This window comes from Octopus sinensis, linkage group LG3 (assembly GCF_006345805.1).
Source record: "Octopus sinensis linkage group LG3, ASM634580v1, whole genome shotgun sequence".
In the NCBI taxonomy this organism is placed as follows: Eukaryota; Metazoa; Mollusca; class Cephalopoda; order Octopoda; family Octopodidae; genus Octopus; species Octopus sinensis.
The window spans coordinates 2,583,011-2,655,099 of record NC_042999.1 but is presented as its reverse complement, the minus strand read 5'-3'; the positions used below and the strand labels follow the sequence as shown (position 1 = coordinate 2,655,099).

Genomic DNA, 72,089 nt, shown 5'->3' with positions numbered 1-72,089 from the left:
AGGCAGAAGAAAAGAAAAATGTCCTACCTATTTGAAGACTATGGAAATATTTACAAAACATTTCATTTAATTTTTTCTTCAATTTAATTGTTTTTTATCTTAATTACTATCCACTTTCATTTTATTCCTAGTTGTAAAAGTCGAAAAGCCTTAAACCAGTATTAACCGTTACAAAATGTTCTTCATGATAGAAATATTTTAGCATTTTCTACCTTGTCTTATTTTACTTATATATATCAACTCGGGTGTTACTTTTCAACCTATATATACTGTATATATATATATATATTACATATACGCACACACACACATGTACATATATATTCAGTATATATCAATATTTATATTGGGTCATCCCATAAATAATGCAGCTTTTCAATTGCATGAGCTAAAAGTCGGAGGGGGATGGAATAAACTACCTGCATCATCTTGCTATAAAAGCAGGTAGTAATTTTACCTTGTCCTTATTTTTATTGCAAGTTTTTAAGAGTGCAGTTTGATTGTAATAGATATTTTTTAAAGCTATTATGGAAGTTTCAAAGGAGCATATTGGCATGTTTTGCTTTATGAGTTCAATAAAAGCAGCCAGGCAATGGAAAGTGTGAGGAATATTAATGCAGTATATGGGAATTGGACAATGAGTGTAAACCAGTGTCAATGGTGGTTCCAGAAATTCTGAGTCCGAAACTACAGCCTACAAGACAAGCCTCATCCTAGAAGATCTGTAGAGCTCAATGAGGACATCCTGCAAGCCCTGGTGGAACAAAATCCCATCGTAACTGTTGAGGAACTAGCAGAGAAGCTTGGATTTGGTCATTCAACCATTCATCGACACCTGCATGCCATAGGAAAAGTCATCAAATTGGGTCATTGGGTTCCTCATAAACTTTTCGAGTCTAATCATGCACAGAGAGAAAATGTGTGCTCTTCTTTGCTGCCACATCTCATGAGTGAACCTTTTTTGGATGGAATAGTGACTGGCAACAAGAAATGGGTTCTTTATGAAAATATGAAGTGTAGAAGAAGGTGGGTAGGAAAAGTGGCATCTCGGACTAAAGAAGCTCTTCACCCACATAAGGGGTTGCTATCTGTTTGGCGGGATATGAAAGGTTTGGTTCACTTTGAGCTTTTAAACCCAAACCATATGATAACAAAGGAAATTTACTGCAAGCTGCTTGAGTGGCTTATGTCAGTGCTAGAAGCAAAACGACCATCTTTGGTTTCAAGATGAATGGTGTTCTTCCATGAGGATAATGATCAGCCACATACTGCAAGGATCAAATTCCAAAGCCTGGAACAGTTTGAATGGGAAACGATGCCCCACCCTCCATATTTGCCAAAGACTGCCACATCTCATTATCATTTATTCCGTAGTCTTCAAAATTATTTGGACAGAAAAAATATGAATTCCGTAGATGAGTATGGAGGAGTATTTTTCATCACTGTTGGAAGAGGAACCTTGCAAGTCTACCAGATAGATGGAAGGGCATTGTAGAAAATAAAGGAGAGTATATTTTAGAATAAAAAATAACTTTGTTTATCTTAATTTTGAAAAATAAAAGAAGTATAAAAAACGGTATTATTTAGAGGATGACCCAATATACACAGAATATATATATGTATATATGTATGTGTGCATATATATATATATATATATATATATATATATATATATATATATTCCATATATATATTCTCTGTCTGTCTGTCTGTCTGTCTCTCACTATATATATATATATATATATATATATATATATATTATTTTATATTATATACCTATGCATGTAGGTAGATATAAAGACATTGATATCCAGTTAGTTAGAGAATATAATAGAGATCTATATAAAATATGATGAATAAGAACCTGCATGTGTGTACGTGTATGTGCATGTATGTATATTTGCGTGTGTGTATTTGTATACTTGATGAAGAGTGAGAAGGAGAGTGATATGGAGAGGGAGAGGAATGGAGAGATTGAAACAGAATGCAACACAAACGGACACACATACATACAACACACACATAGAGCGAGAAAGAGAACGACAGAGAGAAAGAGTGAAAGAGAGAAGAGAAAGAGAAGTAGCTACCAACGTGAAGAGATCCAGATAAGAGGTAGATAAGCAGACAGATAGATTGTTAGAGAGACAGAGAGAGAGAGAAAGAAAGAGAGAAGAGGCAAAGGGGGAAAGAAAGAAAGAGAGACAAAAAAGAGAGACAGAGACAGTGAGCTTGATATATGAGTTGATGGAATTGGAAAAGTATCTGCAGTGGAGTGCTAATTACTTTAGTTTCTTGGTAATTGTTAAATCTAAATTGAGATGGCAGAATTTTTCACCCGAAGAATTAAATTACAAATTTTATTGCAATTCACTTAATTTATAAGAATCGATTGCCTCTTTCTTTAGATTCTTCTGTTATATGGAAGGTTAGGTTAGACTCAGAGGATGGAACTGAGAGTGTGGCATTGTTTCCCTTCTGTAGAATAACAAACTCAATTACAACACTTCTTCTGCAACTTTGTATACAAACCATGGATTCATGTGTATTTGTGTGTGCACGTGTGTACGTATTTGTGTGATGTATATTGTAGCAGTGATTCGAAACTGAACCACTAGATAATGGGTCATGCATCACGGCTGAACCACAGTAGTTTCATGTGATCAGTCTATGAAGCAACCAATCAACATCAGATTGCAGACAGGTGATAGAAATATGTCACCACGAATATTGTACAACTGTTTCAAGTGATGTCAGACCAGCCCTACATGTTGTTGAATCAGTGAACTTGCCATAAACACCAAGAAGTATATCTCACTCAGTATGTAATTATTGCTGTTGTTATTGTAAAAAGACCAATACACTTAAACGTTATGTGAAGTAATAAAATTGTTTGTTAAATGTTTGTTGATGTTGTTAGTTACTTATTCAAGCAACCTAAGAAATACATTTTGCTTCAGACCAGCCAACAAACACTCCATGTGACAATTTCATGGTCATTTTGTGTCTGCTTTGTTGTTCCTTAGACACTAAACTCTGCTTGCGAAGACCTGTTGAGGCAAGTGAAGTTGAAATCAAATCAAATTCGCAGATTCGATGACTGGTACCTGTGCCAGTGGAGTGCTAAGAGCACCACCCAAGCATGATCGCTGCCAGAGCATAGCTATAATGCTCCCCCACTACTCCTGCTCATGATCAGAGATGCACATATTGTCAGCCACAAAGGGACATGCTCAAGTGGCTAAGGTCAAGCAACTGACATTCAAATTTGTGGTAATGAACAGAATATTTGCTGATATTTCTGCTTTGGCGTCTCAACACTGATTCTGTCTGAAATGTAATGGAAAATAGGTCAGTTTCAAGACATTCACATCCAGGTCAGAAAAGCAAGGTTTGACGGGAAGAGTTGTCATTTCTATTGATTTCTAAAAAGAAGCAAATTGGAAATAACATTTACTGACAAAAGACCCCCCCCCCCCAAAAAAAAGTTTTGTTACATTGTGTTTTCGACAAGTTTTCTATGGTTGGATATCTTTACAATTGAAAATCATTCTTTATTGTTTGTCATTTTAGTGTTGTGCTATTTATCAAATTTGGGCTATCATCATCATCATCATAGCTTTACGTCTGGTTTCCATGCTGGCGTGGTTGGACGGTTCAACTGGGCTCTGGGAAGCCTGCACCAGGCTCCAATCTTATCTGGCAAAGTTTCTACAGCTGGAAGCCCTTCTTAACGCCAACCACTTCAAGAGCGTAGTGGGTGCTTTTTATGTGCCACTGGCACAGGGGCCAGAGGAGCTGGCATCGACTATCAAATGAATATCAAACCCTCAGGTAAGGCTCGTGGTCACACGCAGGGATCCTGAGAAAGAAGGGGACTGGCAGGGTAGCTGGCAGAAATGTTAGCACGCTGGGTGAAATGCTCAGCGGTATTCGTCTGCCGCTACATTCTGAGCTCAAATTCTGCCGAGGTCGACTTTGCCTTTCATCCTTTCGGGGTCGATTAAATAAGTACCAGTTATGCACTGGGATCGATATAATCGACTTAATCCGTTAGTCTGTTCTTGTTTGTCCCCTCTATGTGTAGCCCCTTGTGGGTAGTAAAGAAATAGGTAGCTATGAAAGATGATGTTATTTATAAACAAGCACACAGAACTGTATATAAATTATACAAGGTAAATCCTTGTGTTTGAAACCTATGAAGTTTACCTTAATAAATATCTTGTAAGATTTTCTGCGAGTCTTACATAACAATTAATTTAGAAAGTATGCATAATGTGATGTATATCAAAAATGAGTGATAGAAGATGGAATAATGTGACAGAAACAGGGAAGAGAAAAGAAGATTGATAAGGGAGTTGAAATTTGGATATCAGGAATGAACTCAAAATGATGGAGTAATGAGTGATAAAGGTAGAGAAACAGAGGGTGTGAACGATGGCCAGCAACAAAGAAGTGAATAGATTAATTATAGAAAGAACTGTGAAAGGTGGTGAGCTGGCAGAATCGTTAGCACGCCGGGTGAAATGCATAGCCGTATTTCGTCTGGCGTTACGTTCTGGGTTCAAATTCCGCCGAGGTCGACTTTGCCTTTCATCCTTTCGGGGTCAATAAATTAAGTACCAGTTACACACTGGGGTCGATGTAATCGACTTAATCCGTTTGTCTGTCTTTGTTTGTCCTCTCTATGTTTAGCCCCTTGTGGGTAGTAAAGAAATATATAGAAAGAACTGTGATTCTGTCCCTCATGATGCTGCCAGCATGATGGGAGAGACAAAGTGGTATGATGGAGGCACATTAATAGACGATGATATGAAAGATCGTTTAGATTTTTAAGTAAGCTGCAAGAGATATTGCACATGAACTTTACCCGACTCAAGACAGGTGAGATCGGTGCCATTGATAAACCTCTTAGGCTTTTGTAAGACAGCACCAGTAGGAAAGACCATTGTATGGAAAATTTCAGAGGGCCAAAGTTTACTTGACTTGAGACAGCATTCACCCAGGGTGGATTGAGCTGGCTTCATTCATACTCAATCCTGCATCTCTCACAAATGCCGACCAGACCTGGCGATTTGAGGCTAACAACCGTGTGATCTCCAACCACTCCTTATTCTAGCCGCGAACGCCGTAGATATGGGGGCCTAGGTTGAGTTCCAGATCAGCCTTGACTGTCATCAGCCAGGTTTTTCATTGACCACCACATCGCTTTTGCCAACCCTGAAAGGGAGCTGGGACAATTGCTTTCTAGATGAATTCTCCTGGTTGACGACGGAGGGCATGACCCAGCCAACGCAATATTCCTCATGTACATCACACCTTCTTCAACGACAAACCCTACTACAGCATCCGTGGAAGCTGACGCGCTCACTGCCCCAGTGGGGTGAGTGTTAAATCAGTGAACTGGGATGCTAATGCAACACGGAAGGCCAAAGTTTAGGGAAGGAAGGATTGAGTGTAATGATTAGTACAGGGCTTGTAGAGATGGATATAACAAAGATGTTGAGAGGAGGAGAAGCTGGTGCGTTGGTAATGCCTTACAGCGGGGGCAGGTGCTCAGCTAGCTCTGACGAGCACAGGCCGTTATAGTATCAGAAGAAAAGGAAGTGCAAAGAGACAGCATACTTGTGGAGTTGAAACTGAAGATTGTCTGTGAATGACTTTATGCCTGTTTGCCCTTAAGGAAGAGAAGGGGATGGTGATATAGGAAGATTTAATACGACCATACTGATTACGGGAGAAACCATAATGTATGAACATATAAGCCGTCTTAGCAGCAGAGTTAATCAAACTATTTGTTGGTAAACAATGTGGAATATAACAATAGGAAAGTAAAATTTAAACATATATTATAGCATACACTATGTATATATGTACACACACACACATATATATATATATATGCACTTACATATATATATATATACACACACACACACATATATATGTATGTATATATATATATATATATATATATATATATATATATATATATATATGTGTGTATATATACGCATGTGTATGTGTATATATATATATATATATATATTATATATATATATATATATATATGTGTGTATATATACGCATGTGTATGTGTATATATATATATATATATATATATATATATATGTATATATATGTATATATATGTGTGTGTATATATATACGTATGTGTATGCATGTATATATATAAATATGCATGGCTGCACAATGTGTGCATCTTACATCCAGGAAATAATCAAATACTGACACAATACATGTATTTACAGTAAGTTAATTAGCTATTAGATAATTGATAATGAGCCAAGCTTTCTAGCATTGTTCATTTGCGGGATGTAACGCCAGTAACTCTATTATGTCAATATAACATGACACTGAGCAGTTCAGATATCAGTTTTGTGGCCCAGCAGAGTAACACATCCACCAACGAAAACTGTTCAGGAAGACATAAATAATACAAACTAGATTTAATTATAATTAGCTGATAGCATAATGTTATTCATCAAACATAGTTTTATTTACTGCTTCTGGACTGGTTCAAGAATTTGGTTTGTGGTCAAACTGGGGCACCACTTTCAAGACTTTGCTTTGTGGCCTTACTGGAGCACCACTTTCAAGACTTTGGTTTGTGACCTTCCTGGGGCACCACTTTCAAGACTTTGCTTTGTGGCCTTCCTGGGGCACCACTTTCAAGTCTTTGTCTTGATTGTATCTGGCTCAGTTCTTTGATATTTCATGTTACTTGGTGGACATTGAGTAAGCAGCAGTGCCTACAGTCCTTTGCAGAACATGCAACGCTGGCACAGATTTGGGAACAAGGAGTGCAGGGGATAAAAACGTACCCCTAACATTTTTGTGGGTGGTTAGGGACAACGAAAACACATTGAACATCCTCCTGAGAAACTAGGTTTGAACCTGCAAGCAAACTTTGTTACTGCACTTATGAAAACTGGCGACTTTGATGCTGTTCATGTTTTGCTTAATCCTTTGGCCTATTTGGAATATAGGGATTTTTGGAATATAGGAATACTCCAGTGGCTTCTCTTTCAATGTGGTCTAGAGTGTTTGTATGAGTGCAACAGTAGCCCCATCTCACAAGATGTGGGGCCCGCTGACACTCGTTGATGCTACATTGAAGAGGCCAGGGAGCAGAGGAAAGAAGGAGAAAGAAGACATACACCCAACACCATGTGGTCCCAGATATTCTGAGGATGTGCTTTTGCCAAGATAGATACATAGCGATATTGAGACATAACATTGGAGATATAGCAGTGACAGTGAATCATCATCATCATCATCATCATCATCATTTAACGTCCGCTTTCCATGCTAGCATGGGTTGGACGGTTCAACTGGGGTCTGGGGAGCCCGAACGCTGCACCAGGCCAGTCAGATCTGGCAGTGTTTCTACAGCTGGATGCCCTTCCTAACGCAAACCACTCCGAGAGTGTAGTGGGTGATTTTATGTGCCACCGACACAGGTGCCAGACGAGGCTGGCGAACGGCCACGCTCGGATGGTGTTTTTATGCGCCACCGACACAGGTGCCAGACGAGGCTGGCGAACGGCCACGCTCGGATGGTGTTTTTATGTGCCACCGACACAGGTGCCAGATGAGGCTGACGAACGGCCACGATCGGATGGTGTTTCTTACGTGCCCACAGCACGGAGGCCAGTCGATGCGGTACTGGCTACGGCCACGTTCGGATGGTTTTCTTGTGTGCCACCGGCACTGGTACCACAAAGATACAAATTCCATTGATGTTCATCTATTTTGATTTGATTGATTTGATTTTCACTTGCCTCAACAGGTCTTCACAAGTGTCACAAGAAGGAAGGAAGGTATGCACAGGTGAACTGACAACGTCCCAGGTAGGGGCCACGGGTTATGGCCTGACTAGTCTTGCCGGGTCTTCGGATGATGTTTTTATGTGCCTCCAACACAGGTGCCAGATGGATGGTGTTTGTTACGTGCCCACAGCACGGAGGCCAGTCGATGCGGTACTGGCTACGGCCACGTTCGGATGGTTTTCTTGTGTGCCACCGGCACTGGTACCACAAAGATACAAATTCCATTGATGTTCATCTATTTTGATTTGATTTGATTTGATTTGATTTGATCACTTGTCTCAACAGGTCTTCACAAGTGTCACAAGAAGGAAGGTATGCACAGGTGGACTGACTACGTCCCAGGTAGAGGCCACGGGTTATGGCCTGACTAGTCTTGCCGGGTCTTCGGATGGTGTTTTTATGTGCCACCGACACAGGTGCCAGATGAAGCTGGCGAATGGCCACAATCGGATGGTGTTTGTTATGAGCCCACAGCACAGAGGCCAGTCGATGCGGTACTGGCTACGGCCATGTTCGGATGGTTATCTTGTGTGCCACCGGCCCTGGTACCACAAAGATACAAATTCCATTGATGTTCATCTATTTTGATTTGTTTTGATTTGATCACTTGCCTCAACAGGTCTTCACAAGTGTCACAAGAAGGAAGGTATGCACAGGCGGACTGACTACGTCCCAGGTAGGGGCCACGGGTTATGGCCTGACTAGTCTTGCCGGGTCTTCAGATGGTGTTTTTATGTGCCACCGACACAGGTGCCTGATGAGGCTGGCGAACGGACATGATCGGTTGGTGTTTGTTACGTGCTCACAGCACGGAGGCCAGTCGACGCGGTACTGGCTACGGCCACGTTCGGATGGTTTTCTTGTGTGCCACCGGCACTGGTACCATAAAGATACAAATTCCATTGATGTTCATCTATTTTATTTTGATTTTTACTTTCACTTGCCTCAACAGGTTTTCACAAGTGTCACAAGAAGGAAGGTATGCACAGGTGGACTGACTACGTCCCAGGTTGGGGCCACGGATTATGGCCTGACTAGTCTTGCCAGGTCTTCGGATGGTGTTTTTATGTGCCACCGACACAGGTGCCGGATGAGGCTGGCGAACGGCCACGATCGGATGGTGTTTGTTACATGCCCACAGCACGGAGGCCAGTCGATGCGGTACTGGCTACGGCCACGTTCGGATGGTTTTCTTGTGTGCCACCGGCACTGGAACCACAAAGATACAAATTCCATTGATGTTCATCTATTTTGATTTGTTTTGATTTTCACTTGCCTCAACAGATCTTCACAAGTGTCACAAGAAGGAAGGTATGCACAGGTGGACTGACTACGTCCCAGGTAGGGGCCACGGGTTATGGCCTGACTAGTCTTGCCGGGTCTTCGGATGGTGTCTTTATGTGCCACCGACACAGGTGCCAGATGAGGCTGGCGAACGGCCACGATTGGATGGTGTTTGCTATGTGCCCACAGCACGGAGGCCAGTCAATGCGCTACTGGCTACGGCCACGTTCGGATGGTTTTCTTATGTGCCACCGGCACTGGTAACAAAGATACAAATTCCATTGATGATCATCTATTTTATTTTGATTTTCACTTTCACTTGCCTCAACAGGTCTTCACAAGTGTCACAAGAAGGAAGGTATGCACAGGTGGACTGACTACGTCCCAGGTAGGGGCCACGGGTTATGGCCTGACTACTCTTGCCGGGTCTTCTCATGCACAGCATACTTCCATAGGTCTCGGTCTCTAGTCATTTCCTTGGTGAGACCTAAAGTTCGAAGGTCGTGCTTCACCACCTCATCCAGGTTTTCCTGGGTCTACATCTTCCACAGGTTCCCTCAACTGCTAGGGTGTAGCACTTTTGCACACAACTATCTACAGCCATTCTCGTCACATGACCATACCAGCGCAGCCGTCTCTCTTGCACACCACAATTGACGCTTCTTAGGTTCAACTTTTCTCTCAAGGTACTTACACTCTGACGATTATGAACACTGACATTACACATCCATCGGAGCATACTGGCTTCATTTCTTGCAAGCTTACGCATATCCTCAGCAGTCACGGCCCATGTTTCACTACCATGTAGCATGGCTGTACGTACACATGCATCATACAGTCTGCCTTTTACTCTGAGCGAGAGGCCTTTTGTCACCAGCAGGGGCAAGAGCTCTCTAAACTTTGCCCAAGCTATTCTTACTCTAGCAGTTACACTTTCAGCACTCCTAGGTAGCGGAAGCTATCAACTACTTCTAGTTTGTCTCCCTGGAACGTGGTAGAAGTTGGTCTCTGCACATTTCCAGTGTTTATTGCTCCTGAGCATCTGCCACAGACAAAAACTATTTTCCTAGTTAGCCTTCCTTTGACATTGCTGCACCTCTTATGTGTCCATAGCTTACACTTGGTGCCACCTATAGAGTTTCTACCTACACCTTTTTACAGATCGAGCAGGGCCATCTACTGAAGTCGTTTGTGATTGGTCCACCTTCCTACTTATTAGGACTTTGGTTTTGGCTAGGTTGATTCCAGCCCTTCGATCTAATCCTTGTTTCCACACCTGAAAACTTCTCCTCCAGTTCTGATAGTGACTCAGCAATTAGAGCAAGGTCATCAGCATAGAGGAGCTCCAGGGGCATCCTGTCTTAATTCTCCGTTATTGCTGGAGGACTATGATAAATAGGAGGGGACTGAGGATGAACCTTGGTGGACCCCAACCTCTACCGGAATCTTCATGTACTCGTTGCCAACCTCACCTTACTAGCAGCGTCTCGTACATGTGTAGTGGATGCGTGGATGTATTATAAATACATAAGTGCTTTGTAATAAATTAAAGATTTATTATCACTACATCAATTTGTAAGCAATGTTACACATCGCTTGTACAAAATGCATATTAAATAGTGGTTGCAAATAATACATATTAAAGGAATGCATAATACAGGATACACATTAAAGCAGAATATGTTTGATGGTGTGTGTGTGTGTGTGTGTGTAAATCATGCATGACAGAGTCACCTTTCTGATTATTCTTTCGTCGTCCTCATAAATGCGTGTCGTTCTCTTAAACGTTGGTTCGGGTTCTCCCTGGTTACCTATTTCTCCGTTCTATTTATAACATCTCAAATAGCCAGAAAAATAGATATACCGCAAGAGTGTTATTGCGTACAGTAGGTCGCTGGTCGTCCTGTTAAACTTCGCCTGACCTGCTCGGGTCAGAGGTCGAAGGGAGACGATCCATCATTTTTTGTCAGAACAAAGAGATTCTGATTTCGCGCCTTTTTGTGCATTGGTATTTTACGACCAATGATTCTTGGGTCTGATTTCGAATCCAAGCTTTGAGAAGGAAGTGCTAATTCTTACACTACCACAGAGAAAGCCACAGAGAAAGCCACAGAGATCGAACGATATTGGAAATGTATTATTATTATTATTTTTATTATTTTTTTTTTTTTTGATTGTGTGCATGTAGAAAAAAATTTTTTTTTTTACACATTGAACGATAAAAATATGGATGAAAGGTTTACAATTTGTATGTGCTATATGGTGGGCAATATGTATATGTGCCCAGGCAGAATTATGTTGGCGCGTTGAAAGAGATGTGCGTCTATTGATTACTCGACCTACTAGAGGTCTAATAGAGACAAGGTATCTTTCAGTGGCGAAAAAAAAATCGAGTGATAGCACGCATGAGAACAAGATTTGTAAATGTGTGTGGATATACAGTTAGCAAAAAAATATATTTATGAGAAAGCAAACATTTTGAAGAGAAAACAAAAAATATGTACATGCAAAAATGAAAGAAATGTTCATCGGCAAAGTTCGATTTTGAAATGTTCCGTAAAAGTTCATACAGACAGTTTTGTTTTCATTTTTTTTTCTTTACGTACACAAATGTTCTTTGATTTCTCTGGGTGGGTGATGCAGTTATGTGTTCATTAGGAAGATGGATACGTTAGGAGTTCAGAACTTACCCGAAAAACTTGCACAAACCTTGCTGGCCATCGAACTGTTCTTCCTGATTTGGTGGTGTGTCGGGGTTGTGCAGCATCTGTGGTGTTCGCTGGAGTTGCCGAGTCTGTTTGAGGAAAAGAGGGGACTGAATGTAAGTCCTCCTCGATGAAAGCTTTTTTAAACGATCAATCGAGACCGTATTTCGTTTACCTCCAATATCGAGGACGAAATACTTGGGTTCTCTTTTGATGACCTTGTAGGGCCCGGAATATGGTGGTCGAAGTTGAGAGGGTATCCCATCATTCCTCACGAAGACATGAGTCCATGTGTTGATATCTTTTGGGACACGTGTGAAACGACGTTCTGTTGTCTAGGGCCTGAGGGTGATACTTGCGACATGGATGTTCGTAATCGGTGCACATATTGTTGTGGGTCAGGGAAGTTTTGTGAAACAGGTTCGATCATCTGCCCAGGTAAGGTGAGTGTTGTGCCATAAACGAGTTCGGCCGGAGTATATCCCAGTTCTTCCTTAATCGTGGATCGAATTCCAAGGAGGATGAGAGGGAGATGTTCCAACCAGTGAGAACTGTCTGGAGCTGCTTTTATAGATGCCTTGAGTGGCGGTGATGAAAGCGTTCCACCATGCCATTTGCTGCAGGGTGGTAAGCTGTAGTGCGGGTGTGTTTACACCCGAGGAGACGAGTCAGCTCGTGTGAAAAGGTGGGAATCGAACTGACGTCCTCTGTCGGTGGTAATTGTTGCGGGTGTGCCAAAACGCGAAACCCATTGTGATATCAGCGTTTTAGCGACCGTTTCTGCTGATATATCAGATAGGGGCCAGGCTTCGGGCCATCGCGAGAACCTATCTACGCAAGTTAGCAAATATGAATAGTTCTGCGAAGGTGGCAGGGGTCCAACGATATCAATGTGAACGTGCTGAAATCGTGCATCGGGCTGCGAAAATGAACCGATTGGTGATTTTATGTGCCGGTGGATTTTCGCTTTTTGGCACGCAACACAGCACTTGGTCCATTCTCTGATATCCTTGTTGATACTGGTCCACACAAAACGGGTCGATATTAGCTTTTGAGTGGAGCGAATACCAGGATGTGACAGAGAATGTAGAGCGGAGAAAACTTCTCGACGATATTTCTGTGGTACATAAGGGCGTTGGTAACCAGTGGAAATATCACACCAAATATGGGCTGTGGATGATGGTAGTGGAACATGCTGAAATTTCAGAGATGACGAATTCCGGAGCTTTAGAAGTTCTTCGTCATTCTCCTGGTCAGCTGCTATACGTGCCAGATCAATTGTAGACGTGGTGTGGATAGCATTGATCTGCGCACGTGTGAAAGTGCATCGGCTGCCACGTTGGTCGTCCCTTTGATGTGGCGTATATCCGTCGTGTACTGCGATATGAAATCGAGGTGGCGTATTTCTCTCGGCGAATGGCGATCCGGTTTGGTGTTAAATGCGTATACTAATGGCTTGTGGTCGGTATATATGGCAAAATTGGTACCTTCTAGCATATGACGGAAATGCTTAACGGCCAGGTATGCCGCCAATAATTCCCGACTGAATGTGCTGTATTTGGTTTCCGCGGGTTTTAACCGCTTAGAAAAGAAAGACAACGGTTGCCATATACCGTCAACAAGCTGTTGTAGCACACCTCCGATTCCGGAATCGGATGCATCAACGAGTAAACATCGTGGGGCGTCTGGTTTTGGATAAACCAACATGGTAGCGCTAGATAACGCTTTTTTCAGGGCAGCGAAAGAAACGAGTTGATCTTCGGTCAGAGCTATATCTGCGTTTTTGCAGGTTCGCTGACGTAGCAAATCCGTGAGCGGTTGCGCTATTTCAGCGAGGTGGGGCACGAACCGTCGATAGAAATTCGCTAGACCGAGATATTCCCTTAATTTGCGGAGAGATGTGGGTGGTGGAAAATCCACGATGGCCTTGACTTTCTCGGGAAGGGGACGAATTCCATTTTTATCGACTATATGGCCGAGAAAATGAAGGGAAGCAACTCCGAACAAACATTTAGTAGGGTTGATAACAATTCCGAATTTACGTAAACGTTCGAATAGCAGGAGGTGAAGGTGTTGATTATGCTCTTCGTCCGAGTTACTGGCCACGAGTATGTCGTCTATGTAGGCATAGACGAAAGGCAAACCTCTAGTCACCATGTCGATAAACCTTTGGAATGTCTGTGCCGCGTTTCGTAAACCGAAAGGCATACGCAGGAATTCAAACATTCCGAAAGGTGTAGTCACTGCTGTCTTTGAGATGTCTGCAGGTTCGACTGGGATTTGGTTGTATGCTCGCACCAGGTCGATTTTTGAAAAGATGCGAGCTCCATGCAGCGAGCTCGAAAAGTCCTGAAGAAAAGGCACCGGATAGGCATCACTGATAGTGCTTTTATTCAGTGATCGATAATCGCCGCAAACCCGCCAATCGGTCGATGATTTTTTTGGGACGCAGCAGTGTATCGGCGAGGACCAGTTGCTGCTGGAAACGCGGATGATTCCGAGGTCGAGCATGTGCTGGAATTCCCGCTTGACGGCCTGGAGACGATCAGGTGGTAACCTTCTGGGCCTTGCAGCAACAGGTGGACCGCTGGTTTTGATGTGGTGGGTAACGTCGTGCTTTATCGGCTGGTTATGAAAAACTGGCCGGGCGACATCTGGATAATCATTCAGGATGGAACTGTGACGAGTCGTTGTCGTAAGCATTACAGTTGGGCTGACTGTGTCCATTCGAGCGGCTATACCGCGCACAGTAAGCTTGGTGGTGGTGTCGACAAGTCGTCTGTTCTTTATGTCTACCAGGAGACCGAAATGATGCAGGAAATCGGCTCCTAAGATAGGGGTCGGCAGTTTAGCGACGACGAATACCCACTGAAATGTGCGGCGTAGTCCTATGTTTAATGTTAGGGACTGTTCACCGTAGGTTGGAATGGGTGAATGGTTGACTGCCTGAAGACAGACTGATGTCTCTTTTCTTTTTCCAGAAGTGTTGGAGACTGGGATGATGCTGACTTCCGCACCTGTGTCAACCAGGAAACGCGTGCCTGTTACACGATCGCAAACGAAAAACAGGCGACTGTGTGGGTGCGAACCAGGAACTTCCGTCGCGTTCAATTCCTGGCTGTGCCGTTTCCCGAACTGGGTGAGGAAAACGAGCACGGTACCGTACATTTTTGTGCCCGTGTTCCGAATGTTCGGTGGTACCAACACGTGTCATGTGAGTTTCGGGTAGCACTGGGGCTTCGAGACCGTCTGCCATCTCGTCGAGATCGGCTGGTGCTTCGACGCTGGGGACTAAACTTTAGGGCTTGTATTTGGGCTGTGAGAATTTGTATTTGCGCAGCTTGCTGCGTCATTAATGCACGCAAATCCGAAATCTCTGAAGAACTGGTTTGTGCACGAAAGGATTGGTACTGGGAGCGGCTGGCGTCACCGTCGATACCGTTGGATATCTGTGCGGTACTTCGGCTATTTTGTCAGCTAGCTCCGCAGTTCTTCAAGGGATGTGTTTTCTCTGGTGGACGCGAGAACAACCTGGGTATTGGAGGGCAGACGCTGGAGAGAAAAAGTTGCTTGAAGATTTTTTCTGGGAGCGTCTCATCTCCGAGAAGCTGTTTCATTCTCCGAAGAAGCTGGGACGGCGTTTTGTCACCCAATTCTTCCGATATCAGAAGCTGGTGAAGTCTTTTTTGTTGGGATTCTGAGGTTCTGTTTATTAACGTGGTTTTAAAAACTTCATATGAAACAGAACCGGGTGGTGCCATGATAAGGTCGCGTATCACGTTCGTTATTTCTGGTGACAGAGAACTGATAACGTGAGAAAGTCGAGCCGCATCGCTCGATATTCTGTGAGAGGCAAACTGTGCCTCTATATGGTGAAACCACAATGTCGGGTCGTGGGTCCAGAATGGTGGAATTTTTAACGAGATCGCCGCTTGGAATGCCATGTCGATGTTGGCCGCTGGGTTTGTTCGGGAGATTCATTGTTTTCGTCGGAATTTTCAGTTGCTTCGTTGCTGGTGATGTGCAAACTGTAATTCTTCGACGCGGTTGATGAAGCTGGTCCCGGGGAAGGCGCGATTCGTTTTACGGGGTCACAAATGTAGTGGATGCGTGGATGTATTAATAAATACATAAGTGCTTTGTAATAAATTAAAGATTTATTATCACTACATCAATTTGTAAGCAATGTTACACATCGCTTGTACAAAATGCATATTAAATAGTGGTTGCAAATAATACATATTAAAGGAATGCATAATACAGGATACACATTAAAGCAGAATATGTTTGATGGTGTGTGTGTGTGTGTTGTGTAAATCATGCATGACAGAGTCACCTTTCTGATTATTCTTTCGTCGTCCTCATAAATGCGTGTCGTTTCTTAAACGTTGGTTCGGGTTCTCTCTAGATACCTATTTCTCCGTTCTATTTATAACATCTCAAATAGCCAGAAAAATAGATATACCGCAAGAGTGTTATTGCGTACAGTAGGTCGCTGGTCGTCCTGTTAAACTTCGCCTGACCTGCTCGGGTCAGAGGTCGAAGGGAGACGATCCATCATTTTTTGTCAGAACAAAGAGATTCTGATTTCGCGCCTTTTTGTGCATTGGTATTTTACGACCAATGATTCTTGGGTCTGATTTCGAATCCAAGCTTGAGAAGGAAGTGCTAATTCTTACACATGGCTTGCACAGCTCCACTAACCATTCATCTATCCCTAGTTTCCTCATTGACCACCAGATAAGGACGGGGGAAAACCGTCAAAGGCTTTCTCCAAGTCAACAAAAGCCAGGTACAAGAGCTTGTCTTTGGCTAGGTATTTCTCCGCAGGTCTACCAGGAATATAGCATCAGTAGTTTTCCCTGGCACGAACCCAAACTGCATATCATCTAAGCTAACACTCTCTCTAATTAGTTGGGCTATAACCCTCTCCGTAACCTTCATTACCTGATCCAGCAGTTGATGCCTCTGTAGTTATTGTATCTAGGGCGTCGCCTTTACCTTTGTAGCAGTTGACTATTATGCTGCTACACCAGTCATTGGGTATGACTCCCTCGTGTATCACCTGGTTAACTATACGGGTGACTAAGCTATAGCCGACACCACCAGATATTTTGAGCATCTCTGCAGTAATTCCTGATGGGCCTGGGGCTTTCCCTGTTTTCATGCTTCTAATTGCCTTATCTACTAAGGAACTGTTAACTCGGATTGCTGGTCCCTCTGTGTGGGTCGACATTCGGCAGACTCTCTTTATCCCATTCATTTTCTTCATTCAGCAACCTTTCATAGTGGCGTCTCCAAGCCTCTCTCTTGCATCCTCATTTAGTGCAAGTGAACCGTCATCCTTGCGAACACACTTCTCTCCTACCACGTCACGATTCTCTCTCACACACTGTCTTGCAACACGAAATACCTCAGTCTTTCATCCTCACGGCGCAGGACATTGGCAAATTTTTCCTTATCTGCCTCCCTCTGGCTAGATAGACCTGTCTCCTGGCTTCCCTTCTGGCAGTCTGATACACTTCCCTGCTACCACCGTTCTTCCAGGCCTTCCAAGCCTGTTTCTTTTGTCTAATAGCCCTGTCAACAATATTGTTCCACCACCACGTTATTTTGGGTCTTAAGGGGACTTTGCACCAGCCACAGATCTGGTCAGCGGCTTTCAGCAGGTTGTCTCTCAGAAGTGTCCAGTTGTCTTCTACCCCATGCGTAGCTATACTCCCTTCCATTTCGTCTAAGGCTTCAAATAACATATCTCTAAATCTCTGTCCATTCGCAGGGTCTTTAAGCTTCCAGACCCTTCTTCTCCATGTTGGTCGTCTTCTAGTCGCCCTCTTAGTCCTGATCCTAAAGTCACTAACTACCAGTCTATGTTGTGGGGTGCATTCTTTGCCTGGGAAGGTTTTGGCATTTATAAGCAGCCATCTTTCCCTTTTTCTGGCAAGGATGTAGTCGATTTGGCTAGTATGCCGGCCCGATCGGTAGGTGACCAGGTGGCTTGTTGGTTTCCTGAAGTTAGTGTTGCAAACCATAAGACTATTCGCATCGCAGAACTCCAGCAGCCTGGTTCCCTCCTCGTTGCGGGAACCATAACCGTAGCCTCCATGCACGCCATGGAAGCCCCCAGCACATCGTCCAACATGCCCATTGAAGTCACCAGCCACAAAGAGAAGGTCCCTGTCGTTCGTCAATGATGTGGTCTGCAGTAGGGTGTCATAGAAACAGTCTTTCTGTCCATCAGGTAGCCCTGGCTGAGGGGCATAGGCCGATATAATAGTTGCTAAACTATGATGGAGCACTAATCTAATCTTAATTATTCTGTCACATACTCTGACTACCTCGATTACCTTATCTACCCATTTTTCGGCGATAAGCATGCCCACACCCTCGACCCCGTCAGTATTCCCAGCCCAGAAAATCTTGTACCTCTGTCCTTTGCCTGTGAGGAACCTAGCAGAACCTCCTCTCCACCTCACTTCTTGAATGCAGCATATATCCACACACCTCCGTTCAAGCAATTCAACGATCTCGCCAGATCTGCCTTTCAGTGTGCCAACGTTGAGGGTGCCAACCCTGAGGGTGTGGGTGGTGGTGGTATTGGGCCTAGTAGCGTCATGGACCTGAAAAGAAAACTCGCGTTTGGCAGGATTCATAGACAGACAATAGAACTTAAGTTCAAACCGCGTACACAACACTAAACATATCTTGCAATGAATGACCACTACCTTTTATGGAAGGAGGTGGGGGTGGCGTAAGACTTGAAGTGTATCTTGCAATGAATGACCACTACCTTTTATGGTAGGGGGTGAGGGTGGCGTAAGACTTTGAAGTGTACAAGGGAGACAAGGATGAGAAAATTTAGGACTTCCTGTACCAGTGGAGGGGGTGGGAGGGCGGGTGGCCCGCGAAAGCCGGCAGCCATTCCTTTCTTAGGAGAGAAATAGTTATTGAGAAATAGTTATTGGTATAAATACCTAAATTTTGCCTAATCTATGGGAGAAGCGTGAGCGATAAAGAGCTATAAATTATAAATACATTTATTCTATATCTACGAGGCGTGAGACTGATCGATAAAATTTAGGGGCAAGCTATAAGATTAAATATATATTTAACACAAGACATGGGACAACGATAAATAATTAAGATGAACTATAGAATTATATGTACATATAAAAAGAATACTAGGCGTGAGGAGGTTGACTTATACAAGTCATAACAATAATAGTAAAGATAAAACAGGGTTAACTAAAAGATCAGATCAATTGCAGATAGAATAGCAGGTACGGGATGAAATTAAATATAGATTGCTTAGCTTGGATTCATTTTTCGTAGGAGTCGGCAAAAGTTTAAATTCTTTCTACTTGTATCGAATGTTCTGATATGAATAATGTTTGAGTTGTTTGTGTGCTTTTCAGAAACAAATTTAGTATTCCACATTGGAGGATAATCTTGAGGTCTCTGCTCATGGAATCAAAGCAAGTTTGGCATGTTCTGTTTAGATTGCATGTCAGTAGTGGATGTTTGGTGAAAGTTAGGAAAGATTGGAGGGTAATATGATCTGTATATGGATGGACGTTGTTATACGTGATGGCAAGTAACTGATTGTTGTACAGAAAGAAGACATGGAGGTAGGGTAGAAAACCAAACCCTTGAGCATAGCCAACTTGGCTGTACAAAAGGAGTGTCTTCAACATAAGCTGCAACATTGTGATCTGATATAGGGAGCTTCTCAGTGAAGAGAAAAGAGAAAAACAGAGCCTGTATAAGTTTCAATAAGAACTTCTGGTGCCAAACACGGTCGAAAACTTAACTGATGTTGGGTGAGATGGCATCGTTATATATAAGCAGAACAGTTAGCACGCCGGGCGGAATGCCTGGCGGTATTTCCTCTGTCGCTACGTTCTGAGTTCAAATTCCGCCAAGGTCGACTTTGCCTTTCATCCTTTCAGAGTTGATTAAATAAGTACCAGTTACGCACTGGGGGTCGATGTAATCGACTTAATCCATTTGTCTGTCCTTGTTTGTCCCCTCTGTGTGTAACCCCTTGTGGGCAGTAAAGAAATAAGATGACATTGTTAAGTTACACTAAATTCAGGATTCTTCAATTCTAATTTAAAAAAAAAAACATTTGAAAGTTCACATGGATTTTCCAAAAGGTAATGTTTTGTAGTAAGTTGAACAGATCTGTACCAGTTCTTTGTGTTTTAGAGGTAATTGCTTCATTGAAATAAGAATGTTATCTGCTTGAGTTTCGGGGGTACCTTTGTTGAAAGTATACGCATTCACCTCATTCTTCTTATAGAATCTTCAGATTTCTCGATGCAGAATGAATAGGTAATGTTTCTATGGTAGATGCAGAATGAATAGATAATGTTTGTATGGAGAATATAAATATGTTAAGCAGAACAATTCAACAGATACTGTGCCAAATATTCAAGTTTATACTTCAATGGTCGATCTTCGATTACTCTCCACTGTTTGTACATAAGAGTTTTCTCTGAAGTCTACGCTGCAAACTTTGTTCAGCAGTTAAATTATTGATATTATTTCAAGACGACAATGATTTGAGCGAACGTTCTGAAATATTAGGTGCAGAAAAAATACGCCTCGAAGTTCTTGCACTGCAGGTATGTGTCTCGGAAAAAGCTGACTGAAGCAATAATGGAATATTTGTTTTATATTCTTTTTTCTTTGCTGACATTTTCACTCCATTTATACATGCAGGAGAACATACAGTTTCATGACAGAAAAGTTTCCATGGTTGATGAAAGGTTTTCTGACGCTCTCTGCTTTCTTCACACATCTGGACAGTTCTTAGCTGCTAATAAATATTTTGCCTTGAGAAAATGGTATCATGCTTACTCACATCTAGAAAATTAGATCAATGATATTGAATGAAGCTACGATTTCACTGAATGTTTGAACTTTGACACGTTCCGGTGTGTCTATCTGCTTATTTTACAATGTGTACACACGTGATAGCTATCACCAAATTATATATATTGGCATTACATGAAATTTCATCTTATTTTTCTTTGATTTTTCTTTTCTCTCATAATTCTGTCAAAATAAGTTTCTGATGTGTTTCAGGTAGACTTGCTATTATTCATGTAGTTTTTTTTTTTTTTCCTTTTATATTGAAGCTAAAAGATCACAAGTTACAACTGGTTGTTTCACGCTTCTGATTGTCAGGTAAATTCTCATTTTGCTGAGGATAGGAAATAGGAAACGAGTGGTTGTTGGTTGTAAACTTTCAGTTTCAAATAAAAGGGTCTATTAACCCTACTACATAATCTATCTATCTATCTATCTATCTATCTATCTATCTATCTATCTATCTATCTATCTATCTATCTATCTATCTATCTATATATATATATATATGTGTGTGTGTGTGTAAGAAAATGGAGAAATAAATTCATTTCGATCATCATCATCATCATCATCATCATCGTTTATGATATTACAATTTCACATTATTTATTAAATACACATCTTACTTTGTGTATATATATATATATATATATATTATTAGTGAATTGAAGAAATGGAGTTGAACGAAGATTGAACAGAAATCGTTTTATTGCATTCTTTTGCTACCAAGGTATCGGTTAAACTTTTGATTAATCTGCAACAAGATTATTCATCTTTCTATTTCACAAAATATATATATATATATATACACTCTCTGTTACTCTTTTACTTGTTTCAGTCATTTGACTGTGGCCATGCTGGAGCACTGCCTTTAGTCAAAGAAATCAACCCCATGACTTATTCTTTGTAAGCTTAGTACTTATTCTATGGGTCTCTTTTTGCCGAACCGCTAAGTTACAGGGACGTAAACACACCAGCATCGGTTGTCAAGCGATGTTGGGGGACAAACACAGACACACAAACATATACACACACATACATACATATATATGACAGGCTTCTTTCAGTTTCTGTCTACCAAATCCACTCACAAGGCTTTGGTTGGCCCAAGGCTATAGATTGAACCCAGAACCATGTGGTTGGTAAGCAAGCTACTTACCACACAGCCACTCCTATATATATATGTATATACACCTATCTATCTAGTTATCAAACTTTCACCCTGACTCTGTGGTAAAAGTTTGCTTCTCAACCACATGGTTCTGGGTTCAGTTCCACTGCATGGGACTAGTATCTTCTGATATAACCTCCGGGTGACCAAAGCCTTGTGAATGAGTTGTTTGGTATGTGTCATGGTACCATTGTTTGTGCGTTCTGTTCCCTCTAACTGTAGAACCTGGCTAGGCCCCTGCCAACACACTTTGATTCAATGTGCAATAATAAAATCTTCTGTTAAATATTGGCAGCTGTTGTTTAGTTACTTCTTCACCCAATCCAAAAAAAAAACACATTTTCATTTATCTGTTTCTTTACTACCCACAAGGGGCTAAACATAGAGGGGACAAACAAAGACAAACAAACGGATTACATCGACCCCAGTGCATAACTGGTACTTAATTTAACGACCCCGAAAGGATGAAAGGCAAAGTCGACCTCGGCGGAATTTGAACTCAGAACGTAACGGCAGACGAATTTCGCCCGGCGTGCTAACGATTCAGCCAGCTCGTCACCTTTCATTTATCAACTCAATCACTCATCACCACAGACCAACCAAAACCACACAACAACCAAAGTGACAAGTATTTGATTGTGACATTTACTTATTGTTGGAGTCTGGTTATATTTTGAATTTCTGGATTTTATCTTTGGAACGGTTTTGTTACTACAGTGTTGTTTTGCCATATTAATGTTCAAATGAGGCCTCAACAAGTAAATACGACTAAGATGATTACTTTTAATAAATCTATTGTTCTTTGGTAAATAGGTTGTTCATTGCTAATGCCAAAGGGCAGACGTGAAATCTTCAATAATTCACCTCAAACTTCAAAGGCAATCGAAGACACATCGCTTCGTCTGAGTGGCACCTGATGGTAAACAATATTCATATCTATTGTTGAGATACTTGTTTGCAAAAATATGAAACATTTAATAGAGAAGAAATGAATCCAATTTAGTAAATCTGTTTATGGTAATTCATAAATGGAAGACAAGTCTTGGTTTAGAAATCTTTTTTAAATTACTTTATAAATTGTATATTTTCAAATAGTATCAAGTATTATTTGGGAAAGGTGATAGAATTAGTTCAGTGGAATTGCCGGGGGTTTGAAGTAGCCAATGTTTCAGGAAGATTTCTTCCTTTGGGTTATGATGTGAAGGGAGAAAGATAGAATAGATTAGAATTTTGTTTGAATGACTGGCAGCTAATGATGGAAATGAAAGGCAACCTGAGCTTGCATATACAGACAGGAAGATGCAGGAGGGAGAAACTAGGTGAGAAAGGAAGAATTTGCATGTCATCCTTGCACAGGGGCCATGCTAATCTTCTCTGTATCGTTCCAATTTTAGTATATGTACTGCCGAGAAAAGAGAAATGCAAAGATGGAGGGAGGAAGAAATTAACGTGAAAAAGTGCCGAAGGATAAAAGTGGCATTGATGAAGGAAAAGAAAAATAAAAGAGTGGAAAGAAAAACAATCATTTTAATCTGTCGGTGCCAAGGCTTGGAGTCTGCAAGTTGTTCCTTCAATTTCCTGCAGAAGACCTCAGTCTGAAATACTGGGTACTTTGCTTTTTATGGTGACATTTTCATTGCATTCGTTCCATTGCTTTTTCCAAATAATGCAAATCTAACCGACCCACCCCACAACCAGTCTTCTTGGATTCCGTTTTATGTAACATTAACGAATTATCTAATTTAATTAATTATTGATAAAATAATACGGTGTCAGTTGGAAGTGACAAACAGTTTCATCTTGTCTGTCAATATCTGGCAAGAAAACAATTTGTATAACATCAAGTCAATTTAGCCATTATTTTCTTGTTCAGGATATTTTGGGTTACTTCAGAATGTTGTGTTATTAAGTAACAAGTGGTAAAAATTCCATGCATTATCCTTCATAGACTGTAAATGTAAAAGAGGCATATTGGCACTGGAGACAAATTGGTCAGGAAGGTTAGCTTCATGTGTAGTAAATGCTCAAAAATAATTAGCAATATGGCTACATGTCTTTTACTCTTTTACTTGTTTCAGTCATTTGACTGTGGCCATGCTGGAGCACTGCCTTTAGTTGGGCAAATTGACCACAGGACTTATTCTTTGTAAGTCTAGTACTTATTCTATCTGGCTCTTTTGCCGAACCGCTAAGTTAAGGGGATGTAAACACACCAGCTTCGTTTGTCAAGCGATGTTGGGGAGACAAACACAGACACACAAACATATATACATATACATACATATGTATATATACGATAGGCTTCTTTGAGTTTCCTCTACCAAATCCACTCACAAGGCTTTGGTCGGCCCGAGGTTATAGTAGAAGATACTTGCCCAAAGTGCTATGTAGTGGGATTGAACTAAGAACCATGTGGTTTGTAAGCAAGCTACTTACCACACAGCCACTTCTGCGCCTACATATGAATATATATTTTTTCAAATACACAAATAATTTCATAGCAATTAACAGCTTCTCATATCTACATAACTTTCAAATTTTGCCACAAGGGCAGCAGTTTTGGAGGAGGGGATGAATCGATTACATCGACCCCAGTGTTCTACTGGTACTTATTTTATCGACCCCCGAAAGGATGAAAGGTAAGGTCTACATCAGTGGAATTTGAACTCAGAATGTAGCAATGGGTGAAATACCAATTTCTTTATTGCCCACAAGGAGCTAAACACAGAGGGGACAAACAAGGATAGACAAACAGATTAAGTCGATTATATCCACCCCAGTGCATAACTGGTACTTATTTAATTGACCCCGAAAGGATGAAAGGCAAAGTCAACCTCAGCGGAATTTGAACTCAGAACAAAATACCACTAAGCATTTCATCCAGTGCGCTACTAATTCTGCCAGCTTGCCACCTTAATTCTTGTATTTACTTAATGTAATCAGTAGGCGCAGGAGTGGCTGTGTGGTAAGTAACTTGTTTACCAACCACATGGTTCCGGGTTCAGTCCCACTGCGTGGCACCTTGGGCAAGTGTCTTCTACTATAGCCTCTGGCCGACCAAAGCCTTGTGTTTGGATTTGGTAGATGGAAACTGAAAGAAGCCCGTCGTATATATGTATATATATATATGTGTGTGCATGTATGTTTGTGTGTCTGTGTTTGTCCCCCTAGCATTGCTTGACAACCGATGCTGGTGTGTTTATGTCCCCGTCACCTAGCGGTTCAGCAAAAGAGACCAATGGAATAAGTACTGGACTTACAAAGAATAAGTCCCGGGGTCGATTTGCTCGACTAAAAGGCGGTGCTCCAGCATGGCCACAGTCAAATGACTGAAACAAGTAAAAGAGTAAAAGAGCAAAAGAGAGAGTATTAAAGCAGGGTATTCTGAAAGCATGGTAGCCAAAATGCGAAAGGCTAGGAAAAACCTCAAAGCATTTCAGGCAACAAAACGTTTATCTCTTGGAGTAATGAGCAGATTGCATGTTACGTATGAGTGGTATGTAGTAGTGCTGTATTGTAACAAATGTTGGATTTGAATGCATAGGACTTGTGAAATTTGATAAGGAATTAGAGCAGGGACCGTTAGGAAATGTAATGGAATAGTGTACAAATGCTGGAGCTCAAATGAGCTGAGATAAAATCTGTGAATAGTGTGTAAGAAAGAAAAGTGTACAGGTATGGACATGTGATGCAAATAAAGGATGTTGTCAGGGTCGGCTCAAGGTACCGGCAACTTGGGCATCATCATCATCATTGTTCGACCGTGGTCGAGACAATGGAATTTACTATGTTACGCCAAACTTCACGGTCCATCATAGCATTATGGAGGCCCTGTTGCTGGATGCCTGTATCCCTGGAGATTACATCAGGGTAGGAGAGTGTGCGCCCTCTGGTATCGCGAGCAGATGGCTTCCAGAGGAGAAGAGTGGAAATTACCTCGTTTTCAGCTCTACAACAATGTCCAGCAAACTGGACTCTTCTACCTTTCACAAGAGATGACACAGGTGGTAGTTTCCCATATATTTGTACTTTGGTTGGATGACGCTTCCACGAGAAATTTTGAGCTCTCATAAGGAGGAGAGTGTAAGTTCCATCCAACCGCCTCTCAGGCTTCTTTCATAATGTCCATGTGCTAGGGAGTGCCAAGGAGGGCATGACAAAGACAAGAAAATTTCCATGACTGTCAGCTTGTACACATTGAAGTACAACTTGCCTGACCCGCCAGCATTCCGAGGGTCAGCCCTGGATGTTGTTTATATAAAGAACTGCTAAAAGCTCTGGGCAGGAACAACTTGTAAATGAAGAATACTGCAAGATGCAATGGAATGTGGAAATTGATTTTGAGGTGGTTCACCCTGACAAAGGAGATGACAAAAGGGCAGCATCTTGTGATGAATTCCTGTACTGAAAAAAACCCAAAAAAACCCCCCAGAAATCTGCTCGTCTCATTCAAATATGAAATAACAGACAAGAAAATGAATACAGAGCTATTGGTAATGACAAGAACGTAAGATAAATACATTTAATCTCTTCCAATCCTTATGTTTATTTATATAACTGTCTATATGGCATTCATGTCCCCTCTTTCTTACCCTCTATTCTATCACGCCCCTTTTACCGTTATTGTGTCTCCCTGCTATTTCTCCATCTCTCTCCCATCACGCCAGCTATATGATGAGGGATAAGCATTGCATTCAGTCTGTCTTTATTCATTAACCCTTACTAAAACCCATCTTTATAGCTATCCATCACTCTCTCATATTAATCCCTTCTCTATTGCTCACATAATTGACATTTATCAGTCTCCTTCTCAATTACTTTCTCTTCAAACATCGTATCTTCTCATTAATCTCTTTAGCCCATTACTCTCAGACATCTATAAGCCCCTCTCCTATAAGCTCCTCTCTGTCTCTGTCTCTCTTTCTCTCCCTTATCATTCCATCCATGCCATTTCTAATCGATCACCTTAAAAACAATCAACATGCAACTATCTTTTCTACTCTAGGCACAAGGCCCAAAATATCTGGGAAGGGGAGGCCAGTTGATTATATGCACCCCAGTATGCAACTGGTACATAATTTATTAACCACAAAAGGATGAAAGGCAAAGTCGACCTTGGCAGAATTTGAACTCAGAACATGTAGACAGATGAAATACTGCAAAGCATATCACCAGGTGTGCTACCGTTTCTGCCACCTTGCTGCCTTTACCCTCTACTACCTTCTCTATTACCCTCTCACAATAATGACTTTGGTACTCTTTCATATGAATGGATGCAGTCCATTAAGAATAAGTGTGTATGTGTGTATATATATGTATAAATATATACAAGGTATGGGGGTTTAGTTCACAGGTGATCTAAGTGATTAGGTACACGAGGTAAGTGCTGTAAGGTATTACTGGGGCTCCAAAGTTATAGCTGAGATGGTAGTTATGGAGCCATTGTAGATTTCCGATGCAGTGGATATATAATTGTTAAAGAGGACAACAAACATTAAGGCAAGGCAAACATCTCAAGTGATGTATAATATTATTATGACAAGGGATTATTGTATACACACACACACATATGCCGACGACCGCTTTGTTCAAAGTCTCCCTTGACCACAAGTGGCCTGAACTCTTTACATGAACACCACCCTGTACATAACTCCATGTCCCCCTATATGGCCTTGCTTTTTGCTTTTTGAGCCAAAAAATTAACTAACTAACTAACTAACATATACAATGGGCTTCTTTCAGTTATCATCTACCAAATCCACTCGCAAAACTTTAGTCGGCCCAAGGCTATAGTAGAAGAAACTCGCCCAAGGTGCCATGCAGTAGAACTGAACCTAGTACCATGTGGTTGGGAAACAAACCTCTTACCACACAACCGCTTTTACACAAAGCCAGAAGATTATAAGGAGGATTAAAACAAACCAAAGTCAGACTAGTATTTAAATAATACATTATTTATTTAATATAGGCACTTGGCAAGCGAGATCAAAATCTTGGATACCATTTATAAAATTTGATCTCTTGGGAATTTGAATGAGAAACCAAACATCTTATGCAATACAGCAACAGTTTTTCAAAATCTATTGTGTGTCATTAAATCTGATAAATGTTCACTTTATGATTAATTATACCAAATTGGCTGATATACACAGAACACTCTCCTCTTCCTGCTACCCGCTCATTATTTTTCCCCCCTTTCTCTATCTTCCTTCAGTCTCTACTCAGCACATTTTCCTATCTAGTTATGTCAAAGCTGTAATTCTCCTTTTGCTAAGAGCTTCTCTTTCACAGTCTCTTCCAGCTTAATTAGTTCGGATTGTTAGATATGCATTATATTCTCAAACTGCACTCGCAGGATTCCCCTGTCATGTTTACATTCGAAGAATGATTTGCAAATGGAAATGTCGGTAGGGAGGAGGTTGCGGAACGGGGTGGGGTGGGGTGAGGGGTAACATTTGTGAAGTGGTTGTTAATTTTAAGCAGCCATTATTCGGAATCGTATCATGTGTTTAGTCTCTTCCTTTCTCTTGCTGTCAACTTTGGTAAAAGTGTACAAATGAACTTGGAAACACTCAATCGACTTCCACAGCTGCAACTTATTATTAGCCAACTGACTAACTAACTAAATGACTAAATGACTAAATGACTAGCTGCAGTTGTTGCTACGACTGCTACTAGTTCTGATGGCGATAATGGTGATGATGATGATGATGATGATGATGATGATGGTGATGTGGATAATGATGGTGATGATGATGATGATGATGGTGATGTTGATGATGATGGTGATAATGGTGATGATGATGATGATGATAACGACGACGACGACGATGATGATGATGGTGATGTGGATGATGATGGTGATGTGGATGATGATGGTGATGTGGATGATGATGGTGATGTTGATGATGGTGATGTTGATGATGATGGTGACGATGGCAATCATGACAACGATGATGACGATGATGAGGGTGATAAGGATGACAATGATGTCGATGAAGATGATAACGAAGATGACGGTGATGCTGCTGCTGATAATTAATGATTGATGGTGATGATGATGATGATGATAGCGATGATGATGAGGGTGATAATGATGACAATTACATCGATGAAGATGATAACAAAGAAGATGGTGATGCTGATGATGATAATGATTGATGATGAGGGTGATAATGATGATAATGGTAATGACAATGATGATGATAATGAAGCTAATGATGATGATGATGATAATGGCAATGACAATGATAACGACAGTGATGATAAGGAAGATGATGGTGATGATGATGACGATGACAATGATGATGGTGATGACAATGATGGTGATGACGACGATGATGACGATAGCAAGAACAAGGACAACCATAACCACCACCACCACCAACATCACAATAACAGCAACAGCAACAACAATAATAATAATCCTTTCTCCTATAGTCACAAGGCCTGGAATTTTGTGATGAGTGGTTAGTCGATTACATCCCCACCACCCTGGGGCATGACTGGCACTTATTTCACTGACCCTGAAGGGATGAAAGACAAAGTCAATCTTGGTGGTATTAGAACTCAGAATGTAAAGCCAGAAAATGGGAATATGATAACAGTTTCAAAATTTTGACACAGGGCCAGCACTTTTCGAGGGGAGGGGAAAGTTGATTACATCAACCCCCAGTTCTTGACTGGTAGTTATTTCATTGACCTGAAGGGACATAGAGCAAAGTTGACCTTACCAGGATTTAAACTCAGAACATAAAGATGGATGAAATGCCACTATGCATTTTATTTGGCATTCTGGTGGTACTGCCAGGTCTCTGTCTCAGATAGGAAACCATAACAACAACAACGAAAATAATAATAATAATAATAATAATATAATAATAATAATAATAATAATAATAATAATAATAATAGCAACAGACCATGATAAAACGATGGCAAGAAAAGCCCCATCATGGCAAATACTGGACTAAACTAAATGCAAAAGAATTAGACAAAGAAAAATCCCAGCAATGGTTGAGAAGCTCAGGACTCAAAGCAGAGACAGAAGGATTTTTAATTGCAGCACAAGACCAAAGCTTCCCCACCAGAAATTACCAAAAACATGTAATGAAAAGAAATATAACAAGTAACTGCAGAATATGTGAAGATGGACAAGAAACAATAAATCATATTATCTCTAGCTGCCCAGTCCTGGCTAAGAAGGAATATATTCACAGACACGACAGAGTTGGGACCTATACACATTGGAAATTATGCCAACATTATGGAATAACAACAGAAAAAAGATGGTATAGGCACACACCAGAAAAGGTCACAGAAAACGAGAAAGCAACCATACTCTGGGATATGCCGATACACACAGATAGAGAAATTAAGGCCAACAGACCAGATATAGTTGTCAGAGATCATGAAGAAAAAAAATGCCTTCTAATTGATGTATCAATACCGGCAGATGACAACGTGTCTCTAAAAGAAATGGAGAAACTTTCAAAATATAAAGACCTGGAAATAGAGGTAACTAGAATGTGGAATCTAAAAACAGAAACAATTCCTATCATAGTAGGTGCATTAGGTATGATAGAAAAGTATTCAGACAAATACATAACAAAAACACCAGGACTTACAAATATATATAACATACAGAAAATTGCACTACTAGGCACTGCCCACATCCTATGCAAAACACTTTCAATACAGTAACCAGCAGAGCATCACAGTAAACCACATCACATACCCAAGGCACACAGAGCTGCGCTTGGTAGTGAAGTGAAAGCACGATATAAAAATAAAACTACTGAATAATAATAATAACAATAATAATAAGTCTTGTCTGTATTGCCTATGATAAAGCTGATAAATGTCACCTTTATGATGTGTTTTTCTGAATCGATATGCCACATTTTATTAAAATTTCTTACACTAATAACTCTGAGAAAGAAACACTTTGGAATAGAATATTGTAACGAAATTGGCTACCAAATTTGTATTTGTTCTGGTACAAGAAGATGAAGATGATGATGAGGAGGACGGGGAGAGGAGGGGGAGGGGAGGGCAGGAGGAAGTCTTTAAAATTATTTCACATTCTTTTACGTGTTTTGCTTGTTAGACTGTGGCCATACTGGGGCACTAACTTGAAGAATTTTAATCAAATAAATTGACCCCAGGACTTACCAATTTTTAAAACCTGATATTTATTCCATCAATACTTTTTGCTGAACTGTTATGTTACGGGGACATAAACACACCAACACCAACACCAGTTGCCCATTAACTTCACGAGCAGGCTGTTCCGTTGATTGGATCAAATGGAACCCTCATTGTCGTAACCAATGGAATGCCACAATATATATACACATATATTTCATTACAGACACAACTCTGTTCACATGTTATTGAGTTTTTTCCGTTGATTCAAACAATTAACTGCAAGATTTAATAAGAAAATATGAAAAAAAGAAAAAAAGACTGGATAAAACACAAATTTAGTTGTGTCTTTAATGAAACATAAGCACTCAGCTCTGTGTGCTTATGTTCTTGCTGCAGAAACAGCTGTGAGCTAATCAAGGTGATTATTTAATGTCACTTCGCTTATTTATTAATTGATATTATACTTTGTATGCACCTGAGACTTTACTCTAAAGCAAAAAACATGTGTCTATGTGTGTGTGTATATATATACATGCATGTGTATGTGTGTATAAACACACACACATACATATATATTTGTACACATACATATATATTTTTATACATTCATGCATATACATATCTATGTATGTGTGAGTGTCTGTGTGTGTATATATACATGCATATATATATATATGTATTTATATATGTGTGTGTGTGCATATATATGTATACTTACATACATACACACATACATATATATATGTATACATTCATGCATATACACATCAATGTATGTGTGAGTGTGTGTGTATAAATGTAAATATATATATATATATGTGTGTGTGTGTGTCATATATATGTATACTTACATACATACACACATACATATATATATGTATACATTCATGCATATACATATCAATGTATGTGTGAGTGTGTGTGTGTATAAATGTAAACATATATATATATGTATCTATATGTGTGTGTGTGTGTGTACGTGCACATATATGTATACTTACATACATACACACACACACATACACATACATATGCATATATTTACTAAAATGACAGACATTCATGTTATTCTGAAATGTGGTCACTGATAATCAGACATTATTTTCACAGCCACCTAATAATTAATGTTTTATGTGCTATTATACAATATCAAAAGAATGACAAAATGGCTCTGATACACTTTGCGATATGATCAGAGATTAGATACACATGATGAACCAAACTGAATTAATAATTAGCCAACACATGTTGTGAGTTTCACATTACAACTCAATATAAAAACAGCAAAAAAAAAATGTATATTAAATTCCAATAAAATAACAAAACCAATCAAATAAGCAATGAAATGAAAACCTCTGAGAAAGAGTCGCAAATCAAATGAACAACGGTTGGAGTGTACAAGCATACACACATGCATACATACATATATACATACATACATACATACATACATACATGGTGGCTGCCCCCTCGTTATCGAGTATGGCCATTGCACAAAGCTTAATCAATGTTGTTATCGCGCAATGCCCGTGCAAGAAGATTTTTTGTAAAGTGAGGAAAGGCTGTGCACTGAGTCAATCCCACTCACTAAGCAACAGCAGCCATAATTCGAAAAGATGAACAAGTCAACATCATCAGTAACCACTGAGCTGCAGGTTTTATATCGGAGTTATCCCAGTTACCTGAGTTACCTTCTCCTAGAAGGATGCCCTAACAAAGGCTAGGAGTCCTTCACTCCCAATGGTTTAACTGCGCAATCGGGTATTCAGTCAGATTATTTCTATGTCCCCGTGCATGATCCAGCCTTAAGACATTTATTGGATGGCTGTTGACTCTCAAGAGTTCCTCTGCCCATACATACATACATACATACATACATACACACACACATACATACATACATACATACATACACACACACATACATACATACATACATACATACATACATACATACATATACATATGTACATACATTCTTTTCTAAACTAGACACAAGGCCTAAAATTTTGGGGAGGGGTCAAGTCGATTACATTGACCCCAGTGCATAACCAGTACTTAATTTATCAATCCCGAAAGGATGTAAGGCAAAGTCGACCTCAGCAGAATTTGAACTCAGAACGTAAAGACAAACGAATAATTTAGAAAATTACTATTTGTAAACCTCACATCAAGAAATATTCAGCAACAGTTCTTTGGAGTAAAGATTGTTTGCCAACATAACATGGCAGTCCTGGTTTAGGACGAATGTTGCTGTAATTTAGCCCCAGGAGACATTGTCTCCAACTGGCTATACAACACAATCTGTGTCCTTACATATTAATTTTTCGAAGAAGGGAATCTAGCTAGATTTCTTTGTTCGAAAATATAAGGACACAGATCGTGTCGTATAGAGAACTTGAGATGATGTCTCCTGGGACTAAATTACAGCAACATTCATCCTAAACCAGGACTGCCATGTTATGTTGGCAAACAATCTTTGCGCCAAATGAAACACTGCTAAGCATTTTGCCTGGTGTGCTTATGTTTCTGCCAGCTCACTACCTTTGTACATACATACATTGGAAATATCAACCAAATACTGATGTACAAAAGAGACAGAGATGCAAGAAAAGCAGCAAAATGTAGTAACTGTTGCCGACTTTGTGGAGTAAACACTGAAGATATCACCCACATCATAAGCAGTTGTCCGAAAATGTCATCACGGTATTATCTACTGATGAGACATGATGTTGTATAATAGATAGGACACTGTGTAATGAGGTCTGCCAAAATAAATACACACATGCATACATACATACATACATACATACATACATACATACATACATTCTTTTCTACACTAGACACAAGGCCTGAAATTTTGGGGAGGGGTCCAGTCGATTAGGTTGACCTCAGTATGCAACTGGTACTTAATTTATTGGTCCTGAAAGGATGGAAGGCAAAGTGAACCTCAGCAGAATTTGGCCAAAGAAATAAGAACCTACAGTATGGTGGAAACCATAGCCATTCAGAATAAAAAGGATTACTGGTGGAATGTCCCCATGAAAACCTCAATAGAATGTAAGTACAACAGAACTGATACAATGGTTTGGGATAGAGAAGAGAAACGGTGTACAGTTGTGGAAATCAGCTGCCCAGTGGATGTTAACATAAAGCTGAAGATCAGTGAAAAAGAAAATACCTACGCTGAACTATTGAGAAGTCTTCAGCTACTCTACCCAGGTTACAATTTTAGGTTTATACCTGTAATTATTAGGGCTCTGGGAGATGTAACACATTGCCTTAGTACCAAGCTTGAGAAATTAGGTTTCTCAAAATCAGAAAGGAGAAAGCTGATTCGAAGACTACAGATCTAAACCATCACTGGAACAGTGAAAATCTATAAAACTTTCCAGAAGTTTATCATTTAATTATAAATGAGCATGTATAGATATGCAAGGATATGCATGAGAACAAAACATACAAATACATACATAAAACATATAAACCTGCATGTATACATACATACATACATACATAGGAGCACTACATTGGTTATGACGATGAGGGTCCCAGCTGATATGATCAATGGAACAGCTTGCTCATGAGATTAATGTGCAAGTGGATGAGCATCTCACAGACACATGTACCCTTAACGTAGTTCTCAGGGAGATTCAGTGTGACACAGAGTGTGACAAGGCTGGCCCCTTGAAATACAGGTACTACTCATTTTTGCCAGCAGAGTAGACTGGAGCAACGTGAAATGAAGTTGCTTGCTCAAGGACACAATCTGCCATGGGGAATTGAACTCGCAATCCTACGACTGCCAGCCAAATTCCCTAACCACTAAGCCACATGCCTTCACACACATACACAAATACATACTTACATACATACACACACACACACACATACATACATACACACACAAACACACACACAAACACACATGCATAAACACACATATATACATACACACACATACATGCAACACACTGGGTAAGTGTGTGCTAGCATATTTGTGTGTGTATAATGTATGTGAGCTGTTTTATTAGCAGGTCGCCTTCAGTCTCATTTAGAGAAGTATGAAGTAATTCACACAGCTTTCCAGATTTAAAAATGGAATGAAATAAACAAATGTATCCTTAATATTCCTCCTAATGTTTTCAGTTCAGCAATTCACTGGAATAATAGATGAATATACACATAAAGGGAAAATGTAATTGAGATAATATACAAAGCCCAAATAAGTAAAATATAAGACCACGAAGGAGTACTGCAAAGATTTCTAGCAACGTATACATAAATTGTGATAAATATATATATTCTTTTGTTTCATTCATTTCACTGAGGCCATGCTGGAGTACTGCCTTTAGTAAAAAAAATCAACCCAAGGACTTATTCTTTGTAAGCCTAGTGCTTATTCTATCGGTCTCTTTTGCCAAACTGCCAAGTTATGAAGATGTAAACACAGCAGTATCAGTTTCCAAGCGATGATGGAGGGACAAACACAGACACACAAACATATACATATACATACATATATATATATATACAACAGGCTTCTTTCAGTTTCCATCTACCAAATCCACTCACAAGGCCTTGGTAGCCCGAGGCTATAGTAGAAGACAGTTGCCCAAGGTGCTATGCAGTGGGACTGAACCAGGAACAATGTGGTTGGTAAGCCAGCTACTTACCACACAGCCACTCCTGCACCTAAATATATATATATATATATATATATAAACTATCTATATCAAGAGATATATAATACAAACATACATACGTATGTACATACATAAATGCACCCCCCTCACATTTGTACAATGCTCCACAGCAAAGATATTGGAGGTATCTTCTTCTGATATGTGTATGTGTGTGTGTGTGTGTGTATCGAACATGGCTGTAGCCAGCACCACATCGATTGGCCTCCGTGCTGGTGGCACGTAACAAACACCATACGATCGTGGCCGTGCCAGCCTCGCCTGACCTCTGTGGCGGTGGCACGTAAAAAACACCATCCGAGTGTGGCCGTTCGCCAGCCTCGTCTGTGTCGGTGGCACATAAAAAGCACCCACTACACTCACGGAGTGGTTGGCATTAGGCAGGGCATCCAGCTGTAGAAACACCACCAGATCTGACTGGCCTGGTGCAGCCTTCGGGCTTCCCAGACCCCAGTTGAACCGTCCAACCCATGCTAGCATGGAAAGCGGACGTTAAACGATGATGATGATGATGATATATATGTATATGCATATATTTATATATATATATGAATATAGAAAATGAGATATCATTATAATTTAAAATAATAATGATAAAATTGCCAGCAAGCTTAACGTATATATTGGTAAATATACATAAAAATTAAGGATATAAAAAATATATACCAGCTAAGCAAGAAAGAAGAATCAACTCTCCAAAGCAACATATTTCTCTCTATAAACAAAACACACACACAGTTTATGTAGTGAATATAAGAAAAAATAGCCCTTACCTTTGCAAAAACACATACAATAGTACAGTCATCTCAGTATCAATTGATTTCACCTTTAGTGCCAAACACCGAGGATCATCAGCTGAGATTACTGCACATAGCTATTTTTTCACAATATATATCCTAAGTGTTTGGCACTAAAGGTGAAATCAATTGATGCTGAGATGGCTGTACTTTTCTATGTGTTTTTGCAAAGGTAAGGGATATTTTTTCTTATATTCACTACATTAACTGTGTATGTGTGTGTTTTGTTTATAGTGAGAAATATGTGGCCTTGGAGAGTTGACTCTTATTTTTTGCTTAGCTGGTATATATTTTTTATACCCTAAATTATTATATATATAAATATATATACATACAAATACATGTGTTTGTGCATAAATATGTATGTAGATATATACATACATATATACACATACTTACACACACACACACGTATATATATATATATACATGCATATATAAACATATCTATACCTATCTATCTCTCTCTCTCTCTCTCTCTCTATATATATATATATATATATATATAATATATATATATATACATACATACATACATACATACATACACACACACACATACATACATATATATTAGGTTGTCAAGAAAGTTCTTGCGGAATTTTAAATTTTGGCTATAATTCATGTATTTTCAAATTAATTTTCATTAAACTACTTTCACTTTATATATCATTTCAAAGCCTGTTTTTCACTCTATCTAATCATGTTACTCTTTTTCTTTTTGAATAATTGGGAATGTTGAATACAACATGGACAAAAAGCAAATCCGTACAATTTTCTCACTCCAGTCCAAGCTAGGTCAAAAAGCTGCTGAAACAGGTCGCGATAGCAATGATGTGTTTGGCCCAGGAACCACTAATGAACGGACAGCACAATGGTGGTTCAAGAAATTTTGTAGCAGTGACGAGAGTCTTGAAAATGATAAGCATAGTGGTCGGCCATCAGATGTTAACAACGATCAACTAAGAGCCTTAGTGGAAGCCAATCTACGCACAACTGTTTGAGAGCTTGCTTCTGAATTAGACGTAACGTTTACGACAATTTCAAACCACTTGAAAGAGATTGGAAAAACAAAAATACTTGAGAAATGGGTGCCGCATGAATTGATTGACAACCAAAAAAAAACGCCGTTTTGAAGTGTTGTCTTCCCTTCTTTTATGCAACAAAAATGACCTGTTTCTCAACTGGATTGTGACTTGTGATGAAAAGTGGATTCTTTATGAAAACCAGGGATGCTGAGCTCAGTGGTTGGATGCCAAGAAAGCTCCAAGGAATTTCCCAAAGCTAAAGTTGCACCAAAAGAAGGTCATGGTGACTGTTTGGTGGTCTGTAGCCAGACTCATCCATCACAGGTTTTTGGATCCAGGCAAAACCATTACGGTGGAGAAGTACTGTCAGAAAATTGATGAAATGCATGAGAAACTCTAACAACAACAGCCAGCATTGGTCAATAGAAAAGGACCAATTCTTCTCCATGACAATGCTTGGCTGCACATTGCACAACTGACCCTGCAGATGTTGAACAAATTGAGCTACGAGCTCTGCCTCATCCACCATACTCACCTGTCCTCTCGCCTACTGACTACCACTTTTTCAAGAATCTCAACAACTTCCTATGTGAGAAATGCTTAAAAAACCAACACGATACCAAACACACCTTCAACTACTTCATTGCCACCAGAACACAAGCATTTTACACTACTGGCATAAGTAAACTTGTTTCATGTTGGCAAAAGTGTGTTGATTCGGATGGTGTTTATTTTGATTAATAAAGTTTTGCTTGAGTCAAGATATGTGCATCTGAATTTAAAGATTAAAAACAACAAGAACTTTCTTGACAACCCAATATACTTTGGAATATAACTTTGGAATGAGTGCTCAACACCACACTGCTGGATAAATTCACAAATATATATATATATATATATATATATTTATCTTAGCCTCCCCTGGCACCTGTGCCAGTGGCACGTAAAGAGCAACCACCACACTCACGGAGTGGTTGGCATTAGGAAGGGCATCCAGCTGTAGAAACACTGCCAGATTAGACTGGAGCCTAGTGCAGCCTCCTGGCTTCCCAGGCCCCAGTCAAATCGTCCAACCCATGCTAGCATGGAAAACAGACATTAAACGATGATGATGATGATATATATATGGTATGTTTGTTCCCAAACAATACTTATTTTAGTGCTTTTGTCACCACCAGATTGAATTGTACTGCCCAGGTGTCGAAACCATAATGATATCCGTGGGGCAGCAGATGATAGAAGTATGTTGGATTGTTGGTATGGCTGTTTTTGTATATGTGGAATAGTATTATAACACTTCCTTTATATATATATATATATACACACACATATAAGGATAAATATATACATACTGTATGTGTGTATGTGTATGAGTACGTGTATCTGTCTATCTATCTACCTGTATGCTTGTATGTATTTGAGAATATTCACTAAAATACAAGCCAGCTATTGACAATATACCAATATACTATATTAAATGAATACAGGTGTCAATATGTTAAATTTTATATATATCCTATAGCAATGGATGGATGAAACGGGTGACCATGGATGACCCTAGGAATTCTAAAGCATGCTTCTCCATTCTCATACGATGAATGTGAATGCATATTATATCATGTAACAAAAAATATTGTGAACAACAAAATAAAAACGTACTTAGATATTGGGTATGATAACTAGTTGGTAATCACCTTTACACTACTACAGCTGCTGTCACTGCTACTACTATCACTACTACAGCTGCGACTGTACAAGTTTTTTGACCTCAAATGTTGGACAGTGTTTTAATAAAATGAAATTATTGCTGTTATTTTCTGCCTTTCTCTGTCTTACTCGAGTCCAGCAGAAGTGTCTCTAAGGCCAGGGGCAAAAGGTGATGCAGGCAATAAATGTATAGCTAAAAACTATAGAATGACTGAGAGAATGGCTCTCTCTCTCTCTCTAAATATGTATGTATTTAGGAATGGCTATGCGATAAGTAGCTTGCTTACCAACCAAATGGTTCCGGGTTCAGTCCCACTGCATTGCACTTTGGGCATGTGTCTTCTAAAATATGTTCCTTTATTGCCCACAAGGGGCTAAACATAGAGGGGACAAACAAAGACAGACAAACGAATTAAGTCGATTACATCGACCCCAGTGTGTAACTGGTACTTAATTTATCGACCCCAAAAGGATGAAAGGCAAAGTTGACCTCAGTGGAATTTGAACTCAGAACGTAACGGCAGACGAAATACCGCTAGGCATTTTGCCCGGCGCGCTAACATTTCTGCCAGTTCGCTGCTTTGTGTCTTCTAAAATAGTCTCAGGCTGACCAAAGCCTTGTGAGTGGATTTGTGAAAGCACGTGGTTGGATGTATAAAAGAAAAAATAGAGTGAAAAATCTAGAGAAGACTTGTGTTATATGATTAAAGAATATATTTAAATCGTCATGTTAGGAAAATGATATAAAATTTTGTGTGTAGTGACCTTGTTCTTGGAGAAATAACCGTTTCACATTTTCTTTTCAAATTTCTCAGATTTTTTTACCGATATTCCCTTTGCTATGGTGTGATTATCTCCCCCTGTTTGGAACTCTCCTACAGCACACTATAATGAAGAAATGTCACACTATCAATAAAGAAATCTGAGAAATTTGAAAAGAAACTGTGAAACTGGTTATTTCTCCAAAAACAATGTCACTACATCGTGAAGTATATTTGCCATTTAAATATGGGTGGATGCTACTATAGCTTGTAGCCCTAGGAGGACGCCTCCTCCAGCTGGCTATTGACACACTTTCTGTGCCCTATCAGTATTTGCAAAGGGAAGCCATCCTTCCCATTTTCAACCTATGATACACATGGACTCGAGTTTCTGGGTATTGACCTGTCATCATAGGTTGAAGACGGGAAGGATGGCTTCCCTTTGCAAATACTGATAGGGCACAGAAAGTGTGTCAATAGCCAGCTGGAGGAGATGTCTTCCTGGGCCTACAAGCTACAGTAGCATCCACACTTAGGGGTTAGCCATATTTAAATGGCAAATATACTTCATGATGTGTTGCAGCTACTGTTTATAACTCGCTCTGAGATTTATTATTGAATGTCACTACACACAAAATTTTATTACATATTCCTAACATGATGATTTAGATATATTCTTTAACCATATAATACAAATTCTTCTGTAGTTTTTTCATTTTATTTTGTTTTATATATATATATATAGGCGCAAGAGTGGCTGTGTGGTAAGTAGCTTGCTAACCAACCACATGGTTCCGGGTTCAGTCCCACTGCGTGGCATCTTGGGCAAGTGTCTTCTACTATAGCCTCGGGCCAACCAATGCCTTGTGAGTGGATTTGGTAGACGGAAACTGAAAGAAGCCTGTCGTATATATGTATATATATATATATATATATATATATATATATGTATGTGTGTGTCTGTGTTTGTCCCCCTAGCATTGCTTGACAACCGATGCTGGTGTGTTTACGTCCCCGTCACTTAGCGGTTCGGCAAAACAGACCGATAGAATAAGTACTAGGCTTACAAAGAATAAGTCCTGGGGTCGAGTTGCTCGACTAAAGGCGGTGCTCCAGCATGGCCGCAGTCAAATGACTGAAACAAGTAAAAGAGAGTAAAAGAGAGTATATATATATATATAAACGACTTGGGAGCATTCCACACTGAACTTGTGGAATTGAATTATGTAATGCAGTCTACTATTAGATAGCTGCTGTTATTTCTACAGACATTTTCATGTGATTTCATAATAAAGCAGTAATTAGACCAGTCTGGAACTGATAAAAAAAATGAGATTTGCTTTTTTCATGAAGCAAAGCAGAAGCTTTGAAAATATGTTTGAATACAACACTCTTTTTTTTTTAATATTTAAAACCTAGCCTAATTAGTATTAATTAGTATATCATGTACTTATTTCTTTTATCATATGTAACAGTCTGTAAACCCCAAACGTGGAGGCGCAATGGCCCAGTGGTTAGGGCAGTGGACTCGCAGTCGTGGGATCGCGGTTTCGATTCCCAGACCGGGTGTTGTGTGTGTTTATTGAGCGAAAACACCTAAAAAAGCTCCACGAGGCTCTGGCAGGGGATGGTGGTGATCCCTGCTGTACTCTTTCACCACAACTTTCTCTCACTCTTACTTCCTGTTTCTGTTGTACCTGTATTTCAAAGGGCCGGCCTTGTCACTCTCTGTGTCACACTGAATATCCCCGAGAACTACGTTGAGAGTACACGTGTCTGTGGAGTGCTCAGCCACTTACACGATAATTTCACGAGCAGGCTGTTCAGTTGATTCGGATCAACGGGAACCCTCGTCGTCGTAACCAACGGAGTGCTTCCATCCCCATCCAAACCCCAAACATCTGCATTTTAATGTCTTCTACACACACACAAATACATACACACACACACACATGCATAAAGACATAACATACACACACAAATATAATTCTGTTGTTTGAACCACTGGCCTTTGTCCATGCTGGAGCACTGCCGTCAATTCTATGATAGCTCTTCTTTTCAGTTTGGTGGCATCACTTATGCTTCTTTGTGGTAAAGATGTGCAGCTTAGTGTTTCAGGGTATTCGGCTCATGATTGAAAGGTTGTGAGTTTGATTCCCAGCACCACATTGTGTGCTTGAGCAAGGCACTTTATTTCACAGTCCACTCATCAAGTAAAAAGGAGTAGTACCTGTATACACACACACACACACACAAACACATATACTCTTTTACTCTTTTACTTGTTTCACTCATTTGACTGCGGCCATGCTGGAGCACCGCCCTTAGTCGAGCAAATCGACCCCGGGACTTATTCTTTTGTAAGCCCAGTACTTATTCTATCGGTCTCTTTTGCTGAACTGCTAAGTAACGGGGACATAAACACACCAGCATCGGTTGTCAAGCAATGCTAGGGGGACAAACACAGACACACATACACACACATGCATATATATATATATATATATATATATACATATATATACGACGGGCTTCTTTCAGTTTCTGTCTACCAAATCCATTCACAAGGCTTTGGTCAGCCCGAGGCTATGGTATCAGACAGTTGCCCAAGGTACCACGCAGTGGGACTGAACCCAGAACCATGTGGTTGGTAAACAAGCTACTTAACACACAGCCACTCCTTACTTGGAAATGGATGTGTGGCGTTCAATTAAATAATAATAATAATAAATATTATATATATATATATATATATATATATATATATACACACACACACACACACACACACACACACACACACACCACACATATGCATATATGGGTACAGGACGTCACCAACTGTGCAAACAACATGAAATACGTAAACAAAAATGAGTTAAATACATATACAATGAGAGAAAAGACCCTTCATTAGTCATCAGCTGTCTATCTACTCCTCATTTTGAGCATTCAACAACACATATATATATATATATCAGGCTGAGTAAAAAGGAAAGAATGTTTTGAAACATGAAAATCGTCATAATATCTTTCAACAATGTGGAAATTTTATTCATCAAAGTAAGTACTATTACAATCAACACATTTTTGATAATGAGTTGCAAGTTTGTTCATTTCGGTAACATAAAAATCTGAAGTTCTGGAGCTGATGGACTCTTTGAATGCACTTTCAGCATCTGTTTGATTTTTGAACTCTTACTCTCGCAGAAAACCATCAAAGTGCTTGTAAAAGTGGTAATCGGTAGGAGAAGGTCTTAGGAATAAGCTGGGTAGGGAAGAACTTCGTAGCTAAGTTCCCTCAACTTCTGGAGTGTTATTAGTCAAATGTGTGGTCAAGCATTGTCATGAAGAATGAGTGGTCCTCTTCTGTTGACCAGTCTGAGACAGAGGAGTAGCAATTTTTAATTCATTTTGGCAATTTCATGGCAATATGTTTCTGCAGTAATGGTTTTTCTGGGTTTTAAGAAGTTATAGGGGATGACTTCAGCAGTACACCAACAAACAGTTACCATAACCTTTTTGAAGAACTCGGGTTTAGGTTTTTGGTGCTTCATTTTAGTCAACCACTGGGAAGAACAGTTTTTATTATTGTACAGAATCCCATTTTCATTGCAAGTTACAATACGGTCAAGAAATGGATCAGTCTGGTTCTAGAGAAGTGACAAGCAAATTTCATATCTGTGCATTTTATGATTTTCATTCAAATCGTGTGGTACCCATTTCTTGAGCTTTTTTGATTTTCCGATTGCATACAAAAGGTTGCAGGCAGTTTTCTGGTTAACTTGAAGTTCTTTTGCCAGTTCTCAAGTAGTCTTAAGTGGATCTTTCTCAATGACAGTTTTTAATTGACCATCATCGATGACAGATAGGCATCCACTATGATCACGATGTTCAAGGTTCAGGTCTCCACTGTGAAATTGTTTAAACCATTTTCTAGTTGACCACTCACTGGTCATTTCCTCACCATCACCATCATCATCATCATCATCATCATTATCATCGTCGTCGTCATCATCATCATTGTCACCACCACCATCATCATCATCATCATCATTTAACATCCTATTTTCCATGCTGGCTTGGGACAGAGATTTTGGAACCATTTTGACCTTGACTCACCCTTGGCACTATGGACCTTGTACAGATTCTGTCTACCAAATTTACTGATAAGGTATTGGTTCGTATGGGTCAACAGTAAAAGACATTTGGCCAAAATGCCACACGGCGGCAAAGTGAAGCTGTTTAACATAATTTGTCAGTACATTGTTTGGCAGGCGAAAATAGACTGGAAGCCATAATGAATTTCCTCTTCTTCCTTCTCTGCTCTCTCTTCCTCCACTTCCACTTCGTTCTCCTCCTCCACCTCCTCTCCTTCCTCTTCCCCTCCCCTCCCGCTTCCTTTTCCTCCTCCTCCACGTCAACTTCCTCTTCCTCCTGTTCCCTTTCCTCTTCCTCTTCTTCCTTCTGCTCCTTCTCTTTTTCCTCTTCCTCCTTTTCCTCTTCCTCCTCTCCTTCTTCCTCCTCTTCTTCTCTCTCCTCCTCTTCTTCCCCTCGTCCGCATCCTCCTCATTGTCCTTGTCCTCTCCTCATTGACACCACCACCACCACCACCGCCATCCTCACAATTTCACATCTGTTTTCCATGCTGGCATGGGTTGGATATCTTGACAAGAGCTGGGGAGCCAGAGGATTTCACCAAGCTCCAACGTCTGCTTTGGTACGGAGTTTTTTTCCAGCTGGGTGCCCTTCCTAGTGCATCCATTTCACTTGAAAACTCTGCCATAGCAACCAAATGTATTGAATAGATACACAGTGTTGTTTCATATCCAGACATGCTTGATATGTTAAACCAGAGACCGCTCTGTAAATATTTGATCTGTTCACTGTATGCTTAAATTTCATAACACCAGACCAAAAAATAAATTCATTTAAATTATTTTTTTTGTGTTTACTTAAAAATTTATTAACGTTGACATTTTATAAACGTCTGTTCATTGTTTTGATATGATTGTTTAATTAAAGTTGTATTTTTTCAGTTATCATCTATCTCCAAGAACTCTTTATCTCAAATCCAAGCTATTTAACATTCCTTAAAGTTAAATGTGCTGCTATTGATAAATAAACGTTTATGCTTCTTATTCTCAAGAATTTGTTTTGCATTTTGCTTACAATTTTTTTCTAAAAAAAAACAAATGAAGAGAAGCTATTATCCATGCTAGACAGAAATTTATTAATTCTGTGTTTATTTCATTAATCGGCAAATTTAAAAGTAGCTTCCAGAAAAATAAATACCAAAGAAAAATTTCTAAGAAAAACCAATTAAAAATCAATAGAAATCTATAAAAAAAAATAGAGAGAGGCAACTTATTGGAAATATAAGGGAAATGATACATAGTCTATAGAAAATCAAAAGGTGAGGAATTGGAGAAAATCACCTAAATCAACAAACTATAATTACAAATGAATATAAAAAATAAACGAGGGAAAGTAATTCAAAGTATACATGAAAGCCAATATTTAAATGTTGAGAAAACTTTTGTGATGAATGTCGGTATTTTCATTTTTATTAAGAATATTTATGAAATTTAGCAGGAAATAATAAAAGCTTTTGATGACAAATGTTTTCCCTTAAAACATTAGAAAAACAAAATCTGAGATAAAGATAATATATTTATATAAGATGATGTGAATGAATCCTTCAAAAATAAAATGAAATATACATCGAATAATAATAAAAAAAAAACAGTAAAAAATTGTAAAATATTGAAGTTAAAACATTAATTACATGAAAACATACTTTAGAGGCAAGAAAATATATATGTCTATGTATAATATATATATAATATATATATAATATATATATATGTATATATATATATATATATATGTACATGTATATATATACATATATATATATATATACATATATGTACATATATATATGTATATATATACATATATATATACATACATACATATATACATACATACATACATATATATATATATATAATATATATATGTACATGTATATATATACATATATATATATATACATATATGTACATATATATATGTATATATATACATATATATATACATACATACATATATACATACATACATACATATATATATATATATATATATATGTATATATATATGTATGTATGTATTTCTTCATATTCTCTCTTTTAGATAAGTGTAACTTCTGATGCAATTTATTTTGTATATTTATATTTGTTTATATCAAGAATTTGAAGTTATGTAATCAGACTTTAAGGAAGTACTGCTATAGACACATGTGAAGATAGACTGTGAAGTCTGAAGCTCAGGCAGAGGGTCAGAATGAATATTTCTATATGCATGGCAGTATATATTACTCAACCATCTCTCACTTTAATGATATTTCTTTAAAAAATATCAAAATGAAAATTTAGTAATGAAAATGGTATCACGAAGAAATTTACAGATGCAAATTGCACCAAAGCTGCACGACAATGGTGTTAGACATGGCAGGCAGACCATCATACAACTTGTGAATTGCATTTTTATTCTTTTCCCTTATTTTATGAATCCAGTGTGCACATGTGCATTGTATGTTCATACTTCTCTTTCTGGTTCCTTCTCAAAACTGTTTACAGATCACAACCATCTCATGAACCTGCAGTTGTGTGTGAACAAATTGCAAGATGTTGAAGTGTGATGATATTTGCTTGACAACTAATGAGGGATGGCATGTGTTTATGAGTGTTGTTTGTATTTCATTTTCCTCCTAAATTCTTTTGCTAAAATGTATATTCCTACATGTATAGCAACATCTCCCCATAATGTTATTAAAAGAAAATTATAACGCTAAAAACTTAAGAATCAAAAAGGTAGCACAAATGAACAACAAATAAAATTTATGGGAAAAAATGACAAGACATTAAAATTATGATGGTATTTGATCGGCAACTGATGAGGGGTAAAGTGTGTTTGTAAACATTGTGCTTTATTTTTTTTATTCCTGTAAATTTCTTGCCTGCCTCTCTGTGCAATCTGTTTTATTATCATTTATGGTAATGTTACACTCTTATTTTTTCCAAAAATATTCATAACTATTTGAACAAAAAATGCTAAACATTCATAATCATTGCTTTCAGAGTTTAATTACCACAATACACCTTATTGATTAGTATGTAAGTGTTTTTTATTCAATCAGATTTCATGTTGACATTATGTGTGAATACTGTATTCCCATTCTGTCTGCTACTCTTTCAGCTTAAAACTTTTGAATTAATTAACTTCTCTAATCAGAGTTGCTGATTTAAATAATTTCCAGCTAGATCAATCATAGTACAACAAAGCAAATGAAAATAGTCACCTTATTTATTTTATAATAATTCTGCTTCTTATTGTGTTACTTAGCCCATCAGTAACACTTTTATGTGATTAGAGAAAAAGAGGAAGAGAGAAGAAGAGGGAAGAAGAAAAAGGAAATAAGGTGAAGAATGAGACAGAAAAAGAGAGAAAGAAAAAGAGAGAGAGAAAAAAATGGAGAGGGGAAAAGAGGGAGAGAGAAGTGTCCATGATGTGAGGCAGAGGGAATGTAATTGTAATGCTTTCATGTGATTAGTTGAAGGGAAAAAGAGGAGAAATAAAAAGGAGAGACAAAAAGAGGATAAAGTGAAGAGTGAGACAGAAAGAGGAAGAAAGAGTAAGAGGTAGAGAGAGAGAGAGAGAAAAAAATGGAGAGGGAAAAAGAGGGAGAGAAAAGCGTCCATGACATGATGTAAGGGGAACATAATTTTAGCAGAGGGGTGAGGTTCTGGTGATGAGGTTATAGAAAGAGAGAGAGGAGGGGAGGAGAGAAAGAAGGGAGAAAGAGAGGAGGGAAAGAGAGATGATGGTGGTGTTGGTAGTGGTGGAGGTGGTGATTGGATATTGATGATGATGATGGCGACGATGACAATGATGATGGTGATGATGGTGGTGGTGATGATGATGACGATGATGATGAGGAGAAGGACAACGACAAACCAATGATAAGAATGATGATGCTGACAGCAATGACAGTGACAATGATGAAGAGGATAAAGATGTTGATGACGACAGTAATGATAATGATAATGACGATGATGAAGGCGATGACAACAATGATAATTATGATGAATGAAAACCAACATTGACACTGCAAATCTCTGAGACATGAAGAAAAGAATTAACCTTACCATTAACTCGCAGGAAGTGAGTTTGTTCCAGGAATTTGCATGTTAAATATTAGCAAATATTAATTATAAGACACAATAGCTTTGAAGCTAAGGTGCTGAATATTGGTAATAAATTCAAGTGTTAATTCAGTCGTTAATTTATACTCTTAACCCTTTTAATGATAACCCAGCTGAAACCACCTGTAGTACAAATGTCTTGTTTCCATAAGTTTTGAATTAAAATCTTCCACTAAGCCTTAGTCACAGTTTTACTAAATTCCTTGTTATATTTAAAGTAATTGAAAGAAACACAGAGCATCTCAACAGCAAAATGGTAACAAAAGGGTTAAATCCACCATGATATTTTTAACCTTTTTGATACTAACCTGGCTGAAACTGCATCTGGTTTTGTAGTACAAATGACTTGTTTCCATAAGTTTTGAATTAAAATCTTCTACCAAATCTTAGTCACAGTTTATGTTCCTAACACTAGCTTAATGATAGGTAAGTTATTTTACTAAATTCTTTGTTATATTTAAAATCAATTGAAAGAAACACAGAGCATCTCAATAGAAATATGGCAACAAAAGGGTTAAAGTTGGAGAGAAAGAGAGAATAAGGTGGGCCTTAACCCTTTTGATACTAATCCAGCTGAAACTGCCTCTGGCTCTGTAGTACAAATGTCTTGTTTCCATAAGTTTTGAATTAAAATCTTCCACCAAACCTTAGTCACAATTTATGTTCCTAACAGAAGTTTAATGATAACTAAGTTATTTTACTAAACTCTTTGTTATATTTAAAATTGATTGAAAGAAACACAGAGCATCTCAACAGAAATACGGTAAAGAAAGGGTTAAGCATGTTATACATTCCCCCTTTCTTCATGTTACTTAACTGATACGAAGCAACTTCTCATCCAACTTAATTGCTGAGTGTTTGGAAATATCAGAGACATTCATTTGTGAGAAACAACTGCTGAAACAATAAGGGTATCTTTGCCCACTCATTTCACCTGCTAAAAATAGCAGCCGAATCTCCCCCGCAAGTCAAACTCTACTATTGGAAAAGGACTGGAAAAGACACATTGGATAAAATAGTTTTATGTGGTTACATTTCAATCTCATAGCATGACACCTTGAGCAAGTATCTTACTTGTACTTGCGGTGGCATTCACCCGAGGTGGATTGAGCTGGCTCTAATCAACAACTTCATCAAGTCCCTCATGAATGCTGACCACATCAGGCGGTCAGCTCTAATGGTCCAACAGACAAAGTAAGGCTTCTGCCTGGAACCCAAAAATCCGGCTTGCAAATTTGAAAAATCCCGCACTCCTGGGAGATCAAGTATGTTGGATAGAATAGATGCCATAGACATTGTTCATTGTGAAGCTGTAGAATTCATGTTCAAAGTTTTCATGTGGAGGTCATGTTTGGAATATCTTACCGTGTGTTGACCAAAGATATTGCTGACATTTTAGCATGCTCTTTACCCTTTCATTTGTTTCAGTCATCTGACTGTGGCCATGCTGGAGCACAGCCATTAGTTGAACAAATTGAACCCAGAATTTATTCTTTGTAAGCCTAGTACATATTCGATCGGTCTCTTTTGCTGAACCGCTAAGTTACAGGGATGTAGACACACCAACATCGGTTGTCAAGCAATGGTGGCGGGACAAACATAGATACACACGCACATGCAAATATATATATATATTTTTTTTCTTCTTGATACTCTCCTATATTGGAAGGAAAAAAATTCTATATATCTAGGGAAATTACTTGGTTCATCTTGATTACCTCCCTTCCATTAATTTTTAATATATATTATTGACTCCTGATATATTTACTAAATTGATAAAGTTTTTCTCCACGGGTAGAAAATATTATGTCTAACATATTCTTTTAATTTGACTCATTAATAAAACAAATCACCTTTTAACTAGCTAATTATGATTCTATATTAATGGAAATGGGGGTATATAGATATGAAATAATCGCAAATAATTCTATATATCTAGAGAAATTACTTGGTTCATCTTGATTACTTCCCTTCCATTACTTTTTAATATATCTTATTGACTCCTAATATATGTACTAAATTAATAATGTTTTTTCCACGGTTAGTAAATATTATGTCTAACATTTTGTTTTAATTCAACTCATTAAAATAATCACCACTTACTAGCTAATTATGATAACATATTAATGGAAATGAATATATATATATTTATATAAATATGAAATGATTTCTAGATTTTCTATCCCTATATAAGATACTAATGTTTATTGAAATCATTTAGAAAATTGTCTAAAGAATATTTACTTAAATTTCTTAATATAGAATCTGGATGTCAAATGGTAAGAGACATTAAAACCTCAAGAACACTAGTAATCTATGTTCCCCTACCCCTCTAACCTCAACATACTAGCTTTTTGCTATAGTGCATTCAAATGTATCTGGGCTGGGTTCCTCAGAATGGGAATAGGTTTATGGTTTTGACATTTGTTCCATCCCTTCCTATATCTATAAATAGAAAAAATTTTTGTCTCCATCCAACCAAAAATAAAATCCCCTGTAGATCCAGCTAATTAATCGATCAAATGGAGGATTGATTAAATATGCAAACTACAATGTGCAATTGTTGCATTGTGCTAAACTATTTGGAACATGTGTAAGCAAAATAAATAGTTCATAGTACATCATTCTTTATGTTTATATATGTGTGTGTGCATGTATGTACATATATATATATATATATATATATATAAAAATTAGAAAAAAACACCTTTTATCAATTCAAAATGAAAAATTAAATTACACCATCTAGAAAATTACATATAATAGAAATATTAAATATAAGATTAAAAAAATAATATATCGATGATTAAGTAATGTGCAAAATTATATTTGATATTTCTATCATATGTAATTTTCTAGATGGTGTAAATTAATTTTTCATTTTGAATTGATAAAAGGTGTTTTTTTTTCTAATTTATATATATATTATATTTTGTGAAATTTGATTTAGTATTTCTAAACTGAATTTTTCCCTGTAAGTTTGGAATAATATTCCCTCTATTTATTATTATTATTATATATATATATACATACATACATATATATGTGTGTGTGTGTGTATATATTGATATAATATGAAAGTGTATAAATTATCTTATACACAAAGAGGAGTCCATTGACAGGACTCCTTACATGCTAAAAAGGCCAGTTATATATATATTTGTATGCATGTATCTTTTTATGAATATACATGTAAATGCGTGTGTGTGTGTGTGTGTGTATGTTTGTGTTTCCTTCTCTTGACATCTCAAGATAGTTATAAATAAGTGTTGTCATCTTACAAGCAATTCTTCATTCCCAGTCTTCCGTGAAAACAATGATTCCCTGGCGATGGGGTAAATATTAGATTGCTTGGAAATAGGTGAGGGTTGGTGACAGGAAGGGCTTCCAACCGTAGAAAACCTATCACAAAGTAGAGTTTAAATTGATACCGAGGAAGGTAGTGGTGGTGGAAATGATGGTGGAGGTGGAAGTGGTGGTGATGATGATGATGACAATACTACTGCTGCTGCTCATAATGATGACAAGAATGTTGATGATGATGGTGGTGGTGGTGGTGGTGACGATGATAGTGATAATGATGATGACATTGATGATGATGATGATGATGATGATGAAGGTGATTATGATGAGGATGATGATGACAATGATGATGATGAAGAAGGTAATGATGATGATGATGGCAACAACTATGACGATGCTTATATATTAGGTAAAAGAATATACATTTTTAAAAAGTCGACTATAATCATGTGGGGAAATATTGGGGATTGGGGGAATTATAGGGGTTGGGGGTGGCAGGCGAGGGGAGGAAAAAATATTGATTGCATTTGGAATAAGGAATGCTACATGACATATCTATCATTTCATTTTGAAGAGCAGCTTGAAATTTCCAAGAATTGCATTTTCAGATGGATTTCTATATTTCTTGATGTAGAAAGAAGACAACGAAGAAAAATATCCAATTTTATCTCCTGATCGCGTAAGAAACGATTGTGATGAGTGAGCTGAGAGGAAGACTCTAAGACAAATTAGTTATGATAGATGCAGTATGAAGCCATTGCTTCAAATCTGTAATTTATAAGAAGGAATGAGCATGTCCCTTCCATATTTATGCATATGGACAGTATGTACAGAAATACATATATATATATACGCATGCACTTGTACTCACATGTGTGTGTGTATATATATATATATATATATATATATATATATATATAATATACTTTAGGCAAGTGTCTTCTACTACAGCTTCGGCCAACCAAAGCCTTGTGAGTGGATTTGGTAGATGGAGACAGAAAGAAGCCCGTCATATATATATATATATATATATATATATATATATCTGTAAAATATCTTGGCTATTGAATAATTGTCACATATTATTTTACAGATAAATTTCCTCTATTTACATAATATTGAGGTCTCTTTCTTTCTTTTGTTATCTTACCGTTTTTACCAATATATATATATATATATATAAGTGTGTGTGTATGTATATGTTTGTGTTTGTCCCCCAACATTGCTTGACAACTAATGCTGGTGTGTTTACGTCCCCGTCACTTAGCGGTTCAGCAAGAGAGACTGAAAGAATAAGTACTAGGCTTATAAGGAATAAGTCTTGGGGTCGATTTGCTTGACTAAACGCTGTGCTCCAGTATGGTCACAGTCAAATGACTGAAACAAATAAAAGAAAAAAAGAATATATACATGTGCATGCGCAATGGCCCAGTGGTTAGGGCAGCGGACTCGTGGTTTTGATTCTCAAACTGGGAGTTGTGAGTGTTTATTGAGCAAAAACACCTGAAGCTCCACGAGGCTCCAGCAGGGTGTGGTGGTGAACCCTGCTGTACTCTTTCACCACAGCTTTCTCTTACTTTTTCTTCCTGTTTCTGTTGTACCTGTATTTCAAAGGGCCAGCCTTGTCACACTCTGCGTCACGCTGAATCTCCCTGAGAACTACGTTAAGGGTACACGTGTCTGTGAAGTGCTCATCCACTTGCACATTAATTTCTTGAGCAGGCTGTTCTGTTGATTGAATCAACTGGAACCCTCATCATCATAACCGATGGAGTGCTACGATATAATCATATATGTGCACACATGGATGTACATGTGTGGATAGAAATCCGTGCACATGTTCAAACTCATACAAGCCAACACAGTTTGTTTCTATATGTGTGTAAATTGTGTGTGTGTCTATGAGGTATATGTGTTTATATGCATATATGTACACACACATACATGTATATGTATGCATATGTCTATATATGTGTGTGTGCATGTGTGCATCATCATCATTGCTATCATTGTCATCATCATGATCACCACCACCACCACCACCACCACGATCATCATCATCATCATCATCTTGACCACCACCATCAGCATCTGCTGGATTAAATAGAAGTAGCAGAAGCTGCTGTAGCATCTGTATCCTGCCACCACCACCACCACCACCACCACCACCACCACCACCACCACCACCACCGCTACCACCACATCAGCATCATCAAATTCGCTGACCGTTTCTACAGTAGAACATGCATTCACTTGGATGTACGTACATCCAGCTTCCAAAGTTTTCACCAATGTAATCCAGAAATGAGGAAGAATTTGTTAGAAAAGTTCTTACCAATAAATCTTTTAATCTCGACCCCGCCACACACACACCTGCTACCTCTAAGTAAGTGAGAAAGTATTGACTGTATAATATTTCTGCTGAGAGAATGATTTATAATGAAAATCAGTCTTTATACCTCATCAATCTTCCTTTGTGATGTGATATTATAATAAAAACAAGACAAAATGTTATCTGCAGCAAGGAATGTTGTAGTGGCATGTGTCACATATATGGGTAAAGAGCTTGCTAGAAATAACAACTAGATTGCACTTGAATCACATCGTATTGTCTTAGAGAGAGAGGGCATATGAGAGAATATGGTTTCTAGATGTTTAAAGCTAATGAGGGTGGGGTCACGACCAGAGAGTCCATAGGCTTAGTCTCAGCAGTGTGGCACTGTGGACAACTATCTTCTACTATGACTCTGGGATAACCAAAGGCTTATAAGGGAATTTGGTAGATAGATATTGATAAAAGCCTGTCGCATATATATGGGAAAAATTTGATTATCGCTAATTGTGGCTGAGGGTACCAAATACCACCTATATTGCAAGAAATCAGAGTTAAAACTCTTAAGTGTGCATGAAGCACACAAACTATATACCCTGATATGGGAGAGAACCACCTCATAAGCAAAGCTAGGAGCACTATCTCTCCTGTCAGTGTAAATATATCTATTTCTTTATTGCCCACAGGGGGCTAAACACAGAGGGGACAAACAAGGACAAAAGGGCTTAAGCCGATTAAATTGACCCCAGTTCATAACTGGTACTTATTTAATCAACCCCGAAAGGATGAAAGGCAAAGTCGACCTCGGCGGAATTTGAACTCAGAACGTAGTAGCTGGCGAGATACTGCTAAGCATTTTCAATGGCTTGATACCTCTCCCACCTTCATTCCTCACCTATTTACAAGCAAGGTAATATTTCCCCATCACCTGAGAGGTTTTTGATGGAAATCTAGAAGCAAACACCATAGCTTGTATTATGATGATGCTCATTTACAAGCATCACATGATATCTAAACAAGAGTACAGACGAATACATAGACACACTATTTATACTTATACCACAGGAACCAAGCCAAAACTGATCACTGGAGCCTGGTGTAGCTCTCTAGCTTGCCAGCCCTGGTCAAACAGTGCAACCCATAGTTGTTGGCATCCTTTTTGTCTCAGGAGACAAAGGAGTTGTGCATAAAATAATCTAGTCCGGCTTTTACATTTCATGTCCTGATACATTTCCTGCTGTGGCTGTGTAGTTCCTATCCTGGACAAACACTCCCTCTGGCAAGGCGGTGAGCTGGCAGAAGCGCTAGCAAGCCAGGTGAAATGCTTAGTGGTATTTCGTCTGCCGTTGTGCTCTAAGTTCACATTCCGCCGAGGTTGACTTTGCCTTTCATCCTTTCGGGGTCAATTAAATAAGTACCACTTAATTACTGGGGTCGATGTAATCAACTGAATCCCCTAGTCTGTCCTTGTTTGTCCCCTCTATGTTTAACTCCTTGTGGGAAATAAAGAAATAAAAAAAACACTCCCTCTGGCAGGTGCCGCAAATGTAGTGAAGACTTTGCCTGGCTGGTTGTAATGTCATACTTTCTTGTTGACGTCGTTTCTTGTCTTTCCATTTCTCCTCTCTCTCTATGTCACTCCTTTGTGTTCCCTTTTTTACGGTACGTCACCTTAGCATGGAAAGTGGACATTAAAAGATGTTGAGGATGATCATAAAGGTGATGATGATGATGATGATAATGATGATGATGACGATGATGACTAAGCTGGCGTCTGGAACATAACTTAATACAGAATTTTGTTGGGAAGTTTTAATTTAAAGTAGGAATATTTCCTCATAGAAAACCAGGAGCTGTATCAGAAGATGCGTATCAAAAGGATTAAGACTTTTGTTTTTATTCAAATAATTATTTTTGTTGAATTAACTTTTTTAATACAAATGGAACATCAATAAAATAACTTTGTCATTATTAAGCTGTCATTTATAACATAAATTAACACGAAATTTTAATGGAAGGTTTTAATTTAGACCACTTTAAAGCGAAAAGTTTGTATCACAGAGTCTGGAATAGTCAAAGGTAGGTTGGTATCAAAGAGGTAAAAATTGATTTTTTTTTAAATCTCCAACTTTTAAATTATGCTTTAGCAACAACAAAAACAAAAAAGTTTTTCTAATTTTGCAGAACAGCATTTCGTGTGTTATTAGCTGCAACGTCTTCTTAGCTGATAGGAGTGGATTTACACCAAGTGATGACCTACTAGACTGTTACCCATGTTAAATCGTCTATAGAAGAAGAAATACCACAATAAATGTTACATATTAATGTCTGAGCTCTACTGTACCATGGGGAACCTGGGGGCAAATATTACACCCCCATGCTTTCCAGGAGCCAACCATTTATAGCCTTCCCCATTGCCTGACATGTGCTGTTAACAATATCTAACAAAAGATATGGCGGCGAGCTGGCAGAATCGTTAGCACACCGGGCAAAATGCATAGCCGTATTTCGTCTGCTGTTACATTCTGAGTTCAAATTCCACTGAGGCCGACTTTGCCTTTCATCCTATCGGGGTCGATAAATTAAGTACCAGTTACGCACTGGAGTCGATGTAATCAACTTAATCCGTTTGTCTGTCCTTGTTTGTCCCCTCTGTGTTTAGCCCCTTGTGGGTACTAAAGAAATAGGTATTTCGTCTGTCTTTATGTTCTGAGTTCAAATTCTGCCGAGGTCAACTTTGCCTTTCATCCTTTCAGGATCGATAAATTAAGTACCAGTTGTGTACTGTGGTCGATCTAATCGACTGGTCCCCTTCCCCAAAATTTCAGGCCTTGTGCCTAGAGTAGAAAAGAATGTCTAACAAGGGACATAATTCCCTATCTATAAAACCAGTAGCGCATTGCTATTCACCTAATTTGGACAGGTGTTTTCTATATATATATATATAATATATATATATATATATATATACAATTCATAGATAAGGGCAAATAAAAAAATTTTCAAATGCCAAATATGCCGAAAAATTGGACATATTGTCCATTAACCATATAATTTTTTCACAATACGCACGCTACTTGAAAAAAGTTGGTTAATGGAGAATAGGTCCAATTTTTCGGCATATTTGGCATTTGAAAATTTTTTCGTTTGCCCTTATCTATGAATTGTTTATAAATTTAACCTTTAAAGGTATTTTTTTAATATGCTGGCCGTTGATAAAATTTTTGGGGAAAAAAACTTTTTTCGAAAAAAGTTTTATCCTACATTAGATATATATATATATATATATATATATATATTCAAGTTAATCCAAACATGAAAACACAAAGAGTAAACACAATAACGCGATGACATGGAACAAGTATAGTATTATTGGACGCTCAGGAAAGGACAGAAAGAAGGAGGATTTAATGTTTCGAGCGGAGCTCTTCGTCAGAAACATAGAAAAAGGAAAGATCCAAGGAAGGGAAGATAGAGGAAAAAATCACCAACGATACAGACGCAGTTATATTTTGAACATATATATTCAAGTTTGGCCAAAAGTCAGCTGACAGTAAATGAAAATCATTTAATTCCAAGATTTATTTATGTTTAACAACTGAATAAATTTAATAAAAGCATCTGAATATGAAACATCAGGAAAATTGTTCAAACTGAAATTCTTTTTGAGCGACATATTTTTCCATTCCAGTCAATACAGAATTGCAGATATTATAAAGGGAATTTTGATTTACTGTTGGCTGATTTTTGGCCAACCCTGTGTGTGTGTATGTATATATGTATATATCATCATCATCATCATCGTTTAACGTCCGCCTTCCATGCTAGCATGGGTTGGACGGTTCAACTGGGGTCTGGGAAGCCCGAAGGCTGCACCAGGCCAGTCAGATATATATATACATATATATATATATATATATACATGAATGTATGTATGTATATATATTTATATATATATATATATATATATACATACATACATATATACAAACATACATACATGCACACACATGCACACACACACAAACACACACACGCATATATGATGGCCGAAAAAATGTTGATATTGATGAACGTGCTGGGGGACCCACAACCAGCAGAACAGAGAAAGACATCGCAGATATCCATGCAGCTGTGAGGGGAATCGTCGAATCACTATCCATGAATTATCAGAGGATGTGCAGATTAATTACGGTTCAATTCAGTCCATTATCTCTGAAGATTTGGGTATGAGGTACATGTCTGCCAAGTTTGTGCCAAAACTGCTTTCAGCTCACTAAAATGACACTCGGGATTCAGTTGCATAAGATCTGCTTTGATTGTGTCAAGAACGATGAAAACTTTTGGAAAACTTTGCGTAGGCATCTCCATGCTTTAGCTTTGTTGCTGTAGCAAAAGTCCGGATACTTATTGATCAGACTCCGTACAGGCAGTTTATGTGTAGATGTCTTGCAAACAACTTGCACATCAAGTGCTACCAGTTAAAAGCTCCGTATATATCGGAAGCTAGCAAGTGTATGGGGTCATCAGGAGAGAATGCGCGCCGTTTCGGGGCCTACCTCTTGACGGCATCAATGCGCACCGCCCCCCCCCTCACTGATATGAGGCCCCGCTTGCTAGATCAGCTGGTTATGAAGAACTCAATATACTTCTAGCCATAAATATTCCTAATTAGCATTTCCTGATAGAAACAGAGATGATTCACAAAAATAGAAAGCCTTCAGGCTGATTGCCTGCTTTAATTACAAGTAAGAAATTAAACATACAGTTTTAATTAATTCCACCCCACTACCACGATCCTTGACAACATAACAATGCTATTAAAAAAAAAAAAAATAATAATAAATAAATATGTAGCCTGTCTCTTTATTGAAAATATTTTGTTAAATAAATAACTCGAGACTTTCTAATACAAAGCAAGATTAAAACAAGATTAGCTGTTAATTATACATTAATGATTAATTATCTTTATATATTTATTAATTTTCTTTTAAAGACCTGCTATATTGTAATTAGTTTTATTATAACTTATTCACTTCCTCCTAACCAGTTGATTTCATATATATTTATTACTTGGGGTTAATTTTACCTATTCCATCATATTTTTCTCTTGATACTGCCATATAATTAATATAGAGCAATTGCTATTTGTGTTATGCATTTCAACTGTAGAAACATGAAATAGATTTGGCTTTATTCAACGGTATTCTTTTCTTTTTTGCTAAAAGATGCTAAACTGCTAACAGCTTAGTTCAGAAATAGATATTATTGTTGTTTAATTAAATGTTTATGTACCTTTCTCTTGCTTAGAATCCATCACTTCAGAATGAGTGTTTCATTTTTACTGTTTTAATGAAAGTTTAATAATTTTGGCTGTGTGGTTAAGAGGATTGCTTCCAAACCAAATGGTTTTCAGTTCGGTCCTACTGTGTGGCACCTTGGGTGTGTCTTCTACTTTAATTCCCAGCATTCGAAAGCCTTGTAAGTGGATTTGAAAGAAACCCGCGGTGTGTGTGTGTGTGAGTATATGTACCTATGTGTCACCTTGTTTTGATGTCGCATGACAGTTGTAAATGAGTGTCACTGTCCTACAAGCAGTGCATTCATTTACAATATTCTTCAGAAGCATGTCTGGGCTTGGGGAAATGTTACCTTGCTTACAAATAAATGAGGATTGATGACAGGAAAGGCATCCAGCTCTAGAAATCCAGCCTCAATAAACTCCATACAAGTGATGATGATGCTGAGGATCATGATCAAGATCATAATTATCATTTTGCTTATTGTATTATACAAGGTGACCCCAAAAGACAGAACCTATAAAAATTCTATTAAATCCTATAAACTTCGGTCTGTGTACAATCATTCCCTTTGCATAAAAGTCATATTCTTTTCAAAATATGCACCAAATGGCATATGCTGCACAAACACTTGCATATGTTGCACAAAATTGTCAATTACTCAAACACATTCCTCTTTGGGGATTTCCCTGATTTCTGCCTTAAGTTCACCAATCATTTGAGGGTTGTTTTGGTAAAAATTATCCTGGCAGGGTTCAAGTCTGGTGAATGTGATGCCCACTCAACGTCACACTTCCTGCTGATCAGACTGTTATGGGGGATCTTTGACTTGTAAGTTACTTGGTAACCCTGATGGTGCTGGTGCCACGTCAAAAGCACCTGGTACACTCTGTGAAGTGTTTGGCAGTAGGAAGGGCATCCAGCCCTAGAGACCATGCAAAACCAGAACTAGAGCTTGGCACAATCCTCTGGCTTGCCAGCTCCTGTCAAAATGTCCAACCCATGACAGCATGAAAAACAAATGGTAAATAATGATGATGATGGTGGTGGTGGTGGTGATGATGCTGCTGCTGTTGCTGCTTTGTTTGTTTGTTTGTTGAGCGAAGCAGTCTTTGTCCTAGTGGGAGAAGTCCGAAATGTGGTCCTTTGCTATTCGTAAGACCTGCAGAAGAGAAAGCAGGTCAACCCTCGACACCAAGAGCATCGACGGATGGATGAATGCGCATCCAGGCTCAGCGGTTGCATAGGAAGTCGGGGACAAGAAACCGGAAGAAAGAGTGAGAGAAAGTTAGAGCGAAAGAGTACAACAGGGGTAGCCCCCACCCCTGCTGGAGCCTCGTGGAGCTTTAGGTGTTTTCGCTCAATAAACACACACAACGCCCGGTCTAGGAATCGAAACCACGATCCTCCGACCACGAGTCCGCTGCCCTAACCACTGGGCCATTGCGCCTTCACTTGCTGCTGCTGCTGCTGATGATGATGATAAATCTCCTGGAACATATTAAAATGACCATATTACAAATGTATATGTACATCGTCAAGTTGGTTCTTGCTCTCCTCCATGCACGTGGTTTATTTATTATTAGTTCAGCAGACATCAGCAGGCAACAGTAAATGATTTGTGCTGAATTGCATAAACAAGAGCCACGATTCTTGTTTAGATTCATCGATCCATCGGTAGCTTTGACTGAAGTAAAAAAAAAAAAAAAAAAACCAGGTCGAAACACCTTAGCGTCTCAAAGTCCCCTTCCCTCAATAAATCACATTATGAACACACCTTGTTTGAAAGAAATAGTTCTCCATAGAAGAAATACAACGATGATTAGCATATTCACGTTTCAAGAATGAATATGTATGCCGCTGTCTTTATTCCGACTTTTCTCTCTGCTCATGACGATTTATTATAAATATTTGCATTACATTGAATCTCATATCTAAATTACTAAATTTCCACATAAATTTTAAACAATCTAATTCTTTATGCAAATACATAATAGAACTAAAAGAAATCATTCATGAAATATCTCCCGAGATAATGATCTTACCGACACAATCTTAATAGATTCAGTTTAGAGAAATCACCTTAAATAGTATTCTAGTTCAGCAGAAAGGAAATACATATTTTTCGTTTTCTTATTCAGTCAATTTTCCTTGAATTGAAAAGTTCTGAAATAAAGTTTCAACTATGTGGCTAAACTATGAATAGAGGTGCTTTGGCTTTACAAAAGATTCACCAGTATTTGGCCATACTTTGCTGCTTAACCAGATGAACATTAAATTTTCAGTTGCTCACTTGAAGAATACACGTTCTTGACTTAACCTTAATGTCAAATCTTACAAAACAAGTAGAGATTGTTATGCATTATTATGCATATCTGTCAATGAAATTTAAATAAATTATGTTTCTTAGAAGAAGTTACTTTTGAATTTTGACCAAATTTCATGTAAAAATTTCCATACATTTATGTATTTGTTTTGTAAGATTTTTGATGAGAAATCATACGTTGAAACAGATATAGTTATGCTCGGGGACGGTCAATTTGCCAATAAACACATGCACTGTTTATGTGGTCTTCACTTTACCTTTGCTATTATCATTATTCATTTACAAGCAAAACGCACCCCCCTCCGCGTCCAATTGACAGTGCTGAGTTGTCAAACATTTGAACCAAATTTTCTCAAAACAACTTGTTCAACCGTCCCATAGGCCTCCCCTTTGAGAAACACTGACTTAACCTAAATTTGAGACACCAAACAGGCTGGCTTTTTTTTATGCAAACTGCATGTGCATTTTTCTCACGTGCGCGTAGTATCGATCACAACAGCTGATGTACTTGCGTGTACAAATGTATGTTCTCATGGCTTTATCGATCACATTCTCACCTGGAATCAATTTTTGTAAGTTTTTCAAGATTTATACACGTCCTGATACCGTTGGTATCTACATATCAAGTTTGAGCGCAATCGGATGGAGGATGCCCAAGATTCTAGAAGACACGCACACAGACAGACAGAACGGATTTTATATAATAGATTTGTCAGAGTTCTTTCATCAAACATCTGTGACCTTTTCAATGACTATTTGTCATTCTCCATGTCTCCTCTTCTCTCTGGACTTGTATTTTGGATGGAATAGACAGGAGTTCTGTCAGTGATTGATGAAGTCAACAAGCAGCTAACCATTCAAGTCATCAAGAACTTGTTTTCATCTTTAGCTGGGCTGAATAATGTTAACGCGATAGACCCAGTAAAGTTTATCTTCATAGAATTACATTTGTAAACAACATTTTGGAATGTCATTGACAATTTTGACTTTGGATTAAAAAAATGGGATAAAACTACTTCCCAAGTCACTTATAGCCAGTTTCCCAGATTCTCTGGTGTATATACACCTCACTGGACAGGACGCTGGTCTGTTGCAGGAAAACTCATTTTTGCCAGCTGAGTGGACTCTTTGGCACCCTTTCTTCTAATATATTATTGCACTGCTAACACAGGTAGGACACAGTATTGACCTATAAGCATTTAATATACTTGGTTGTATTTTATGGTTGCAAAACGAAATGCTGTGTCCCTACCAGTAAATTATATACTGTGTCTGGTAACTGACCAGTGGTCATAACACAGTTAAGATTAAAGGCTGCAGGAACTTACACTACTCAGCTTTAGCTGTGGAATTCAGTGATTCCTACAAGTGGGTCTCATTTCCGACACACACATCTCACACAAACTGACACACTTGGTGTAAATGTCTCTCTTCCATTATCAAATATTACATTCCCAAGACTAGCTTCATAAGGTCACCAGTTGTTTTATAAAGGCCCTGCCACCACCATCATCCCGATTAAATAGGAATCGGAGGGGTTCACAGGTAAAAAATGGTTGAAAGCCCTCTGCCTTGGATAAGAAAAAGTTGAAAGATACAATTTTCTGTAAAAGGTACTACTAAGCAACCCTCAGTTAGATAGAAGCTCACAAAAGGGGGTGGAGGCCTGTTGGTTGTTATCTTATATGTTTGGCTACCATTTCACTATATTCTCTGGCAGCAACTTGGTGTGGTCAGCTCCCATCCCAAAATCTGCTGCTTGTCAAGTAAAGAAGTGGAGACTGTCAAAATATTGGCTGTTCTCTGACAGGTTTGTGGTCAAGCCTGTGACAGTGGAAACCTGTGGTGTTCCCAGGGACTGGTCCATGTCCCTGCTCATCATTAGAGATCGCTATCCATAACTATGATTGGTTGGTGCTTTTTACATGCCACCACCACAGAAGCCAGTCAAGGCGACGCTGGCATCGGCCATGTTTGGATGGTGCTTTTTATGTGCCACAGGCACAGGTATCACAACTATTGCCAGTGCCACTGGACTGGCTCCTGTGCAGGTGGCACATAAAAAGCACCATTTGGGCGTGGCTGTTGCCAGTACCACCTGACTAGCCCTCGTACCAGTGGCACGTAAAAGCACCCACTACACTCTCGGAGTGGCTGGTGTTAGGAAGGGCATCCAGCTGTAGAGACTCTGCCAGATCAGATTGGAGTCTGGGGCAGCCATCTGGTTCACCAGACCTCAGTCAAATCGTCCAACCCATGCTAGCACGGAAAGCGGATGTTAAATGATGATGATGATGATGATTTCATTAAGCATTGTAAAACAAGTGAAAACGTAAACAGAACAACTCCAATTCCTGAGAACGAGAAGCCAGAGAACATCCTTGTCAATTATCTAGTCTAGTCTAGTCTAATCTCAATCGACTACCTTCCGAAAAGCAATCTTCAAAATTAATGATAGTAGATTTATTAACAGTTATTTAAACCAATAATATGTCTGGACACTCTATGAAATATGAATTATTTGAACTGTTCTGTTCTATGCTAAAATAATTAAATAGTAACTCCTGATTGATCAAAATGATCAGGCGACGCAGCTCGTATCATGCACCCCACCATCACCATTGCTATTTACTAGTTTACTAATGCCACCAACAGTCTCTTCAATATCCATTACCCACCACCGTAACCATGGTTTTCTTTATACATCTCTCCATCTTAAATACGCTGAGGTGATATGATCCTCTCAAAGACGGCACGAAAACAGACGTAGAACTGAATTGCTGAAGGCAATTTTTCAAGTTATTGAACTGACAGAAAATTTTAGAATGACGTGGTGGATAAATCAGTTGGTCATATGTCAGTTTGTGTGGTGAAGAGGGTAAAGTAGAATGGTCATATCAATTGTTATTAATCCCTCGGTATTGATTGGTTACTTCATTGCTGTTCAAGTTGGGCCATTTTAATAAAAGACATTAAAAGAGAGAAAAATCTTTCATCTATTGTTTTAAAATATTAAATAGCTTAGAAAAATATTGCTTTTATTATTGACTATATTAATGGGAGGTACGGAGGCCAACAGACAGGGCAAAGAGAAGTAAAAGAGCGAGAGAGAGAGAGAGAGAGAGAGAGATGAAATATGGGGATGTGGAAAGGAAAAACTAAAGAAATATAAGTGAGAGACTAAGAAACTGTGTCTGTGTGTGTGTGTATATATATATATGTATGTGTGTGTGGAAGAGAAAAGGAGAAAGAGAGAGAGACAAAGAGGGAGACAGAGAGAAGTGAGTTGCCAGAAACTACCAAAATCAGTAAGAATAAAAGAAAAAAAAGCAGGAAAGACAAACTGAAGAACATGGCAAGTATTTTAATGGAATGGTAGTGGAAGAAGTGGCAGCAGACAAAATAGAGGGGAATAAGGAAAAAAAAAAATGTTAAAATGAAAAATAAAAATAAAAAATAAGTAATGGTGTTCAAAGAAGAAAATAAGAAATAAAATAGGAGAAAAACCTCTAAGAAAAAAATGGTGAAGATGTTTTAATATTGGTGGTAGCCAAGTTAAGGAAGAATAATACGATTAAGTTTAAATGAACAGACAATAATACATTAATAGATGTTCAATATAAATAAATGATGCTTGTGGTTCAATTTATAGTTAAGAAGGAAAATAAATACAAATTTTGTTTTTCTTGTTAAACACTAACAAGTAATGGAAATTGCATTCGTGTTTGAGGAAACTAAGAAAAAACAGTTTTTTTTTTTTTTCAATTCTTTCTTTCTTTACGTTATATAAAATCTTTGCAAGCTCTTCTACATTAACAGCAAGAGTTCTTTACCTTTTTTTTTTCCTTTTTGTCCTTTATCTCCACGCACTTGTTGCGGCTACTGCTCTCCTTTCTTTTCTTCCCTGAATATTATTATTATTGTTAGCAAGAGTGAGGACTGACTGAGTTTTATACGGTAGAGGGCAAACCGTTGACAGACCAGTCATTTGTATCCTCACTTCAAATCTTTGCTTTGTCCATGACCTAGACAGAAAAACCTTCCAAACTTTGATTCCTTGGGGGTTAAATTCTCCCTCTCTCCCTCTTTTTCTTTCTTTCTCTCCTTCAAATTCCCTATCCTCTTTCATTTCTTTCATCATCCATCTTTCCACTAGTTTATATATGCACACATAGAAACATTCTTTTATTCTTATATATTTATTTCAGTCATTTGACTGTGGCCATGCTGGAGTACTGCCTTTACTCAAACAAATCAACCCCAGGAATTATTCTTTGTAAGTCTAGATCTTATTCCACCAGTCTCTTTTGCTGAACTGCTAAGTTACAGGGACTTAATCATGCCAACATGGTGAGGTGACAAACACAGACACACAAAACCACACACATATATGATGGGCTTCTTTCAGTTTCCGCCTACCAAATCCACTCACAAGGCTTTGGTCGGCCCAAGGCTAGAGTAGAAGACACTTGCCCAAGGTGCCATGCAGTGGGATTGAACCTGGGATCATGTAGTTAGTAAGCAAGCTACTTACCACACAGTCATTCCTGCGCCTACTCTATGTATAAATGTTTTAAAAACTTTTTAAGTCAAAGCAATGCAATTTACAAGAAGTATTAATACATGGCAACAGCTAGTACTATCATTTAGTCTTGTAACATTTTGGAGTTTGGAAAACTTCAGAAAATTTACAGAGGAAAGATGTTGATAGTTGATGTCTTTGCTCTGTAGTGTGTGTATGTGTGTGTGCGTGCATATGTGTGTATGAAGGGTTGTTTTGTGTTGCTATAGTATCCCATCAACTACATGCAATTCAGATCTGTAACTAATTCCCAAACTGTACTTGTGAATTAATATAGTTTCTTTTATTCTCAAGTTCCCAATGTTTCTTTCCGCAGTTTTAATAGATACTTGGATGTCTTGAATGTAATATTTCCGTAGGTGGTTTTTTTGATGGAAGAAACATTTGCACAGAGGTGTTTTTAATCTGTATGTGAACATGTCTGAGAGTACTTCCGATGTAGAATTCACCACATTTGTTACACTTGATTCTACACACCACATAGGACCACAGACATGTTTTCATCTTTGGTCGAGTAGTTGCGTAATGTACATAAGGTGAGTAACCTTGATCTGTTTTTGTTTAACACCTTCCCCAAAGAAGGCCTGGAGTGTACCAGTTGTATATTAAATCTCTCCTTGCATGGTGCACGGTAAATTGCAACGGTTGTTTGTATCTTTCATAGCACATGTTATCCTTGGATATGAGGGTTCTGTTTGACGGTCTGGTGATATCCTGATATTTAGCGAAAGAGTGTGGATAACCATTTTCCATCAGGACTTTTTGGAATTGAATTTTGTTGCTCGTTTTGCTTCTCACCTCGTTGCATTTACTGCTGATCTTGTGGATTTCATTTCCAATGTAGGTCATCGTAGCTCTGATGGACAGGAATGAAGTATAATGTGCAAATAGACCCTAGTATGTCGCTTTTCTGTAGATGTCAGTGATGATGCTCCTGTGATTCTGAGTTCAAAATCAAGCATAGACAAAGAACCGATGTTATTGCAATGCTCCACTTAAAATTTTATATTTCATTGATATTGGTTTCAAATTTTGGCACAAGTCCAGACTGTTCGTGGGGAAGGAGTAAGTCGATTACGTCGGCACCTGTGTTCAACTAACACTTATTTTATTGACCCCTGAAAGAATGAAAGTTACTTTGGTGAAATTTGAACTCAGAACGTAAAGACAGAAAATGCCGATAAGCATTTCTCTTGGTGTACTGATGATTGCCAGCTTACCGCCTTTCATCGATTTTATTAAACATAGTCTATATTTTCACAGTCTCCTCTTGAGATATTAATATGAGGATATCATCCATATGTCTGGTGTGAAAAGGGCACAAGCTTGACCACTGTTGAGTGCTATGCATTCTAACGTTCCAGCTGGACCGTTTATATGATGGTTAACAGGTCAAACAATGCAGAGGTTTGTTTGTACATGGACTCCTTGAACTAGGAAAAGATGTTGTAGCAGTTAAGAGTTCACAGATATCTGGAGCTGTGAACCCCAATAGGTTTGAATTGTTAGAGAAAGCAAAATATTCTCTTAGTAAGTCCATAGTTGGGGTGGTTGGGATGGAGGTGTACAAGAAAACAATATCCAAATGGGCTGTTATTTTCCCTGGGTTGAGATCTTTGAATTTGTTGATGACTTTAATGGAGCTCTCAACATGTCCACGGAAAGTTTGAAGTAGTGGCTTGGGAATATTAAATTAAACCAAACGATTTTGCAGAAAGGTTCGTTAATACTGAAAACATTAGGCATAATTTTAAATTTAATACTGGTTTATGTCATAGAAAGAGGCGATAGAAAATGGGGAGTACTTCGTTTCTTATGATGAAGTTAGGCTTAATCTTCTTTGAGATTCCTTTCTCTTTGCAGATGTTCATCCAGCATGTGTTTCTAGTAGCTTCGAGCTGGCTAGGTATGATGTTATTGACTTTTTCATATAATGTATTTTGTTTAGGTACTCAAATGCCGGTTCAAAATTCTCTCCCTATGTATGAAGGTTGAAGCATGAAATTTTTTGAAAGTCAGTTTTGTAGAGTGAAGAATTGGGATCTAGGGAGATTAAAGGAAGGAGTGAAATATTTTTGTAAGATACTTTCAAACCTATTTATCTAATGTTTATTTATCGACAATGCCGTCCCCAGTCAAATTCCCTCACACCGCTTATTGTCACGTGTCCCTTGACCTCTCTCTCTAACTAACCCTATCTCTCTCTCGCTATGTCCCCCCTTCCCATAACCATCATCGCCATGGTCCTCTATGCCCCCCCCCTCCCCAAAACCATCATCGCCATACATAAAAGAGCGATCGCATTTATCGTTAACCCCACTCGCTTCAAAATATCTAAAGAATACGCACAGATCATGAATGGCTAAAAGTTAAGGGAATCGTCCAACCTCGCTACGACTACCTTCTTTCTTGCACTTATCCTTATTCTTTCTCTATTCTTCAATTTCCATCTCATTGTATTGTCCCTCATTCTTTCAGTATTCCCTCATTACCCTGTCTAGCTCAAACATTTTTTTTTCGTTTAGACTTGTCTCCAGGTTCATAGCCACTCTGATTTTTCAATTTTTCAATTTTTAGTTTAGTATTGTCTCCCGATTCATACAAACCCATTTGCTAGCTCACGATTAACAGAACCTCTTTACTCAGCTACGGTGCACCCACCCTCCCACCCCCACCACGCATGCCGGAAGTTCCTATTCTCTTCCATTCCGGGGTGCTTCCCATGAAGACTGCAAATGCTCTCACCATCCCTACCCCTCCCTACCCCTAGTCTCGACCTATGTAAGGTAATGTTCATACAGTGCAAAATATGAAAGGCTAGCGTTATGCAGGTTGTACTGAAGGCTACTTTACTACTTCATTTCTTGCACATGAATTCTGCCAAATGCGAGCTTTCTTTTCAGGTACACGAAGCTACTGTCCACCGTCCCAGGGTCTCTAGAGCCCATGCCTTCCACACCCTCAGGGTTGGCACCCTCAACGTTGGCACCCTCAACGTTGGCACTCTGAAAGGTAGGTCTGGTGAGATAGTCGAGATGCTTGAACGGAGATGTGTGGATATATGTTGCATGCAAGAAATAAGGTGGAGAGGAGGATCAGCTAGGTTCCTCACAGCAAGGAACGCAGGTACAAGATTTTCTGGGCAGGGAACACTGACGGGGTGGTGGCGTGGGTATACTTATCGCTGAGAAATGGGTAGATAAAGTAATTGAGGTAATCAGAGTAAGTGACAGAATACTTAAGATTAGATTAGTGCTTCATCATAGTTTAGCACCATTATATCAGCCTATGCTCCTCAGTCGGGGCTACCCGATGGACAGAAAGACCGATTCTATGACACTCTACTGCAGACTACCTCATTGACGAACGACAGAGACCTTATCTTTGTGGCTGGTGACTTCAATGGTCACGTTGGACGACATGCTGGGGGCTTCCATGGCGTACATGGAGGCTATGGCTATGGCTCCCGCAACGAGGAGGGAACCAGGCTGCTGGAGTTCTGCGATGCAAATAATCTTATGATTTGCAACACTAACTTCAGGAAACCTACCAGCCACCTAGTCACTTACCAATCGGCCAACATACCAGCCAAATTGACTACATCCTTACAAGGCAAAGGGAGAGATGGCTGCTTATAAATGCCAAAACCTTCCCAGGTGAAGAATGTACCCCACAACATAGACTGGTAGTTAGTGACTTTAGGATCAGGACTAGGAGGACAACCAGAAGACGACAATATGGAGAAGAAGGATCTGGAAGCTTAAAGATCCTGCAAATGGACAGAGATTTAGGGACATATTACTTGAAGCCTCTGACGAAGTAGAGGGGATAGAGCATCACAGGGGGTAGAAGACAGCTGGACGTTTCTAAGGGACAACCTGCTGAGAGCCACTGACCAGATCTGTGGCTGGTGCAAAGTCCCCTCTCGACCTAGAATAACGTGGTGGTGGAACAATATTGTAGACAGGGCTATTAGAGAAAAGAGACAGCTTGGAAGGTCTGGAAAAATGGGGTAGCAGGGAATTGTATCAGACTGCCAAAAGAGAAGCTAGGAGACAGGTTTATTTAGCCAGAGGGGAAGCAGATAAGAAAAAATTTGCCAATGTTCTGCGCCGTGAGGACCAAAGACTGGAGGTGTTTCGTGTTGCAAGACAGTGTGTGAGAGAGAATCGTGATGTGGTAGGAGAGAAGTGTGTTCGCATGGAAGATGGTTCACTTGCGCTAAATGAGGATGCAAAGAGAGAGGTTTGGAGATGCCACTATGAAATGAAGTTGCTGAAAGAATGAATGGATAAAGAGAGTCTGCCGAATGTTGACCCAACAGAGGGACCAGCTATCCGAGTTGATAGTTCTGTGGTAGCTAAGGCAATTAGAAGCATGAAGACAGGGAAAGCCCCAGGCCCATCAGGAATCACTGCAGAGATGCTCAAAATGTCTGGTAGTGTCGGCTATAGCCTAGTCACCCGTATAGTTAATCAGGTGATACACAAAGGGGTCATACCCAATGACTGGTGTAGCAGTATAATAGTCAACTGCTACAAAGGTAAAGGTGATGCCCTAGATACAAATAACTACAGAGGTATCAAGCTGTTGGACCAGGTGATGAAGGTTACGGAGAGGGTCATAGCCCAACTAATTAGAGAGAGAGTTAGTTTAGATGAGATGCAGTTTGGGTTTGTGCCAGGGAAAAGTACTACTGATGCTATATTCCTGGTAAGGCAGCTGCAGGAGAAATACCTAGCCAAAGATAAGCCCCTGTACCTGGCTTTTGTTGACATGGAGAAAGCCTTCGACAGGGTCCCCCGATCCCTTATCTGGTGGGCAATGAGGAAACTAGGGATAGATGAATGGTTAGTGAGAGCTGTGCGGGCCATGTATAGGGACGCCGCTAGTAGGGTGAGGGTTGGAAATGAGTACAGTGAAGAATTCCGGGTAGAGGTAGGGGTCCACCAAGGCTCAGTACTCAGCCCCCTCCTATTTATCATAGTCCTCCAGGCAATAACGGAGGAATTCAAGACAGGATGCCCTTGGGAGCTCCTCTATGCTGATGACCTTGCTCTAATTGCTGAGTCGCTATCAGAACTGGAGGAGAAGTTTCAGGTGTGGAAACAAGGATTAGAATCGAAGGGCTCAGAGTCAATCTAGCTAAAACCAAAGTCGTAATCAGTAGGAAGGTAGACAAATCACAAACACCTTCAGGTAGATGGCCCTGCTCGATCTGTAGAAAAGGTGTAGGTAGAAACTCTATAAGATGCACCAAGTGTAAGCTATGGACACATAAGAGATGCAGCAATGTCAAAGGAAGGCTAACTAGGAAAATGGTTTTTGTATGTGGCAGATGCTCAGGAACAATAAACACTGAAAATGCTCTGAGACCAACTTCCGTCACTTTCCAGGGAGAAAAACTAGAAATAGTTGATAGTTTCCGTTACCTAGGTGACCAAGTCAGCAGCGGGGGCGGGTGTGCTGAAAGTGTAACTGCTAGAGTAAGAATAGCTTGGGCAAAGTTCAGAGAGCTCTTACCTCTGCTGGTGACAAAAGGCCTCTCGCACAGAGTGAAAGGCAGACTGTATGATGCGTGTGTACGAACAGCCATGCTACATGGCAGTGAAACATGGGCCGTGACTGCTGAGGATATGCGTAAGCTCGCTAGAAATGAAGCCAGTATGCTCCGATGGATGTGTAATGCCGGTACTCACACTCGGCAGAGTGTAAGTACCTTGAGAGAAAAGCTGGACCTAAGAAGCATCAGTTGTGGTGTGCAAGAGAGACGTTTGCGCTGGTATGGTCATGTGGCGAGAATGGATGAAGATAGTTGTGTGAAAAAGTGCCACACCCTAGCGGTTGAGGGAACCTGTGGAAGAGGCAGACCCAGGAAAACCCGGACGAGGTGGTGAAGCACGACCTTCGAACTTTAGGTCTCACTGAGGAAATGACTAG

General features: G+C 39.0%; 1 long non-coding RNA gene and 1 pseudogene across 1 annotated transcript; one reads left to right on the top strand and one right to left on the bottom strand.

Annotated features, from left to right (window-relative positions):
* Window positions 1–23,194: 23,194 nt before the first annotated feature.
* LOC115210035 lies at window positions 23,195–23,307 on the bottom strand (annotated as a pseudogene).
* An 8,528-nt stretch (window positions 23,308–31,835) lies between these two features.
* LOC118762704 lies at window positions 31,836–40,053 on the top strand. Its single transcript, XR_004998457.1, has 3 exons — window positions 31,836–31,856; window positions 32,395–32,399; window positions 39,912–40,053. It is a non-coding gene; the product is annotated as an uncharacterized LOC118762704 (long non-coding RNA).
* The last annotated feature ends 32,036 nt before the right edge of the window (window positions 40,054–72,089 follow it).